The sequence below is a fragment of the Helianthus annuus genome, chromosome 3 (assembly GCF_002127325.2).
Source record: "Helianthus annuus cultivar XRQ/B chromosome 3, HanXRQr2.0-SUNRISE, whole genome shotgun sequence".
Lineage (NCBI taxonomy): Eukaryota > Viridiplantae > Streptophyta > Magnoliopsida > Asterales > Asteraceae > Helianthus > Helianthus annuus.
The window spans coordinates 151,021,176-151,093,264 of record NC_035435.2 but is presented as its reverse complement, the minus strand read 5'-3'; the positions used below and the strand labels follow the sequence as shown (position 1 = coordinate 151,093,264).

Below are 72,089 nucleotides of genomic sequence, written 5' to 3'. Positions count from 1 at the left end.
GCAGGAAAAGCCACCCAAACATCTGAAACAAAGTCGCTCAAAGCTGTAGGAACGAAGGATTTGAAAACAATATTCGCCGGAAAGCAATGACGAATTCTGTCTACGTGAACGTCAGTAAAGCAACATCGCTCCGTAGGGGAATCCTTGATAATCCCCTGGCCTTTTAGGGGACTATCCTTCTTGGAATCCTTGTGTGGAGAATTCCGGAGCAACATGTTTGTGACGGAACAGAAACAGAGACGGAGCAAAAAACAGAGCAAAGAAAATATAGGAAGGAAAGAGAGAAGAGGAGAATACCTGATCAATCTTCGGTGGAGATTATAAAGGGAGTATATCCTGAATTTAAATACAAACTGATCCTCACCCTATCTCCTATTTATAATCATGATCTGCAGGGATTGTCACATCTATGACGTAATGATCACAACGGCTAGTCCATGTGTAACGGCTAGTTATTCGGAGTCGCCCGTTGGAGATAAGATCGGAACAAAATACAACTCATTAATTTACAATAAACTCCTTATATTTTGGGGGCAATTGTTAGGGCTGGATTTTTATTATAGGTAATCCTTACACGTGATCCTAACCAGTGATCCTTGTTTCTTTGGCAGACAGTGATCCTCAGCAGGACTTCAGGATCAGGATCATGGACCATCAAAGGATCCTCATGCTAACGGTCACCTTCACTTAATGCAATGTTATTTTGCAGGAATATCTAGCAGGATACGCTCTTAGCATCATGATCAAGGGACGCGTCTTCACAATTATGGCAAGAGCTTAATCGGAGATAGACGTTGCACAGGATATGGAAACATGGCTTGATTTATGGGCGGCAATTTAGGCTAGATTGTCTTTTATTTCTAAAGGGGTAATGAGCTGATAATTAGTCCTTTTACCTAAAATAGGTCACCTACACTTGTATAAATACCATTCTTCCTCATTTGTAAGAGGACAGACGACATACAACACAATTCTCACACACTTAGACGCTCAAAACAATAGTGATCCTTGTACTCAGCTCATTACTATCCGAAGTTGTAATCATATTTTTCTTATATTGAAGTTGGTGATCGGTAGTTGCCATCACCCGAGGTTTTTTATGCCGGAGATCATACATTGATCAAGGGCTTTTTCCTCGTATAAATCATTGTGTCTTTGCATCTTTATCACAGAAGTGATCCTTTACTTTCATAATTAGCCAAGCATCATACCCCGTTTACATAAAGTTTGGTTACATTATCCTTGTGTGATTTTTGACCAAAACACTGGTGGTGATGGAGCAGCGAAGGTTTGAGCTGCAGGATTGGGCGATGATGGAAATTTCGAGACTTGGCCGGAGCCCAATTTTTTTTGTGGTTGTTGATGTTTTGAAACAATTTATGGTCTGTAACTTAAACAATAGTTTTTAGGGTTAAGGATCCTGGATCCTTTGGACAATAGGTAGGATCGCAAATGGTGGAGGGATCCTCTGTTTGGGGGATGAAGCCTTTGTGATCCTGCCGCTTTTACTTTCCTGCACCTGCTATGACCGCATAAACAATGGACACCCTTTGCCAACCCATGTGGACGGGCCACGTTTTGCTGGTAGAAACGTGGGTTGGCAATTTTGACAACTTTTGAAAGGGCTTTGTTAATAAAATAACTCTAATCTTTCTGGCTTATCTTGTTTTGTTATCCTTTATTTATCCTCTTATTTTCCAATTGTTTTAGAAACATGTTTGTTAGAGTAACAAAAGTTGAGCAAATCATGTTTAAGAAATTTAGGATATGATCCTAGATCAAATATCCTGTAATCGAAAATTTTCAAAGTAGTCTATTTCAAGGATCATAGGCTTAGTTGTCAAAGTGTAAGGGTTGTTCAGAATAATGAGTATAGTCAAGGATCATACCTGAGAATCCAAGTTAGGATCCTATCCTTTGAACAAGGTAATCGTAAGTGAAATAGGATAACAAGGATTAAGGATCCTTAAAAGTTTAGTCTTCGTAAACCTGAAAAGTAGGACATAACTTGGGACTAAGCCAATATAAAAGATAAGTTAGTAACTGGGGACAAGCCCAAAGGATAACTGGGGATGATCCCAAAGGATCACTGGGGACAAGCCCAAAGGATAACTGGGGATGATCCCAAAGGATCACTGGGGACAAGCCCAAAGGATAACTGGGGATGATCCCAAAGGATCACTAGGGACAAGCCCAAAGGATAACTGGGGACAAGCCCGAAGGATAACTGGGGACAAGCCCAAGGATCGTTTGTAAACTGGAGTATGGCCCTTACTGGCGACTATCCAAACTTTGGTGACATGAAAATGTCAAAACCTTAGCTAACGTGAAAACGTTAGAAACCTTAGGAACGGATGTATGGTACGTCTACCATTATACGTAGGATCCTAGATATAGCCAGTACGATGAGGTTGTCAGCCCCTAAAGTGGGTACTGATCCCAAAGACGTGAACTATACCAGGATCATCGTGCGCTACAGGCGAAAACTAGGGACAAGCCCAAGGATAACTGGGGACAAGCCCAAGGATCTGAGATGCTTTTGAAGACTATCGATAATATGCTGAGGATACCTGGACTATCAGAACTCAAATTCTCGTGAGAGAAGGATGAAGGATACATGATCCTTATCCTTAGGTAAAAATAAGAAAATGGAAAAGTTTTGAGATAAGGACTTTACCGGAGTAAGGATCACTGATGTCGCCGGGATCCTTCGAGGATGCTTCCAATGTAAGGATCATATGCTAGAAGGATCCTGTTCACATGAAATATTTCTTTAAGTGAATAGCATTCCAGGCTCTTGGTAACAAATTTCCTTCCATGGTTAGCAATCTGTATGCCCCCTTTCCTGCTTCGGCTTCAATCAAGTAAGAGCCTTCCCATTTTGGTGCCAATTTTCCATCAGCAGGATTGATGGTATTTTGGAATGCTTTTCTCAACACCATATCCCCGACTTGGAACTTCCTTATCCTGACATTTTTGTTGTAGGCACCAGCCATTCTTTGTTGGTAGCTTGCCATCCTTATCCTAGCCAGATCCCTGATTCCTCAATAGTATCCAAGTCTTGAGCTAGGTTTGCAGCATTCTCTTCAGGATCACGAGTACTTGTTCTAGCAGTTGGAACCACCATTTCTGTTGGGATCACTGCTTCTGCCCCAAATACTAAAGAGAAGGGTGTTTGACCAGTGGCATTCTTGGGAGTTGTCCTGTCAGCCCACAGCACATAAGGCAATTCCTCTGCCCATTTCCCCTTCTTGGATCCTAATTTCTTCTTCAGGTTGTTGATGATGATCTTGTTGGATGATTCTGCTTGACCATTGGCTTGTGGATGAACTGGTGTTGATGTTATCATCTTAATTCCCCAACTGTCACAAAAGTTAGTGGTTCTGCTCCCAATAAATTGGGAACCATTATCACATACAATTTCAGAGGGAATGCCAAATCTGGTTATAATGTTTCTCTTAATAAAGGATATAACTTCCTTTTCCCTGACTTGGGCAAAAGCTTCAGCTTCTATCCACTTGGAGAAGTAGTCGGTCATGGCAAACATAAATACTTTTCCACCAGGTGCTTTAGGGAGCTTGCCAACTATATCCATTCCCCATCTCATGAATGGCCAAGAGGATGGTATAGGATGTAGAAATTCAGCTGGCTGATGAAGGATATTGCTGTGTCTTTGACAAGGATCACACTTCTTAGCATATTCTACAGCATCCCTTTTCATAGTTGGCCAGTAGTATCCTGTTCTAAGGATCCTTGAGAACAATGCCCTGCCCCAGTGTGGTTTCCACAATCTCCTTCATGGAAGTCTCTCAACACTTTTTGAATTTCAGGATCCTCGATACATCTTAAATATGGTCCTGCAAGAGATCGCTTATATAATACATTATTTAAGATTGTGAATTGAGATACCTTAATCCTGAAAGCTCTAGGATTTTCTCCCATAGGAATCTCCCCGTGTTGTAAGTATCTCATGATTGGTGAGGTCCATGATCCTGAATAAGATTGAGTTTCTTCACTAGGGATCATTGCAGTATCCTCTTCTATTTCTATGGCCACCTGATTTTCAATAGCAGGAGCCAGGATATGGATGATGGGGATACTTATATCCTCTGGGATCTTCAAGGATGATCCTAGATTGGCCAATGCATCAACTTCTGTATTTTCCTCCCTTGGTACCTGTGTTAAACTGAAAGAAACAAAAGAGAGTGCCAATTCTTTGACTATCTCTAAATATTTGGTTAGTTTTTCTCCTTTAACAACATAGGATCCATTAAAGTGATTAGTGATTAGTAATGAGTCTACGTATACTTTAAGGTATCTGACTCCCATATCCTTAGCAATTTGTAAACCAGCAATTAAGGCTTCATATTCAGCCTCATTGTTGGTTGCTTGGAACTCACAGGCTATGGAGTGGGGTATTATGTCCCCCTGTGGCGATTTTAGTAGTATGCCGAGTCCTGTGCCTTTGATATTTGAGGATCCATCAGTGTGTAGTATCCAAGGATCCTTGGTTTCATCTAGCTGCTGGACCTCCAATTCTGCTTCCTTTTGTAGATCACTACTGAAATCAGCCACAAAGTCTGCTAGTGCTTGGGATTTAATGGCTGTTCTAGGCTCATATCTTATATCATGGGCACTAAGCTTTACTGCCCACTTAGCCATCCTTCCGGACATCTCTGGTTTCCTGAGGACATTCTTGATTGGAAAATTAGTTCTAACAACAATAGTATGGGTTTCAAAATAATGTCTTAGCTTAGTAGATGCCATAATTAATGCAAGAATAAGTTTTTCAAGGTGTGAGTACCTGGATTCGGCATCAAGTAAACTTTTACTTACATAGTAGATAGTGTTAGGGCTGGATTTTTATTATAGGTGATCCTTATACATGATCCTAACCAGTGATCCTTGTTTCTTTGGCAGACAGTGATCCTCAGCAGGACTTCAGGATCAGGATCATGGGACATTATAGTGATCCTCATACTAACGGCCACTTCCGCTTAATACAATATTGTTTTGCAGGAACATCTAGCAGGATACGCTCTAGGCATCATGATCAAGGGACGCGTCTTCAAAATTATGGCAAGAGCCTAATTGAAGATAGACGTTGCACAGGATATGGAAACTTGGCTTGATTTATGGGCGGCTATTTAGGCTAGATTGTCTTTTATTTCTAAAGGGGTAATGAGCTGATAATTAGTCCTTTTACCTAAAATAGGTCACCTACACTTGTATAAATACCACTCTCCATCATTTGGAAGAGGGGACACGACATACAACACAATTCTCACACACTTAGACGCTCAAAACAATAGTGATCCTTGTACTCAGCTCATTACTATCCGAAGTTGTAACCATTTTGTTCTTATATTGAAGTTTGGTGATCGGTAGTTACCATCACCCGAGGTTTTTTATGCCGGAGATCATACATTGATCAAGGGCTTTTTCCTCGTATAAATCATTGTGTCTTTGCATCTTTGTCACAGAAGTGATCCTTTACTTTCATAATTAACCAAGCATCATACCCCGTTTACACAAAGTTTGGTTACATTATCCTTGTGTGATTTTTGACCAAAACAGTTTGGCGCCCACCGTGGGGCAATTGGTGCTTCATTCATAAGAAAATCTTTTGTTCGAAATCATTTCAAAGAGTTACATGGCTTCATCATTGAAGAACACGTCCACGGCGATGTCTGCAGTCACCTCATCACAGACCACTTTGCCTCCTCCACCGGCAGGATCTCAGAAAAATACTGAGAAGAGATCAACTCCCACTTTCTCTAAACCTCCATCTTCTTCTGCTATGAATTCTTCTATTCCCAGTACTAGTGATGTATTTGCTTTAATTTTGCAGATGAAGGATCGTATGCAGCGGCAGGATGAGACTAATGACAGGATCCTCAGGGAAATTGGAGACCTCAAAAGACAAAAGAAAGCGGCAGAGGATCATTCCCCACTGATGCCCAAATCCTTGAGCTTCAATACTCCAATGATCACTTCCCAGCCATCAGGGATCCCGGACGTGCAAATCATAGGGGAGTCAAGAGGATTACATCTCAAGTCGGCAGCAATGACTCAGACATCAGGCTCACATTTTCAGCCAGTAGGATCCTATCCTCAGTACATGGGATCCTTCATGAATTCAGGAGCATATCCAGGGGCACAGCAGTTTCAAGGATCCTACTTTGTTCCAGGATCATTCCAGGGCCAAGGATCCTCCTTTATTCCAGGATCATCCCAGACACCAGGATCCTTCCAGATACCAGGATCCCTAAAAAGTTTGCAAACAGGAAGTCTAGATGTCCATCAAGGGGACTTCATTCCAATGCAGACCATTGCTTCCACTGGTCCCTCCGTTGTTCCAGAATCCCAGCAATATGGGTTCCCTAACTTGAACCCAATGGGAGGTAACACTTTAAATAATTATCCTACCACTAACCATGGATTCATGCAGGATACAGGTACCAATCATGCTATGGCCAGGGAGTTGCAGAAGCTAAAAGATATGATCTCAAGTGTTCCAGGGGTAGTCAAGCCTATCCCAGAGATTGCAGATGGAAGCCACAAGGTATCTCGCTTTGCACCACCAATTTGTGATGCAGAGGTACCCAAAAGGTTCCATATCCCTACCATGAAGCTGTATGATGGCACAACGGATCCAGAGGAGCATATAGCACAATACAGGGAGAGGATGGAGATCAATCCTATCCCAGAAAAGTTGAAGGAAGCATGCCTATGTAAAGGATTTGGATCCACTCTTACGGGATCAGCTCTTAAGTGGCTGCTAAGTCTTCCCCCCTACTCTATTACTTCATTTGCTAATTTAGTTAATTTATTCAATAACCAATTCTCTTGTAGCAGAAAATTTGAAAAATTAACTAGTGATTTGTACAGGATAACTCAAAATCATAATGAATCATTAAGGGGTTATATAACTAAATTTAGTAAAGAATCCTTGGACATTCCCAACTTGGATATGGCTACGGCTGTTGAAGCCTTCAAAATGGGACTGCTTAAGGATTCATTATTCTATGATGATCTTGTTATGACACCATGCAGGAATCTAGATGAAGTAAGAACTCGAGCACTCAGGTTCATCCGGCTAGAGGATGACAAGAGGATCCAGGAGAGACAAGTAGGATCCTCAAAACAGGAGAAGCAAGGATCCTCCTTCAAGAACAACAAATTCAAATCCTACCATAGAAATGAGAACAAGAATGTGCATGCTGTTGACCAAGAAGAGGATGATGAAGAATATCCTCCAATCTCAGAATATTGTTTTTCCGTTGATAATCATGAAATAATCCTTGCAATGCAGAATCTAGGTGAAAAAGCTAGGTGGCCCAGGAAGAATGATAAACCATCCGGGACTAAAGACAAGTCAAAATGGTGTGCATACCATGAGGATTTCAGGCATCTAACTGAAGAATGCATAGCTTTAAGGAAAGAGATTGGATATCTGTTAAGCAAGGGGCACCTAAAAGAATTATTGGGAAGAAAAAAGCAAAGGACTCAGGATCCTGAAAGGATCCCCGAAAAAGCTCCAGCACCTCCGGCAAATGCACAAGTGATCAACTTTATATCCGGAGGATCAGACATCTGTGGTACATCCTTCTCGGCGGCCAAAAGACATGCAAAAGAATCAAAAATGGATAATGGTGAAAGGCCTATTAGAACATCAAGTGTCTCAGAAGGGAAGATGATAACATTTGATGAGGATGATCGCATTAACATTCAGGATCCTCACCAAGATAGTTTAGTTATCACTCTCTTTATCTCTAACCATTTTGTCCGCAGGATCCTTATTGATGGAGGGAGCTCAGTGAACATTATCCAGCTTGATGTCCTGAAGAAGATGGGAATCCCAGAATCAGACATCACACCAAGATCCTCCGTGCTTGTAGGATTCAGTGGGGAAACGAAGAAAACTCTGGGGGACATCAAACTCCCAATCTACGTGGAAGGATTACATAATTATCAGAAATTTTGTGTTATTGACTGTTTATCTTGTTGCAACGTTATCCTTGGCAGGCCTTGGATACATGATATGAAAGCAGTCCCATCCACCTACCATCAATGTGTAAAGCTCCCTAGCCCATGGGGAATAATCAAGATCGACAGTGATCAGCAGGAGGCTAAGGATTGTTATACCTCATCTATGAAGCCAACCTCGAAGCCAAGGGAGCAATAGCAATTACAGTATCCTCCAAGGGATACCTTGGAGGCAAGGGAACAGGATGTGGACGAAATCCTTTTGGATCCTAGTGATCCTGAGTCAAAAATCTATATCGGGTCAGGGATCCTTGGCAAGATGAAAGAAGACTTATTATCCTTCCTCAGAAGACGAAAATCCACCTTTGCTTGGAAACATGAAGACATGACAGGTATATCTAAGGATATTATTACTCACAAACTTGGCATTGACAGGTCTATCAAACCAATCCATCAAAAAAGGAGGAAGTTTGCACCAGAAAGGAATGCCATTATCCAAGAAGAAGTAGAGAGACTACTTCGAGCAGGTATGATCAGAGAGGTAAAATATCCAAAATGGTTAGCCAATGTGGTTGTTGTCCAAAAGAAAAATGGAAAGTGGAGGGTATGTGTCGATTTCACTGATTTGAATAAGGCATGTCCCAAGGATCCTTTCCCTTTACCCCACATTGACTCCATGGTGGATGCAACGGCGGGGCATGAACTGTTGACCTTTATGGATGCATCATCTGGATTCCAACAAATTCAGATGGAACCATCTGACCAAGAGGATACAGCCTTTATGACCCCAACCGGTTTATATTGTTATATTGCCATGCCTTTTGGACTAAGAAATGCAGGTGCAACATATCAAAGGCTGGTAAATATGATGTTCAAAGATCAAATTGGAAAAACTATGGAGGTGTACATAGATGATATGGTGGTCAAGTCAAAGAAAGCTGAGGATCACCTAAGGGACTTGGAAGAAGCATTCGATATCCTTGATAATTACAACATGAAACTTAATCCTTCAAAATGCCATTTTGGTGTTAAGGCAGGAAAGTTCCTAGGATACATGGTAACTCAGAGGGGCATTGAAGCAAGCCCGGAACAAATCAAAGCATTAGTAAATATCAAATCTCCTGCCAATGCCAAGGATGTTCAAAGACTGACAGGCAGGATAGCAGCTTTGAACAGGTTCATATCGAAATCCTCAGAAAAATGCAAAGAATTCTACGATATCCTAAGGAAGAATAAGAAGTTTGAATGGAGTGAGAAGCATGAGAACGCTCTACAAGCCCTTAAAGAATATATGTCCTCAGCACCAGCATTAGCAAAACCGGAAAAAGGAGATGTGTTATCCTTATACCTGGCGGTATCCTCAACCGCTGTAAGTGCTGTCCTTGTCAAGGATCACGAAGGTACACAATATCCTATCTACTATGTAAGTAAAAGTCTACTTGATGCCGAATCCAGGTACTCACACCTCGAAAAACTTATTCTTGCATTAATCATGGCATCCACTAAGTTAAGGCATTATTTTGAAACCCATACTATTATTGTTAAAACTAATTTTCCAATTAAGAATGTCCTCAGGAAACTGGAGATGTCAGGGAGAATGGCTAAGTGGGCAGTGAAGCTTAGTGCCCATGATATAAGATATGAACCAAGAACAGCCATTAAATCACAAGCCTTAGCCGACTTTGTGGCTGATTTCAGTAGTGATCTACAAAAAGAAGCAGAATTGGAGGTCCAGCAGCTGGATGAAACCAAGGATCCTTGGATATTACACACTGACGGATCCTCAAATGTCAAGGGCACAGGGCTCGGGATCCTACTAAAATCGCCACAGGGGGACATAATACCCCACTCCATAGCCTGTGAGTTCCAAGCAACTAACAATGAGGCTGAGTATGAAGCCTTGATTGCTGGCTTGCAAATTGCTAAGGATATGGGGGTAAAATATCTTAAAGTATATGTAGACTCATTATTGATCACCAATCACTTTAACGGATCCTATGCTGTTAAAGGTGAAAAACTAACCAAATATTTAGAGATAGTCAAAAAATTGGCACTCTCTTTTGTTTCTTTCAGCTTAACACAGGTACCGAGGGAGGATAACACGGAAGCTGATGCATTGGCCAACTTAGGATCATCCTTAAAAATTCCAGAAGACATAAGTATCCCTATCATCCATATCCTAGCTCCTGCTATTGAAAATCAAGTGGCCATGGAAATAGAAGAGGATACTGCAATAATCCCTAGTGAAGAAGCTCAATCTTATTCAGGATCATGGGTCTCACCAATCATGAAATACTTGCAAAACGGAGAGATTCCAATGGGAGAAAATCCTAGAGCTTTCCGGATCAAGGTATCTCAGTTTACAATCTTAAATAATGTGCTATATAAACGATCCCTTGCAGGACCATAGTTAAAATGTATTGAGGATCCTGAAATTGAAGAAGTGTTGAGAGACTTCCATGAAGGAGATTGTGGAAACCACACTGGGGGCAGGGCATTATTCTCAAGGATCCTTAGAACAGGATACTACTGGCCAACCATGAAGAGGGATGCTGTAGAATATGCTAGGAAATGTGATCCTTGCCAAAGACATAGCAATATCCTCCATCAGCCAGCTGAATTTTTGCACCCAATACCATCCTCTTGGCCATTCATGAGATGGGGAATGGATATAGTTGGCAAGCTTCCTAAAGCACCTGGTGGAAAAGTATTTATGCTTGCCATGACTGACTATTTTTCTAAGTGGATAGAAGCTGAAGCCTTCGCCCAAGTCAGAGAAAAGGAAGTCATATCCTTCATTAAAAGAAACATTATAACTAGATTTGGCATTCCCTCTGAAATTGTATGTGATAATGGCTCCCAATTCATTGGAAGCAGGACCACTAACTTTTGTGACAATTGGGGAATCAAGATGATAACATCAACACCAGTTCATCCACAAGCCAATGGACAAGCAGAATCATCCAACAAGATCATCATCAACAATCTGAAGAAGAAGCTAGGATCCAAGAAGGGAAAATGGGCAGAGGAGTTACCTTATGTGCTATGGGCTGATAGAACAACTCCCAAGAATGCCACTGGTCAAACACCTTTTTCTTTAGTATTTGGGGCAGAAGCAGTGATCCCAACAGAGATGGTGATCCCAACTGCTAGAACAAGTGCTCGTGATCCTGAAGAGAATGCTACAATCCTGGCTCAGGATTTGGATACTATTGAAGAAATCAGGGATCTGGCTAGGATAAGGATGGCAAGCCACCAACAAAGAATGGCTGGTGCCTACAACAAAAATGTCAGATTAAGGAAATTCCAAGTCGGAGATATGGTGTTGAGAAAAGCATTTCAAAATACTATCAATCCTGCTGACGGGAAGTTAGCACCAAAATGGGAAGGTCCCTACTTGATTGAAGCTGAAGCAGGAAAAGGGGCATACAGGTTGCTAACCATGGAAGGAAACTTATTGCCAAGAGCCTGGAATACTGTTCACTTAAAGAAATATTTCATGTGAACATGATCCTTCATGCATGTGATCCTTACATTGAAGTATCCTTGAAGGATCCCGGTGATATCAGTGATCCTTAATCTGGTAATATGCTTATCCTAGAAACTATTTCATTTTCTTACTTTTTACCTAAGGATAAGGATCATGTATCCTTCATCCTCTACTCACGAAACATTTGAGTTATGATAAGTTCAGGTATCTTCAGCATATCGTCAAAGATCTTCAAAAGCACCGCAGATCCTTGGGTCCAACCCCAGTTATCCTTGGGATTATCCCCAGTTTCCGCCAGCAGCGCACGATGATCCTGATATAGTTCACGTCTTTGGGACCAGTACCCACTTCCGGGGCTGACAACCTCATCGTACTGGCTATATTTAGGATCCTACGTATAATGGTAGACGTACCATACATCCGTTCCTAAGGTTTCTAACGTTTTCACGTTAGCTAAGGTTTTGACATTTTCATGTCACTAAGTTTGGATAGTCGCCAGAAAGGGCCATACTCCAGTTTACATACGATCCTTTGGGCTTGTCCCCAGTTATCCTTTGGGCTTGTCCCCAGTGATCCTCCGGGAACATCTTCAGTTATCCTTTGGGCATGTCCCCAGCTACTAGTTTATCTCTTACATTGGCTTAGTCCCAAGATATGTTCCATTTTTCAGGTTCTCGAAGTTAAACAAATAAGGATCCTTAATCCTTATCATCCATTAAAGTTTTACTTATGGTTATCCCGATTAAAGGTTAGGATCCTAACTCGGATCCTCAGGTATGATCCTTAACTATTTTTAATTTCATTATTCATTTGAAAAAACCTTTAGACCTTGACAACTGAACCTATGATCTTTAAAATAAACTTCCTTGAAAATTTTCGATTATAGGATATTTGATCCAGGATCATATCCTATATCTCTTGAACATGGTTTGCTTAATTATTGTTACAAATATATTTCTAAAACAATTGGAAACCAAAAAGATAAACAAAGGATAACAACACAGGATAAGCCAGAAAGATTAAAGTCATATTATTAAACAAAAGGATCTTTAACCCTTTCAAAAAGTTGTCAAAATTGCCAACCCACATTTCTACCAGCAAAACGTGGCCCGTCCACATGGGTTGGCAAAGGGTGTCCATTGTCTATGTGGTCTTAGCATTGTGCAGGAAATTAAAGGCGGCAGGATCACAAAGGTTTCATCCCCCAAACAGAGGATCCCTCCACCTTTTTTAATCCTACCTATTGTTCAAAGGATTCAGGATCCTTAACCCTAAGAAACTATTATTCAGAGATTACAGACCATAATTGTTTCAAACCATTAACAACCACAAAAAACCACTACCAAACCTAAAAAATTGGGCTCCGGCCTAGTCAACAATATCCATCATCGCCCAATCATGCAGCTTACTCCTTCGCTGCTCCATCACCACCAGCATCTCCACCTTGATCCTTGTCAGCATCACCTCCCTCCAGCATTGGGATATCCTCAGCATCATCGTCATCTTCCAACTCTGCTAGCCTTGCCTTCCAGCCTTCAACATCCCATGTGCTCTTCTCAAAGGAAGGATCCTGAGCCTCCGTAGCCATCTGCAGTTGTATCTTGTACATAGCTATCGCGGCAGAGACTTTAGCGTCCTGGGTAATGTCATGCTTCTCATAATCAAACTTGATCAGCGCTTTGACAGCTTCATCCTTAACTGCCCGGATCTCCTTCTCAAGATCGGCAATCTTGAGATCCTTCAGCACACCCATCTGTTGAAGGTCAGCAATTTGACGATCTTGATCTTCAACCTGGTTAACGTAAGTCTCCATTTCGGAGAATTTCTACAAGGAAAACAGGAAAACAACATCAGACATATATGATCCTTAGACTTGTCGAAGACAATCAACAGGGGCAGTGATCCTAACCTCATCAAAATAGTCAAGGAATTGCTGACGGAGGAGGGGAAATCCCTGGAGATCATCTGAAGCCTTCCTCTTCTTCCCTTTGCCTCGGATAGGTGCTTTAGGAGCTGATACTGAAGGACTGGCAACAGGAGCCTTCTTCTTCGAAGACTTAACGTTGGCAAGGTCGTCTATCCCAAATTTAGAAGCAGACTTAACAGACCTGGCAGACTTTCCAGCACCTACATAATCAAAAAAAAAAAAAAAACAAGATAAGTTCCCTTATTAATCGAGCAATTTTACATATAACTTATTTTCTATAAGGATACTTACTTGACATGGTGGCAGACGCAGAGGATACTTCTTGTGAATCTTGGATGGTGACTTGGAAGCTTCTAACTTCAGGATCAAGCTTTTTAAAAGCTAACACTCTTTCTCTCGCAGCAGGGGTCAATTTTAGGTGAGCAACGGAGATAGCTGCATAAAGGAAAAAAAGACATCAGTGATCCTCATCATATGAGACAGGACTGATAGTGATCCTTCGAGGATCCTCTACCCTACCATGAGTGGCCCATTCCTTGGGCAGATCCTTCCCATCCGGGATGGAATCCCTCCTAACAAAGAAAAAGCGACGCTTCCAGTTTGTATCGTTCCTAGTGACCTTGAAGACAGGATGATCCTCCCCGGCTTTCCGTTTCAACAAATACCGGTGAGAACCAAAGGTGGTGAGATCGTAAAACTCAACTAACTCCGCCATCCCCAGATCAATCCCTTCCTGCTCGATGATCCTCTCAAAGGTATACAGAACCCTCCAGATCATCGGCATAGCTTGGATATATGAGATGCCGGTTAAGGAAAAGAAAGATTGGGTGAACGATGGAAAAGGATATGAATACCCTATGGTGAATGGAGTAGCAGGAAAAGCCACCCAGGTATTCGAAACAGAGTCACTCAGAGCGGTAGGTGTGAAGGACTTGAAAACAGCATTCGCCGGAAAGCAATGACGAATTTTGTCTATGTGAACATCAGTAAAGCAGCACCTCTCCGTAGGAGAATCCTTGATAATCCCCTGGCTTTTTAAGGGACTATCCTTCTTGGAATCCTTGTGTGGAGAATTCCGGAGCAACATATTTGTGACGGGACGGAAACAGAGTAGGAGCAGAAAACAGAGCAAAGAGAAAAAAGAGAGAAAGAGAAGAATACCTGATCAATCTTCGGTGCAGAATATAAAGGGAGTGTATCTTGAATTTAAATACAAACTGATCCTCACCCTATCTCCTATTTATAATCATGATCTGCAGGGATTGTCACATCTATGACGTGTAGGTCCCCTTGAGTCTATGGATCGTCACAGAATCGTTTATCTAACCTAGAGTGCGGAATCCTCTAGATCAGATTGTAGCAGAAAACGTGTAGAATACAGAAACAGCAATTCCAATCAAACCGGGTTTTATTGATTATCTATCAAGATTGATTACAATCAATCAAACCCTAAACACAAACCCTAATTTCGTCCAAGCTAGCTCTCACGAAATTATGTCTCTCTCAAACTCTGTTTTGGCTGATTAACTGATTAACTGATCAACCTAAACCCTAAAGCCTAACCTTGTTTATATACCACAAGGTTTACAAGTTGGACTAGGGTTTCCTACATGGGCAAGGCCCAATTCGTTTCCCTACATCCAACTGGGTTTAGTTTAGCCCAAACACTATTAACTCACTAATACAAAGCTAAACCCGCTAACCCTTTATCGTTTAACTAATTACAAGATATCCAAAGACCAAATCTAAGCTGTTGTCACAAACATGCACCAACAAACTCCCCCTTGACAATAGCTTCATAAAAACTTTGTCTTGAGTCAAAACTTTGTCTTCGGTCTTCTTGCAATCTTCATGCAGTCTTGCACTGTCTTTGGTCTTTGGATAGCTTCAGCTTCAATAGCTTCTGTCAGCAACAGACTCCCCCTAAGCTGATGCATCCAATCACCAAATCTTCAACACGTTAGCATTTGAGTAAACTCCAGTTTAGCATTTGCACAGCAATCTTCACACTCTTCAATCTTGTCTGCAATATAGAAAGGAGGTTCTACCATGCATCCAATCAAACTCTCATCTTCACACTTCACTGCAACTTCTCAGCAACAAACTGCTTCAATCTGTATACTATAAAACAAACATCTCGAGAAACCATAAGAATTTTTCAACAAAGTTAAATAAATTATTATTTTTCAAGAGATAGTTAAACTGTATTACAGATTAAGCATTTTCAATTTCATCACCAACACGCAAAAACGTTTTGTTCAACACACAAGAACAACCTGTCTGATTGAAAATTTTGAACTCACTTTCTAACACCGTCTCCCCCTATCGGTAACAATTCTTCCAAGAATAACAGTTTTCCGTACGTTAAGAATTTCAAACAGAAAAAGACACTATTTTTGGATTTTTATATTTTTCTGAAAGCAAGTAAATAAACAAAAACAATAAACACTCTATTTTTGTGAGAATCACTGGTAAGAAGATCATATCAGCACAAGCAAACTGTTTCACACAATCATATAATTCTTTATTCAATTTTTCGTGAAAAGCAGTTCAAGACGATTACCAGTATGTTTGTCCACTTAAACAAAATGCATGAACATTTCAAGTACCATTACCATATGATATGTTAAGGTAATTTTATTTTCTGAAATACGAGCGTGTCCCACAACAGGATATACCCCCACGATCAAGGTATGCACAAAGATTCATCGTAGTAGGTGAGTATACTGAATTCATACTTTAAGATATCCTGACTGTGTCTAGTTCTGCATATAAACTGTTTTATCATGTTTTAATTGCTTAACTATGAACACCCAAATAAATACTAATCAAATCCTGGAAATATAAACAGCACACTCTATCATGCAAGTATCTTCCCTACCACATATTTCACAAGTCCAATCCAGATTTCTGAAATCTTAACTGGGAATAGGTTGAGAAGAGAACAGAATAGATCTTTAGTAGAGATGGTATAATATACAGATCAAATGAGATTTTCTCAGTTTGATATAGGTTTCTTGGGTTTCTTTTGGGCACTTGAGGGCCTCTTTCGGGTGTATTAGATCTATAGTGCGACAACGTACAGCTAGGTCAGCATGTATCTGGATGCAGCAGAAACTGTCGTTGCCTAGCACCTCCAGGTCAGCATATATCTGGATGCAGCAGAGGAGGTACACGACTTTTTTCAGAGAAGATTTCAGAATCAGATCAAAATTGTGTGTATCGGGAAATATACAGACATTCAAATAGAAATGAGCTAATTCCAAGTGACTATCTTTCCTGGGGTCATGTACAATTTTAGTTCTAACAGACATACAGCCAAGATATCCCTAGATAAAACAACAGTATAAAGACCCAAAACATCAGATTTTGGCAATCTATCAACGCAAGAATTAAGGTCATTAAACCATACACCACTAATGTGTTCCCCACTCATATTCAGTTCATTTATGTTTATATCACATTGGTAAGTTGATTATTTCATGCTTTTTGCCTACTGGTACATCGTATGATGAAGCTGCTATCACACTTAAGCAATTTAATTTCAAGTTCAGTGTGACAGTCTAACTTGCTGATGTACTATCATTTCTTCTTTTCACACAGTGATAACTCATTTTTGATTTTCTATTTTTTTTATGTTTTTGATTTTTCAATTTTTTTTTGTTTTTGATTTTTTAAGAAAAGCAGTAAACTATTTACAAAAATTCTTATGAAAAACCAGTTATTCAGGATTCCTCATCCCGTTGAGTTCGACTAAGTGTTCAAAGCGAGCCCTGTCAAATGCTTTAGTATAAAGATCTGCCAGGTTATCCTCTGTGTCGAATCAGCACTTTGAACTTCAATTTAAATCATTTAATATATATACATATCAACAATCTCACACCCCCCGTCCTGTGCCTGAAGCAGCCACTATCAACATAAGTTGATAATCCTCCTTAGCAGCTCCTGCACACACTAACTTAAAAATTAGTTAGATTGGGGGACCCAAGCCTTAATGGTCTTGGGTCGTCCAAATTCACCAACCACTGGAACATCCATCCAATATCCATTACTCCTAACTGGAATCTTGGATCTTAGACCTGTTGGAATTTGATTTTGATTTCCACTAGGCCTTTGGTCCTGAGGGTTCCTATATACATTTAGACAATTTGACCTTTGGAAATTTTGATTTTGAAACCTACTTCTACCATTATCATACCATGAATTCTTGAAAAATTTTGGATGTTGTTGAACATTTGAGTTACAAAAACTCCTATGTTCATTTCTTCTTTGAAAATTTTGATTACAAGAAGTCTGGTATCGATTTTGATATCCGAAATTTTTATCTTGACTTTGAAATCGATTTGATTTACCATTATAATGACTAAATTGTGGAGAAATACTTCTTGGTCTATCAAATCTTTTCGAAGTTGAAGGTTTAGATTGAAATTCAGGTTTCTTTGTCTGACAACTTGATTTTACATTATTGCTTGACCCAACCTGATTCCCTTCTTTCACCACATCAACTTTTTGCTTACCTTTCTTCAAAGGACAACAACTCGCCACGTGCCCTTTGTTGTGACATTTAAAACAGGATCTTTTCTTGTAATTTTTCTTTTTGTTTGATCCCTTTTTAAATGTGTTGGCCTTTTTGTCTTTAGTATCCTCATCCACTTTATGAGGTGTACTGTTAGACCTAACAGATTCTTTCAAAGAAACTGGACTACTTGGCAAGTCCACAGCTATCGGATCCACTACATGTGCAGCGGTTACAAAATCAGTTAGCTCATCTTCAGTTGGCAAAAATGTGTAGTCTTCATTTTCAGAAGGTGAAGCTTTAGTAAACCCCACCCCTGTTTTATCATTACTCCTTTTTAAACCTTTTTGAATTTGAGTTCTGACTAACGAAGAATTCCCAAAATTATGTAACTTCCCCTGAAGTTCTACAATTTTGGCTTGTGCATCAGACAATTCTGTGCACTTTTCTGAAAGCTCGTTAGTCTTTTCTTTCACAGTTTCACGAGCCAAATCAATGACCTGTAACAGTTCATTGACTTTGCTTGTTAAACTGCTAATTTCCTGTTCATTTGATTTTAGTTTTTCTAAACAGTTTGACTCTCTTTTAATCAAAAGAACATTTAACTCTTTTCGGTTTTCCAAATCAGCTAACAGAATGTTGTTTTGCTCCGATAGTCTGTCAACTTCACCCAGTAGTTCAGTGCAATTTTGACACGTATGACCTACAGGTTCTGGTGTTACCTTCACCTCTGTTGTAAGTTCATTCACACCATTCATGCACTTTGAAACCTCTGCAGCCTTCTTCTCAACCTTCTGTTCAAGAGCTTTCTTCTTCTCTTCTTTCACAGCAACTGCTTCTTCATCAAATGCACGATCTCCTACACTCTGTTTGATGAATTCTGATAGCGTTTTCGTAAAGCTTCCCACAGATCATAAGAATTCCCATAGTGCTTGATGGTATGTTTAATTCCCTCAGGCAGGGACATCTTTATCACTGCTAAAGCTTTCTTCTCAGCATCAACCATCAATTTCTCAGATTCATCCATCTTGTCATAAGAAATCACTTTTGTCCTTCCTTCAACACGACGTGTAGGAGCCATGTATCCATCTATAATACAATACCACATTCTGGTATCTTCACTCTTCACAACCAATTCAAACTCCTCCTTCCAGACAGCATATTCGTTAACATTTGTAAGCTTTGGCCACTTCTCGACATTGTCCACTTTAATCATCTTTAAACACGTTTTACCGTAACCGTACTGATAAAACCGTACAAAATTTCTCCGAAAATTGTTTTTACCAAATTACACCGTTAGAATCGTCTCGAAAAGACGAATCCAATGATATATAATGTCAAAAACCGAATTCGGTATTTTCCAGAGTTTTTTTTTTTTCCTAAAAATCCAAGGAATCTAACGGCGCAAACGGTTCTGTCAAACGAGTTACGGATCAATTTCTATTTGCAAAACACCGAAAATTTTCCGACGCTTGCCAATGGAAATTCCACCCCTTAAAACCTCTCCTAATTTCGCTGGTTTTAGCTAAATTCGCTAGACAACAGTTAACTTCGCTGGACAACGAATTTAATTTTGCTGGTCAATTTCGCTGATATGTTAAATTTGCTGGTCAAATTCGCTGACAACTTCGCTCAGATTAATTTCGCCGGTTAACCAGTTCGCTATTATAACGACTGGTAAAATCGCTGAAACCGTGATAATTTCGCTGTGGAAACTAACACGATTACCAAAGTCGCCTTTGGATTTTAAATTCGCCGATCACCGTGAAATTATGTCCCAAATTCGCTGGTAAATATGCTGGATATCTTTGGAAACCTAATCTGTTCGAAAATCTGAAGATTCTCCAACACAACCTGCAAAATCAAACAAGCAAATCAGCAAAGTTTTTACTAAAAATCTTGATGAACTTGATGAAGAACACGAAGAACAGTCTTCGAATCTTCAAGAAAATCAGCCAAAATTCTTCAAAACTATCAACCACAAACAGTCCTGCAAACCCTAAAACCTGCAAAACAGCAATCAAACAAACCAAAATATCAAAACAACTAACAGATTTCGAAAATCAGAATCAACCACCCAAAAATTTTCGTAAATTATAAAACCCTAATTTTCAGGTTTCACCAAATTCGAAAATCCTTCTGCCAAGCACAATTCTGAACCGAGCAATCAAGAGCCTAATGCTCTGATACCAATTGTAGGTCCCCTTGAGTCTATGGATCGTCACAGAATCGTTTATCTAACCTAGAGTGCGGAATCCTCTAGATCAGATTGTAGCAGAAAACGTGTAGAATACAGAAACAGCAATTCCAATCAAACCGGGTTTTATTGATTATCTATCAAGATTGATTACAATCAATCAAACCCTAAACACAAACCCTAATTTCGTCCAAGCTAGCTCTCACGAAATTATGTCTCTCTCAAACTCTGTTTTGGCTGATTAACTGATTAACTGATCAACCTAAACCCTAAAGCCTAACCTTGTTTATATACCACAAGGTTTACAAGTTGGACTAGGGTTTCCTACATGGGCAAGGCCCAATTCGTTTCTCTACATCCAACTGGGTTTAGTTTAGCCCAAACACTATTAACTCACTAATACAAAGCTAAACCCGCTAACCGTTTATCGTTTAACTAATTACAAGATATCCAAAGACCAAATCTAAGCTGTTGTCACAAACATGCACCAACATGACGTGATGATCGCAACGGCTAGTCCGGGTGTAACGGCAAGTTTCTTGGAGTCGCCCGTTAGAGATAAGATCGAAACAAAATATAACTCGTCTATTTACAATTAACTCCTTATATTTTGGGGGCAATTGTTAGGGCTGGATTTTTATTATAGGTGATCCTTATACATGATCCTAACCAGTGATCCTTGTTTCTTTGGCAGACAGTGATCCTCAGCAGGACTTCATGATCAGGATCATGGGACATTATAGTGATCCTCATACTAACGGCCACTTCCGCTTAATACAATATTTTTTTGCAGGAACATCTAGCAGGATACGCTCTAGGCATCATGATCAAGGGACGCGTCTTCACAATTATGGCAAGAGCTTAATTGAAGATAGACGTTGCACAGGATATGGAAACTTGGCTTGATTTATGGGCGGCTATTTAGGCTAGATTGTCTTTTATTTCTAAAGGGGTAATGAGCTGATAATTAGTCCTTTTACCTAAAATAGGTCACCTACACTTGTATAAATACCACTCTCCATCATTTGGAAGAGGGGACACGACATACAACACAATTCTCACACACTTAGACGCTCAAAACAATAGTGATCCTTGTACTCAGCTCATTACTATCCGAAGTTGTAACCATTTTGTTCTTATATTGAAGTTTGGTGATCGGTAGTTGCCATCACCCGAGGTTTTTTATGCCGGAGATCATACATTGATCAAGGGCTTTTTCCTCGTATAAATCATTGTGTCTTTGCATCTTTGTCACAGAAGTGATCCTTTACTTTCATAATTAACCAAGCATCATACCCCGTTTACACAAAGTTTGGTTACATTATCCTTGTGTGATTTTTGACCAAAACAGATAGGATGTTGTGTACCTTCGTGATCCTTAACAAGGACTGCACTTACAGCGGTTGAGGATACCGCCAGGTATAAGGATAACACATCTCCTTTTCCGGGTTTCATTAATGCTGGTGCTGAGGACATATATTCTTTAAGGGCTTGTAAAGCATTCTCATGTTTTTCAGTCCATTCAAATTTCTTGTTTTTCCTTAGGATATCATAAAATTCGTTACATCTTTCTGAGGATTTTGATATGAACATGTTTAGAGCTGCTATCCTGCCTGTTAGCCTTTGCACATCCTTAGCATTGGCAGGGGATTTGATATTCACCAATGCTTTAATTTGTTCCGGGCTTGCTTCAATGCCCCTCTGAGTTACCATATATCCTAGAAATTTACCTGCTTTAACACCAAAGTGACATTTCGAAGGATTAAGCTTCATGTTATAATTATCAAGGATATCAAATGCTTCCTCCAAGTCCCTTAGGTGATCCTCAGCTTTCTTTGACTTTACTACCATATCATCTATGTACACTTCCATAGTCTGTCCAATTTGGTCTTTGAACATCATATTCACCAGCCTTTGATATGTTGCACCTGCATTTCTTAGTCCAAAAGGCATGGCAATATAGCAATATAAACCGGTTGGGGTCATAAAGGCCGTATCCTCTTGGTCAGATGGCTCCATCTGAATTTGTTGGAATCCGGATGATGCATCCATAAAGGTTAACAGTTCATGCCCCGCCGTTGCATCCACCATGGAGTCAATGTGGGGTAATGGGAAAGGATCCTTGGGACATGCCTTATTCAGATCAGTGAAATCGACACATACCCTCCACTTTCCGTTTTTCTTTTGGACAACAACCACATTGGCTAACCATTTTGGATATTTTACCTCTCTGATCATACCTGCTCGAAGTAGTCTCTCTACTTCTTCCTGGATAATGGCATTCCTTTCTGGTGCAAACTTCCTCCTTTTTTGATGGATTGGTTTGATCGACCTGTCAATGCCAAGTTTATGAGTGATAATATCCTTAGATATACCTGTCATATCTTCATGTTTCCATGCAAAGGTAGATTTTCTTCTTTTGAGGAAGGATATTATGTCTTCTTTCAACTTGCCAAGGATCCCTGATCCGATATAGATTTTTGATTCAGGATCACTAGGATCCAAAAGGATTTCGTCCACATCCTGTTCCCTTGCCTCCAATACACTCCTTGGAGGATACTGTAATTGCTATTGCTCCCTTGGCTTCGAGGTTGGTTTCATGGATGAGGTATAGCAATCCTTAGCCTCTTGCTGGTCACTGTCGATCTTGATTATCCCCCATGGGCTAGGGAGTTTCACACATTGATGGTAGGTAGATGGGACTGCTTTCATATCATGTATCCAGGGCCTGCTAAGGATAACATTACAACAAGATAAACAGTCAATGACACAAAATTTTTGATAATTATGTAATCCTTCCACGTAGATTGGGAGTTTAATGTCCCCCAGGGTTTTCTTAGTTTCTCCACTGAATCCCACAAGCACGGAGGATCTTGGTGTGATGTCTGATTCAGGGATACCCATTTTCTTTAGAACATCAAGCTGGATAATGTTTACTAAGCTTCCTCCGTCGATAAGGATCCTGCGGACAAAATGGTTAGAGATAAAGAGAGTTATAACTAAACTATCATGATGAGGATCCTGGATGTTAATGCGATCATCCTCATCAAACGTTATCGTTTTTCCTTCCGAGACACTTGATGTTCGAATAGGTCTTTCTCCATTATTCATTTTAGCTTCCTTTGCATGCCTTTTAGCCGCTGAGAAGGATGTACCACAGATGTCTGATCCTCCGGAAATAAAGTTGATCACTTGTGCGTTTGCCGGAGGGGCGGAGCTTTTTCAGGGATCCTTTCAGGATCCTGAGTCTTTTGCTTTTTCCTTCCCAACAATTCTTTCAAATGTCCCTTGCTTAGCAGATATCCAATTTCTTTTCTTAATGCGATGCATTCTTCAGTTAGATGGCCGAAATCCTCGTGGTATGCACACCACTTTGACTTGTCTTTAGTCCCGGATGGTTTATCATTCTTTCTGGGCCACCTGGCTTTTTCTCCTAGATTCTGCATTGCAAGGATTAGTTCATGATTGTCAACAGAAAAACAATATTCAGAAATCGGAGGATAATCCTCATCATCCTCTTCTTGGTCAACAGCATGCACGTTCTGGTTGGCATTTCTATGGTAGGATTTGAATTTATTGCTCCTGAAGGAGGATCCTTGCTTCTCCTGTTTTGAGGATCCTACTTGTCTCTCCTGGATCCTCTTGTCATCCTCTAGCCGGATGAACCTGAGTGCCCGAGTTCTTACTTCATCTAAGTTCCTGCACGGTGTCATAACAAGATCATCATAGAACAATGAATCCTTAAGCAGTCCCATTTTGAAGGCCTCAATAGCCGTGGCCATATCCAAGTTGGGAATGTCCAAGGATTCTTTACTGAATTTAGTTATATAATCCCTTAACGATTCATTATGACTTTGAGTTACCCTGTATAAATCACTAGTTAATCTTTCAAATTTTCTACTACAAGAGAATTGATTATTGAATAAATTAACTAAATTAGCAAATGAAGTGATAGAGTAAGGGGGAAGACTTAGCAGCCATTTAAGAGCTGATCCAGTAAGAGTGGATCCAAATCCTTTACATAGGCATGCTTCCTTTAACTTTTATGGGATTGGATTGATCTCCATCCTCTCCCTGTATTGTGCTATGTGCTCCTCAGGATCCGTTGTACCATCATACAGCTTCATAGTAGGGATATGGAACCTTTTGGGTACCTCTGCATCACAAATTGGTGGTGCAAAACGAGATACCTTATGGCTTCCATCTGCAATCTCTGGGATAGGCTTGACTACCCCTGGAACACTTGAGATCATATCCTTCAGCTTCTGCAACTCCCTGGCCATAGCATGATTGATACCTGTATCCTGCACGAATCCATGGTTAGTGGTAAGATAATTATTTAAGGTGTTACCTCCCATTGGGTTCAAGTTAGGAATACTGGGTGTGAATCCATATGGCTGGGATTCTGGGATGATGGAGGGACCAGTGGAGGCAATGGTCTGCATTGGAATGAAATCCCCTTGATGGACATCTAGATTTCCTGTTTGCAAACTCTTTAGGGATCCTGGCATCTGGGAGGATCCTGGTATCTGAGACGATCCCGGAACAAAGGAGGATCCTTGAACCTGGGATGATCCTGGAACAAAGGAGGATCCTTGAACCTGGGATGATCCTGGAACGAAGGAGGATCCTAAGCTCATGAAGGATCCCAAATGCTGGGCGTAAGATCCCGCCGGTTGGAAATATGATCCTGATGCCTGAGTCATTGTTGCTGGGCCGAAATGCACTCCTCTTGATCCACCCATATATTGAATGTCTGGGACCTCTGTTGGCTGAGAAGTAATCATTGGAGTATCAAAATTCAAAGATTTGGGCATTAGTGGGGAATGATCCTCTGTCGTTTTCTTTTGCCTTTTGAGATCTCCGATTTCTCTGAGGATCCTGTCATTAGTTTCATCCTGCTGCTGCATACGATCCCTCATCTGCAAAATCAAAGTAAATATATCACCAGTACTGGGAACAGAAGAAGTTAGAGCAGAAGATGATGGTTTAGAGGAGATAGAAGTTGGTCTCTTCTCAGCATTTTTCTGAGATCCAGCTAGTGGTGGAGGCAAAGGTGGAATGCCAGTAGATGAATTGACTGCCGACATCGCTGTGGATGTATTCTTCAATGATGAAGCCATGTAACTCTTTGAAATGATTTCGAACAGAAAGTTTTCTTATGAATGAAGCACCAATTGCCCCACGGTGGGCGCCAAACTGTTTTGGTCAAAAATCACACAAGGATAATGCAACCAAACTCTAAGTAAATGGGGAATGATGCTTGGTTTGTTGAAAAAGTAAAGGATCACTTTAGTAAGAAATATGCAAGTGACACAAGGATTTATACGAGGAAAAAGCCCTTGATCAATGTATGATCTCCGGCATAAAAAACCTCGGGTGATGGCAACTACCGATCACCAAACTTCAATATAACAAAAAATGGTTACAACTTCGGATGATAATGAGCTGAGTACAAGGATCACTATAGTATCGAGTGTCTAAGCGTGTGAGAAATGTGTTGTGTGTCTTCCGAATGGGGAAGAGTGTTATATATACAAGTGTGAGTGACCTATTTTAGGTAAATAAACTAACAATCAGCTCATTACCCCTTTAGAAATAAAAGTAAATCTAGCCTAAATTATCGCCCTTAAATCATGCCGAGTTTCCATATCCTCTACAACGTTCATCTCTGATTAAGCATATGCCAAAGTTGTAAAGACGCGTCCCTTGTTTGCGATGCTAAGAGCGGATACTGCTAGACATTCCTGCAAGATAACATTAAATTCAATGAAAACAACTGTTAGCATGAGGATCCCTATGATGGTCCGTGATCCTGATCCTGGAACTCTGCTGAGGATCACTATCTGCCAAAGAAACAAGGATCACTGGTTAGGATCACATGTAAGGATCATGTGTTATAAAAATCCAGCCCTAACACCTATACCTTGCTGTATCAGGGAATGCTGTAAGTGCCGTTCTTATAAAAGACCATGAAGGTCAGCAATATCCTGTTTATTATGTTAGTAAAAGTTTATTAGATGCTGAAACTAGGTACTCTCACTTAGAAAAATTAATACTAGCATTGGTCATGGCATCAACAAAGCTTAGACATTATTTTGAAACACATAGGATTCATGTTAAAACTAATTATCCTGTTAAGAATGTGCTTAGAAAACCGGAGATGTCGGGTAGAATAGCCAAGTGGTCAGTAAAATTAAGTGCCTATGATTTAGTATATGAACCTAGAAATGCCATAAAGTCTCAGGCTTTAGCTGACTTTGTGGCTGAGTTTAGTAGTGACATTCAGGACGAGGTAGACCTAGAAGTTCAACAGTTAGGAGAATCCTTAGGATCCTGGACATTATACACTGATGGTGCATCTAATGTAAGAGGAGTAGGATTAGGAATACTACTAAAATCGCCACAGGGGGGCATAATACCCCAGGCTGTTAGATGTGAATTCCCTGCTACTAATAATGAGGCAGAATACGAAGCCTTAATCGCAGGATTAGAATTGGCTAAGAATATGAATATTAAGAATTTGCAAGTATATGTTGATTCCTTGTTAATTACTAATCATTTCAATGGATCCTATGCAGTCAAGGGTGAGAAACTAATGGAATACCTCGGTATTCTTAAAAAATTAGCAGGATATTTCGATGTTTTTACACTTGAACAGGTACCAAGAGAGGATAACGCCGAAGCAGACGCATTGGCAAACTTGGGATCATCAATCAGGATACCGGAACGAATCCCAATATCGATATTACATATCCTATATCCTGCAACGGATCCTCAGCATAAGGAAGTAGCAAGTATTCAAGATCCTGAAGTGGTGTATCCTGGAGAGGATCCTAAATCCTGGACAACTCCAATTATGAGATATCTCAAGGAAGGACATATCCCCGAAGACGAAAATCCTAAGGCATTTAGGATGAAGGTATCACGATTCACTATCATAAATAATATTCTATACAAAAAATCTCTTGCAGGGCCATACTTGAGATGCTTGGAGGATCCTGAAGCCAAAGAAGTACTTCAGGATATACATGAAGGGGATTGTGGTAACCATACCGGGGGCAGGTCATTATTTTCGAAAGTGCTAAGGACAGGTTATTATTGGCCAACAATGATAAAAGATGCTGCAGAATATGCTCGAAGATGTGATGCATGTCAGAGGCATAGTAACATATTGCATCAACCAGCTGAACCACTATATCCTGTAGCATCCCCTTGGCCGTTCATGAAATGGGGGATGGATATAGTAGGGAAGTTACCAAAAGCTCCGGGAGGAAAAGTCTTTATGCTGGCAATGACGGATTATTTCTCTAAGTGGGTTGAAGCGGAAGCATTTGTGCAAGTTAGAGACCAAGAAGTAGTATCCTTCATAAAGAGGAATATCCTGACCAGGTTTTGAGTACCAGCTGAAATCATTTGTGATAATGGGTCCCAGTTTATAAGCAAAAGGACTACTGACTTTTGCAAGAATTGGGGAATCAAAATGATAATGTATACTCCGGTGCATCCTCAAGCGAATGGACAAGCTGAATCTTCAAACAAGATAATAGTGAATAACTTAAAGAAGAGACTTGGAGCCAAGAAAGGAAGATGGGCAGAGGAATTACCCTTTGTGTTATGGGCTGACAGGACAACGGTAAAAAATGCAACCCGCCAAACCCCGTTCTCCTTAGTATTCGGAGCGGAAGCAGTAATTCCAACGGAAATGGCAATACCTACTGCAAGATCTATCCTACATAATCCTGAGCAGAATCCTGAAACCTTATGTCAAGATTTGGATACCATAGATGAAAAAAGAGATGCAGCAAGGCTAAGGATGGCAGCATATCAACAAAGAATATCCAGAGCATATAACAAGAACATAAGGACTAGAAGGTTCCAAGTCGGAGATTGGGTGTTAAGGAAAGCTTTTCAGAATACTACGAATCCTGCTGATGGAAAGTTGGCTCCAAAGTGGGAAGGACCCTATGAGATTGAATCAGAATCCGGAAAAGGAGCATACCAGCTTAAGAATATGGAGGGGGATATACTACAAAGATCCTGGAATGTTATACATCTCAAAGCCTATTTCAAGTGAGTTTAGAATTTAATTTCTAACTCGGGATGGTATGAATTCTATCTCTTTTAGATATAATTCTATTGTATTTGAACCCAACACTGACTTAAGCATCGGAGAGGTGCTAGCCAAGCTAACACCCACTTTAGTTTAAAGTTGTTTTGCAGTATATGCCTCGGGATATAGCTCTAGGATACACACTCAGGATACTTCGGAAGATTAGAGGATTGGCCCCCTCTCTCACGTTTAAGGGATCCTGATCCCTTCAAAGGTTTAAAGGTATTCACCTTTCTCACGAATTGGGTTTAAACACCCCGCCTGGAGCGCAAGTTATCCAGGGATAGTTCAAGGTGGCGGGACCAGTTCATGTAAAAGTGGCTGACAATTTCGTTACTGTTGGCTATACCCTGGATCCTCAAGGTATATGAGGATTGATCACCCTCTCTCACGAAAGAGTGTTTTCACACTCTTCCAAGGTTTAAAGGTTTTCACCTTTCTAAGTCTTGGAGTTTATACACTCCCGCCTGTAGCGCACGAAAACAAGAGTGTTTTCACACTCTTCCGAGGTTTAAAGGTTTTCACCTTTCTAAGTTTTGGGGTTTCCACACCCTCGCCTGTAGCGCACGAAACGTGGGTAAAATCCCCAGTAAAACTCAAAGACTTAAAGGTTTTCACCTTTTCAGGTCTTGAGGTTCTTATACTCCGGCTTAAATGCGTGGAAAATGGGTTTAGTCCCAATAAAATACAAAGTTTTTGGATAATCCCAAAGTATATTTTCAAAAAAAAAAAAACATAATCATTTACGAGTCTACATAAATTTTTGAAAAAAGATTACTAAGTTTAAACAACTGGTTGAAGAATTGCTAAAGGATCATATCCCGGTACAACATACTAGTCTTGCACAGACAGGGGACATCCGTGATGGAACATGACGTACGCTGATACTATATCCTACTGGGGACATTTATGCTGGAGCGAGAAGGAAACCTATTCCAACATTATATCCCATTGGGGACATTGCGAATGATTCAAAGGTTTAAGAATGAAGATTATTGCCTAGGTGTTTCTGTATATGTGTACGGGATACAGGATCTGGATACTTACCTTATTAGGGAAGGAGATCATGGGCTCGATGGATTCCATGAAGCCAAGGTCACCATTAGAGAAACCTTCGGCAGCAGCAGCAGAGGGCTTAGAGCTGATGGCAACATATGGCTCCTTTTTCACCAAGGCAGGCTTAGAAAAGCTGCCAAGCTCCTCTGGATCAAAAGTAGCAGGGTCCTTGATGGAATCTGCGTAAAAGGGTGTAATTCTAATTTCATTACATGATAGTATTCTGAAGTAACCAAACCTATGCAGGAATATTTAAAACAGATATCCTTACCAGACATGTTGGAATGACTAAAAAATATACCCGTTGGAATCAGGATATCCAACAGTTATATTTTTGGGGACAATTGTTATGGGTGAAATTCTGAGCCCATATCCTGACTTTGTATCTTGATTTTTTATTAGCTGTATATGATCAGGATACCGGATCAGGATACCAGATCAGGATACCGTATCAGGATACCGGGCCAGGATATTGGTAATATCCTGAGGCAGTATCCTGACTATTACTAACGATTGGCTTGTAAAACGTTGGTTGCAAGGTACCAACGTTAAAAGACTTGATCTACCTGAAGATTCGCTCAAGGTGGTTGAAAAATGGACGTTGATTGTGGAAGAATGGGTCTTGTAACGGTCAGAAAGGCATATTCCGCGAGAATATCGGATGTTGGTCAATGTTATTGACATTGTAACGGTTATATGAGCTAAAGACCCGGTTTTGTAGTCAATAAGCACGTGGAAAACGAGTAGAAGCAGCCCCCAACGTTCAGAATGGAATATTCCAAAGTATCCCGGAATAATAGGATAGTTTGTTGGTTTCTTTTACTATAAATATGGATGGCCAGATCTCGTAGGACACTTCACTTCAGCTCACTCCACTTCTAACTCTCGAATTCATACACAATTCACTTATAATCGCACACTAACACTCATCACTTGCAATCATTGTAACACTTAGTAGAGATCTGAGCTTTATCCTGCACTGTATCCTGGTTATTCAAGCAATAAGAAGAACAAGGCAGCTGCGATTGTCAGCTCCCGAGGTTTTATGCCGGCGGTCTAGATTGATCAAGGGCTTTCCTCGTACATCTCGTGTCATTTACTTTACCTTTTTGCTCATTGTTTGATCGTAGATACAGCTCAATATCCTGAGCCGTATCCTGAACACTGTTTTTCCAAAGAACATAACTAGCATATTTTCAACACACTTTTTAGCACACTACCTCACTTAACTAATTTGATCACTTGATTGCTTCGGTAATTTTTGACCAAAACAATACTGGAGTTCGGCACTTTCGTCCATAAAGTGCTTCAAATGGGGCAACATTGATGCTTGTGTGATAACTATTGTTATAGGAGAATTCGATTAAGGGTAGGTGGTCATCCCAATTTCCACCGAAATCTATTACACATGCCCTGAGCAGTCTTCTAGGGTTTGGATCGTCCTTTCACCTTGTCCATCTGTTTGGGGATGGTATGCAGTACTTAAATTTAATCGCGTCCCTATTGCTTGTTGGAAACTTGTCCAGAAACGCGAAGTGAAACGACTATCCCTATCTGACACAATGGAGAGTGGAACTCCATGTAGTGACACTACCTCGTCTACGTATAACTTAGCCAATCTCTCCATGCTAAAGGTTTCCTTCATTGGTAGGAAATGAGCTGATTTGGTTAATCGATCTACAATCACCCAGATTGCATTGTTACCTTTCCTGGTCTTGGGCAACTTAGAAACAAAGTCCATTGTTATTAGTTCCCATTTCCATACCGGCATTTCTAATTGTTGAAGTAAACCTGAAGGTTTCTGGTGTTCGGCCTTAACTTGCAAACAAGTTAGACACTTAGAAACATATCTAGCTATGTCCTTTTTCATTCCTATCCACCAGAAGTTATTCCTTAAATCTTGATACATTTTGTTATTACCAGGATGCATCGTATACCTAGACTTATGGGCTTCCTCTAATATTTTATCTCGTAAGTATCCTTGTCTAGGTACCCAAATCCTTTTCTTATGGAATCTCCAAATTCCATCAGTCCCCTGTTCCAATTCCTTTATCCGTCCTTTCATTCCTTCAGCATCATCCTTGATTGCTGTTTCTTGAATGCTTTTCAGTTATTCCATTAAATCTAACTGAAGATTTAATCTAAGAGCACGAACTCGCCTTTGATTCTCATGATACTTACGACTTAGGGCATCTGCTACTACATTTGCCTTTCCTTCGTGATATAGAATATCACAGTCGTAATCACTTAGAATTTCCATCCATCTTCTTTGCCTCATGTTCAATTCTTTTTGCCCAAATATGTATCTTAAACTCTTATGATCTGTATAGACCGTAAACTTACTTCCATACAGATAATGTCTCCAAATTTTAAGGGCAAAACTTATTGCTCCTAATTCTAAGTCGTGAGTCGTATAATTCTCCTCGTGATTTTTCAACTGCCTTGATGCATATGCAATTACCTTTATGCGTTGTATTAGCACACAACCTAATCCTAGTTTAGAAGCATCACAGTAGACTTCAAAGTCTTCTGTTCCTTCTGGTAAGGCAAGAATTGGGTAGGGGTGTTCAAAAAACTCGTGGCTCGCAGCTCGCTCGAAACTCGTTCAAAAAAAGCTCGGCTCGAAATTGGCTCGGTTGTAAATGAGCCAGCTCGGCTCGACTCGATTTGTAAACGAGCCGAGCTCGAGCTTGGCCTGGCTCGGCTCGTGAGCTGGCTCGATAAGGTTTACATACTTCATTTTTTGTCCCACATCGCTTAGAAAACAAAAAACTAAGAGAGTATCTCCCCTATAAAAGAAGGTAAAGACAATGTACAAAGTGAATTAACTATTTATACTTGCATATTTAGCCATATGGTTAAATTAAATGGCAATTATAGCCCTTAGTCTATGAAGAAATTCATTTTTAAGAGCTTTTTAAGTAGTAAATTTTGTGGTTCTTTGTTAGTTCAAGCTAGATCGAGCCGAGCCGAGCTAGCTCGAATTCTAATCGAGTCGAGCTCGAGCCTCAAATCTCAGCTCGATTTGAAATTCGAGCTCGAGCCGAGCGAGCTCGAACCGAGTTCGAGTCAAGCTCGAGCTGGGTGTCACACCCCAACCGATGGCGGAAACATCGGGATGAGACGAACAAATTGCTCAAAACATCATAACACTACATGTGACAATATAATTAAGTTTCATTTATTAAAATTGCAAAGTTTCATACATTGTCATAAAAGGAAATAACAAATATTAAACATAGTTTATTTCAAAAGTGGGTTTCTAGGCCATCCTATTCATTTCTTCAAATCTTGACTTCCTCATCCTCCAGTATGCATTTAAAATAAAGTCAACAAAACATGTTGGCGAGTATACAAGTTTGATAATAGTATAATATGTTTGAAATAGATTAACATGCTCAAATCCACGTGACTATATGATTTCATATTAACAGTTATACTCGTAACGATGAAATCTATGTGTTCAAACCAAAGTTTAACGCAATTAACATAGCCTAACCCTAGAAGGGTGGTAAATGAGTAACATAGAATAAACCTAACAATACCCATAATATTATGGGAGGGGCGTTTCTCAACCTACAGCGCTGCCATTGTTAGGGGAGGCTTGCAAAGTTAATGAACACACACTCATAAATGTTTAACAGTAGCATAACATGATTAACATGAGTCAAATAGATTCACATGAAATGTGGATTGATAGTGCAAAAATGTTTAACATAGTGTGTTTGATATAGAAATGCATACAACACCCAAAATGTGATAAAATAGAAAATGGGTCATGTATACTCACCTTAGGTTGCGTTGCGTTTTTCTTGGAAAAGATAAAGAATCAAGGGATTGTCCAAGAGGATGTGCACAAGAGATTTACCCTATTAATTTTGAGGATTTGTTAATTATTGGGAATTTAGAGATTATTTAAATAACAAGGCATTTATAGGATAATATTAACATTTCTAAAATAATAATCATATGCCTCATTGTTATAGTTTGTATTTAACGAAATACATGTCAATTTATTTATAAATAAGTGAGTAAAAATAAATACTGATTTTCATATACTATTAAAATAATATTTCTAATTTTACCAAAGTATTATAAATATTATTACTAAAATTCTGGATTATATAAATAATAATTCCTGATTATTATGTACTTAAAAATAATAATTCTGATATATATAAAGTAATAGTTCTGATTATTATTAATATTAATAATATAGATTAATAATTCTGATTTAAAATAATAAATCTGATTATTATATATAAAATAATAATTCTAATCTAAATAAAATAGTAAATCTATTTATTACATAATAATTCTGATTTAGATAAAATAAAATAATAAATCTGATTATATGAAATAATAAATCTGAATAAATAAAGATAATAATTTGAATTTAAATAGTAACTTAAATAATAATTCTGTTAAATAAATTCTGATTTTATATAAAAATTCTGAAAATCTAAAAATAATCTGAAAATTAGACTTACAAAAATTCAGATTTAAAAATATATTAATAAATCTGTTAATAATAATAATAATTATATTGATAATAATAATTATTCTGAATTATTTTAATAAATATATATTAATATATTTGATTTATATTAATAAATAAATCTGATTATTATATAACATAATAATTCTGAAATAAAATAGTAAGTCTGATTTAAATGAAGAATAATAATTCAGATTTTAAATAATAAATTTAATAATAATTCTGAAAATTTATAAATAAATCTGATTTATTTTGTTGTAAAAATTCTAATTATAAAAGAAAACAGAAATAATAGTTCTGTTAATAAATTTCAGATTTAAAAATATTACTAATTTTGTTTGATAATATTTCTTATAATAATATTAATTAATAATAATAATAATATTAATAATAATAATAATGGTAATAATAATAATAAGAATAATAATAATAATATTAACGAAACTGCATATATTTAAAAAAAAGAAAACGGGAACGAAATCGGTACCGGCGACTGGATTGTCTTCTCCGGCGAAGGTAGCGGCTCCGGTGGTTCGCAGCGGCGAAGGTGGTGATCGGTGGTTCTCGGCGGTGGTGCAGGATTCCGGCGACGAAGGTGGTTTCGGTTTGCTTCGGTGATCGGGTGAAAGGAACGAATGATGTTGAGGTTGGTCGGGGTTATAAAGAAGTGCAGGGTGACGGTTACGACCTTGGAAGGTCTCGGTTTTCCGGTCGTCAACCCAACAGTCGGAGAAGACGACTGGTTGGGCGGTTTTTATTTTTTTTTAAATTCTGCGCATTTAATTTGCGGTTAAATGTAATTCGGTTTCATGATATGCCGGATGTGGCATGCCCGGCCGAGTGGTTGAGTTGTTGCTTGTTAACCGAGAGGTCCCGAGTTCGATCCTTGTTCCCGCGGTTCAACCCCCTTTTTTATTAAAAGTTAGTCTGACTAACTGGGTTAGTCACTAACTAAGTTTTCTAACTCAGTTAGTGCTGCCCTTTGATAAAATTAACCTGGTTAGCTGATTTAACCAAGATTAGCTAACCAGGTTAGTTTAACTAACCAAAATGATCAAAAATCATAAAAAATTCAGTTTTAAATATTTATTTATTAAATTTTAATTATTAGTTTACTTATTTAAAATATTAATAAAATAATATAAAATTAATTTAACCCAAGTTTAGATATTTTTACCGAATTAACGTATAAATTCCCGATTTTTGTACGGTTTAGGGTAATCTCTTGGCAATGAGGAATTTGAGAGTTGAGATTAAGATGTATTTTCACTGTTTTTACGTGTTTAACATAGTTTAACATGTTATCAATTGTTTTGACAATACATAGTATTCAAACACAAATATGAATAAAATAATGCACTTTCATTATGATTTCAAGTCTCGAGTACAATTTGGGAATGAAACCAAATACCACAAAGGTACAATTTACAAAAATAGGAAGTACAAGTAGACTTGCCAAAAATGGAAAGATTGAAACCAAATACCACAGCAGAAGCGTGGTGGGCCCATAACCCACAGGTCCCAGGATCGAAACCTGGCTCTGATACCAATCTGTCACACCCCAACCGATGGCGGAAACATCGTGATGAGACGAACAAATTGCTCAAAACATCATAACACTACATGTGACAATATAATTAAGTTTCATTTATTAAAATTGCAAAGTTTCATACATTGTCATAAAAGGAAATAACAAATATTAAACATAGTTTATTTCAAAAGTGGGTTTCTAGGCCATCCTATTCATTTCTTCAAATCTTGACTTCCTCATCCTCCAGTATGCATTTAAAATAAAGTCAACAAAACATGTTGGCGAGTATACAAGTTTGATAATAGTATAATATGTTTGAAATAGATTAACATGCTCAAATCCACGTGACTATATGATTTCATATTAACAGTTATACTCGTAACGATGAAATCTATGTGTTCAAACCAAAGTTTAACGCAATTAACATAGCCTAACCCTAGAAGGGTGGTAAATGAGTAACATAGAATAAACCTAACAATACCCATAATATTATGGGAGGGGCGTTTCTCAACCTACAGCGCTGCCATTGTTAGGGGAGGCTTGCAAAGTTAATGAACACACAGTCATAAATGTTTAACAGTAGCATAACATGATTAACATGAGTCAAATAGATTCACATGAAATGTGGATTGATAGTGCAAAAATGTTTTACATAGTGTGTTTGATATAGAAATGCATACAGCACCCAAAATGTGATAAAATAGAAAATGGGTCATGTATACTCACCTTAGGTTGCGTTGCGTTTTTCTTGGAAAAGATAAAGAATCAAGGGATTGTCCAAGAGGATGTGCACAAGAGATTTACCCTATTAATTTTGAGGATTTGTTAATTATTGGGAATTTAGAGATTATTTAAATAACAAGGCATTTATAGGATAATATTAACATTTCTAAAATAATAATCATATGCCTCATTTTTATAGTTTGTATTTAACGAAATACATGTCAATTTATTTATAAATAAGTGAGTAAAAATAAATACTGATTTTTATATACTATTAAAATAATATTTCTGATTTTACCAAAGTATTATAAATATTATTACTAAAATTCTGGATTATATAAATAACAATTCTGATATATATAAAGTAATAATTCTGATTATTATTAATATTAATAATATAGATTAATAATTCTGATTTAAAATAATAAATCTGATTATTATATATAAAATAATAATTCTAATCTAAATAAAATAGTAAATCTATTTATTACATAATAATTCTGATTTAGATAAAATAAAATAATAAATCTGATTATATGAAATAATAATTCTGAATAAATAAAGATAATAATTCGAATTTAAATAGTAACTTAAATAATAATTCTGTTAAATAAATTCTGATTTTATATAAAAATTCTGAAAATCTAAAAATAATCTGAAAATTAGACTTACAATAATTCAGATTTAAAAATATATTAATAAATCTGTTAATAATAATAATTATATTGATAATAATAATTATTCTGAATTATTTTAATAAATATATATTAATATATTTGATTTATATTAATAAATAAATCTGATTATTATATAACATAATAATTCTGAAATAAAATAGTAAGTCTGATTTAAATGAAGAATAATAATTCAGATTTTAAATAATAAATTTAATAATAATTCTGAAAATTTATAAATAAATCTGATTTGTTTTGTTGTAAAAATTCTAATTATAAAAGAAAACAGAAATAATAGTTCTGTTAATAAATTTCAGATTTAAAAATATTACTAAATTTGTTTGATAATATTTCTGATAATAATAATATTAATAATAATAATAATAATACTAATAATAATAATAATAATAATAATAATAATAATAATAATCTATCTATATAATAAAAGAAACCACTATTAGGACACTTGTCATTCATATAGAGCATCAATAATTTGATTTTCTCACATTAATTAAATATTAAATATCAAATATCAAATATTGGGGATTTAATGGATAAATAGAGGATTTAATGGATAAATTTTTTAATTTTCAAATCAATTTTAAATGTTTCAATCGTAATCATGATTTTTTTTTATTTAGCTTTGATTTGAAATTATAGAAAAAATATAGTAAATGTAGAAGATTTGATGGATAAATTAAATTTCAAATTAATTCATAACCCCTAATCCCACCCAGTCTCCCTCATCCTCTAGATCACCGTCATCTGCTTGGAGTTTGGAATCGTAACCCACCGTTTCCCTCATCAGCCGTCGCCTCCAACCCCTTTCATCTGCTTGGAGCACGGAATCGTTAGAATAGTCGTCGGTTATTACCATGTCACGCTCACTTACTCCATCATGGATTATCTCTCTTTCCAAGGTAATCAACAAACTAATTTATTAATCTGTTTATAGTACTTAATTTGATCTTTTTGTTGATGGGGTTTTCGATTCTATAACTCATACTTGTCGGTTGTGATTATTCTTGAATGTGGCATGTTATGATAATAAAGATTTGTTATTTTATATCATCTAAGGGTATGCTTCATTCATGTTTTTTTAAATTTACAAATCAGATTGGATATATAATGTTATAAAAGTGATAAAAGTTGATTTGAAAAGATCTTGAAACCAGGGGAAAGTATATCTATATTTTGAAGATGAATTGGAAAGGGTTGAGGGGGCTCGATCAAACTAAAAAAAAAAGAACGAAAACATATGACATTTAGTTGTAATCAATTTTTAATAGCATATAAGGGATCATCCCTTCATCAATTTTGGCTCAATTTCAATTTCTAGGTTTAGTTTGTTCATCTTGGTTAATAAATCTTCCAAGTATAGATAATAAACTGTAGACTATCAATTTTTGTTGAAACTTATTCTTTAAGGTACTGTTTACATGATGTAGCATCTTATTTGGTAATTCTTCATTTAAGTGTTTAAGGTATTGTTATACGTATTAAGGCACTGTTTACATGATGTAGCATCTTATTTGGTAATTCTTCATTTAAGTGTTTAAGGTATTGTTACACGTATTTGTTTATCTCTATCCTTTGTTGATTGGATGTCATATTATTAAACTTTTTGTGTTTATTTGCAAAAATAGGGGAATATGAATGATTGCAAGGAATGTGTAGCTCCATTTTTAGAAATTCTACACACCAGTAGCAACATATGCAAACAGGCATTGCAAATTATTTAAATGGTTTCTATTGTAGGTAATGTTATGTAAATTTGTGTGCAGACCCATATGGAAGTTTGGGTGGTAACTCGAATGTTGCTACTTCTTTATCGACATATATACATGTATGCATTCTTCCTTTTTTAAAAATTGATATATTCTTTAATTCTAAATTATACGTTTCATATTTACTCATTAAACAGGTTAGTGCAATATACAAGCCATTACTAGCAAATGAGATTAACCACACTTGTAGCAAATGAGATTAACCACACTTTGACAAGGTAATGGCACTATTACTCCTTTTTCTTAGGTTACCATTTTGTTTTTATATTTAATAATTGAACATATACACGTATTACACAGTTTAAATACATATGATGTAATCGGTTAAGACACACAGTCGTTAATATACGTTTTTTGAAAAAATGAACTTTGATATACTATATAATTTTACTAGCCTAAGATCCCGCAAGTTTCGCGGGTGGCTTAACACAAATATATAACTTAAAATTGTTGAAATAATCATTTGAAATAAATAAACGTTCAAGTAACGAAATCCATTCCTCTACCCGCGGGTACGTAATGTATCAAACGAAGTTACAAAACCAACGCACTATTTTTACAGTCCAATTAAACAAACAATACAAATATCGTCCGGCTACCTTAGGCTCTTGCACATGTCTTTTAAATTGCGTAATTCAGCAAGGGATGTTGGCAACGTTCCCGTCAACCGGTTTGAGGACAAAATCCTGGAGTAAAGTATCAAAGAACAGAATAAGTTAAAATATGTGAGTAATCGAAGAACAAACAAACAAACCGAGAGCCAAACAGCCTTACAATGTTTGTAAATTTATTAATATCCCCAAATAAGAAGGAACAGTCCCCGAAAAGTTATTTGCTTCAAGGTTCCTATGTAAAATGTATAGTTAGTTACATCACCATAAATAACAATATTAAACATACGTTTTCCTAGAATTAAGAGTAAAGTACACGGACGGTCCCTATCGTTTACCAATATTTTGGATTTGGTCTCTAGCTTTCTAAACGTACACAGATGGTCCCTGTCGTGTGGTTTGCACTTTGTAACGCATTTAGTCCCCAGCCAACAAATCTAAAGCTTTTAGCATGTTCATGTTAGGGACTAAATGCATTACAAAGTGCAAATCACAAAGACTATCCATGTACTTTTAGAAAAATGGGGGACTAAATGTGTTACAAAGTGCAAACCACAGGGACCATCCGTGTACTTTTGGAAAGATAGAGACTGAATCCAAAATTTTGGTAAACGACAGGGACCATCCGTGTACTTTACTTTATAATTAATGGTAGTAAGTAGCTCAATATTATGACATAGTCATCTAATAAATTGGACTGTTAATAACAAACACTACCAAATAGAAAATAAATACAACGTACAAATATGTCAAAGTTGTAATATTTCCCAGTTCCGCTGCTATCTTTCCAAAAAAAGCGGTTTCCAAGAAGAGAGCTGCGTAGTCAATGGGTCAATGTTGTGAAAACATAAACTAAAGATTCAAAGCTTAAGTTAATAAACAAAAAGATTATATAAATAGATTTTTACATTGATTGCAACTGTGATGAACCCAATTCAGTTGGTATGGTACCACTGAGGTAATTGTTTGCAACTGTGATGAACCCAGTTCAGTCAATCGGTAACCTTTATGGTGGTGTATGGAGGGTGACGGTGAAACGAAGAGAGGTTATGTAGTGTGTGCAAAAACTATAACCGAAATTGACCCGTTAAGCAAAAATCAATCGTTTGACATATTTCCCTTTTCGTTATAAAAGTTTTTGACCCGTTTGGCTAAAAAATGAACGGCATTTAACGTATTTGATATGTTTCCCTTTTTAAAAAATAAAAAAAAAATATTTGTCTCGTTAGGCCAAAATTTAACCATTCGACATATTTCCCTTTTGACAAAAAAAAGTTGTTTGACCCGTCAGGTTTTAAGTGTAACCCATATTGACCCATAAGTAAAAACAAATGAGAATGAAAATTTTGATAGCACTTTTGTAAAGGAGATTTACAAATGGGATAAACTAAAATTTGATTAAGATTTAAGATAAAACTGTTGACATTAGAGTAGGTGTATATACAAAATGCTTCTAGTAGAAACTACGCGATGTAATCAAGGTCATCCTTTGTGAAAACCTCGCCATAGCCTGCAATAAGAGCGCTGGCATACGCCCGTGCGCTGCAAAAAAATAAGTAAATGAAAGTTTGATTCATGTGGCAGCGTCCATATACTTCTGCAACATACATTGTATAAAGAGAAGATAAAAGTATGCATAGAGCTTCTAAAAGATAAAACCACCATGAATTATAGCTGTGTTACCAACCTAGATAAAGGCGGCAACTAAGTTTCAACTCTTAGTTTTACTTTTTTACCCACTCATTTTTTCCAACTTCCAATCAAAGTTTGCCTGCCTGGTGTGTTGCATCTTTCAACTCAAGTGAACAACACATCACAGTGGAAAAAATGTATTATGAAGCGACTTCTCATAAAGACATACCCAGGCAAGTATGAACCAAGTATTCGATAACAGGCATAGTTATTGATAGCGAATAGCGGACGATAGGGACAAGCTACCTATACGCTACGTAGTGATAGCAATGAAATAGCGGGTGCAATCTATCTCATGTTTAGTGATACAATAGAATAAATTTTTATAAATATTTTCAATCCTGTAAGAAAACGCCTACAAATAGGCTTTATTTTTTTCAGTCGCTACATGTATTATTAAAAAGAAAAAACTAACTTCCCGCTATTTCCTAGGCGCTAACAATCAGATAGATAGCGGCATCGCTACGCTATTCGCTATAGCGGGCGCTATGCTCGCTATCGATAACTATGATAACAGGTAACAGAAACAACTGTAAACATGAATCACGGCCAAAAAATTAAAAACTGATAAATGGTACCTGCATAACCAGTCTACAATCACCAACGCAAATCCCGACAATGCGAACTGAGAAAACAGTAAATAAAACATCAGATAAATAACCTAAACTAAACACTATCACAATAAACACCCAAAATTCCCACCAACAAAACCACCAAACAGAAGAAAAAGAATCATGTGAAGAAGACCAGATGACCACAACCACAAATTGAAACACCTTGCATCAAGACTAACAATGCAGACCTTATATTACACTGACTACAAACCATACAATAAACATAACCGGGCCAAAAGAAAACCATACCCGAAAAAGAAGCAAAGAAACCTGAGATGGAAAGCACAATTTGGATGAAAATGATGTATCCTTTTTAATACCAGTCTTATATTTCAGGGATTAGAGGTAGCAAAATGGCCGTGATAGTTTAGATAACTGATCTAAACAGCTTGAGGTTGGGTCGACTCGAAAGTCATAAACAGTTGTAGATACCAAAACAGATCAGTGCTAAAAGCATATGAATTGATGGATAAAATCACTATCTTTAATCGGAACTATTGTTAATCTAACCATGATTCGAATTGATGGAATGAAGATCTTAGAATATCCGTAAAGAGGCCTTAATTGGGACCTTAGGATTAGAAACACAAATGGAGAATGAGAATGCTGAACGCCAATTAGGGTTTCACAGAATCATCGATCGATGGAGAAGATCAAGGGAAATATATATGGCAGATCCTCTAGCATCAACAAAAAATCAATCTAGGGTTTGTAAATCGAACAAAAAACAATAAAATTCTAAACAACTTTGAAAAAAAACATGTAAAAGTTGAAAAACATACCTATAATAAGAAATTGGAAGCAAGAATCGATGATTAACATGGATTATGTTGATTCTTGATGATTGTTGATGCAATTCTTTGTGGTTATCAAGTCTTGATTCATTGCGAAATGGAGTGAACGGCCAGAATAATGGATATAAATATTCAGATCGAAGATTGTCATGGTGGAAAGAGGTATGCGGCCATGGTTTAATTTAGGGTTTTGGAAAGGGAAAAGGAAAACTGATGAGAAAATGGAAAAAGAGAACGGTGAAGGCAAAGCAAAATTCTGAGCGCCATTTTCCAAAGCCAGCAACGTTAAGAGATGACAGGTGGCAGTAAGTCTTTTAAGTGGATGCCATGTGGCACCAAAATGTATTGTTTTAATATACATAATAGATAACATTTTACTTTGTTTTTTTAATTTATTATTAGGTTAACGTATTTTTTTTAACCCTTTTGGCCTCAGTCCAAAAGGGTAAAAGTGAGGGCTCAGATAGTGCAATAGACGGTTTTTAAAGATACAATTTTTTATTTAGTATATAAAATTACATTTATTCAGCCCGTGTAATACACGGGGTTCTAACCTAGTAATAATATTAACGAAACTGCATATATATAAAAAAAAGAAAACGAGAACGAAATCGGTACCGGCGACTGGATTGTCTTCTCCGGCGAAGGTAGCGGCTCCGGTGGTTCGCAGCGGCGAAGGTGGTGATCGGTGGTTCTCGGCGGTGGTGCAGGATTCCGGCGACGAAGGTGGTTTCGGTTTGCTTCCGTGATCGGGTGAAAGGAACGAATGATGTTGAGGTTGGTCGGGGTTATAAAGAAGTGCAGGGTGACGGTTACGACCTTGGAAGGTCTCGGTTTTCCGGTCGTCAACCCAACAGTCGGAGAAGACGACTGGTTGGGCGGTTTTTATTTGTTTTTAAATTCTGCGCATTTAATTTGCGGTTAAATGTAATTCGGTTTCATGATATGCCGGATGTGGCATGCCCGGCCGAGTGGTTGAGTTGTTGCTTGTTAACCGAGAGGTCCCGAGTTCGATCCTTGTTCCCGCGGTTCAACCCCCTTTTTTATTAAAAGTTAGTCTGACTAACTGGGTTAGTCACTAACTAAGTTTTCTAACTCAGTTAGTGCTGCCCTTTGATAAAATTAACCTGGTTAGCTGATTTAACCAGGATTAGCTAACCAGGTTAGTTTAACTAACCAAAATGATCAAAAATCATAAAAAATTCAGTTTTAAATATTTATTTATTAAATTTTAATTATTAGCTTACTTATTTAAAATATTAATAAAATAATATAAAATTAATTTAACCCAAGTTTAGATATTTTTACCGAATTAACGTATAAATTCCCGATTTTTGTACGGTTTAGGGTAATCTCTTGGCAATGATGAATTTGAGAGCTGAGATTAAGATGTATTTTCACTGTTTTTTACGTGTTTAACATAGTTTAACATGTTATCAATTGTTTTGACAATACATAGTATTCAAACACAAATATGAATAAAATAATGCACTTTCATTATGATTTCAAGTCTCGAGTACAATTTGGGAATGAAACCAAATACCACAAAGGTACAATTTACAAAAATAGGAAGTACAAGTAGACTTGCCAAAAATGGAAAGATTGAAAATACGAGGTGTCACACTGGGTCTAGCTCGGCTCGACTCGGCTCGGCTCGTTTACAGCCCTAGAATTGGGGCATTTGTTAATTTTTGCTTTAAAATCCTAAAGGCTTCCTCTTGCTTGGGTCCCCATTCAAACTTAATAGTTTTACAGGTTCGCTTAGTTAATGGAACAATAATCTTAGAAAAGTCTTGGATGAAACGCCTATAGTAGCCAGCTAATCCTAGAAAACTTCTAACTTCGGCTGCTGATTGCGGGATCTTCCAATTTGTGATCGCTTCTATCTTGGAAGGATCTACGTGAATGCCTTCGTGATTCACCATGTAATATTCCAAAAAAAAAACGATAAATACTAATATGATAAATAAATAAAATCTAATTAATTTTGGATGGAATTAATTAATAATATATGTTATTATTTTGGGAACGTGAATATATATGTTTATGTAATACTAGGATTATAAGATTAATAGAATTAGTCAATTTTGGGAATTTATGTATAGGTCCATCGTTTTGTTGTGCCAGTTTTGACTCAATTAGAATAGTGGACTTTCTCAAATATCAAACTAAGTTACCATGTTTTTCTCTCGTTAATCTCATTCAAATTCTAATTGATAACCCCTTCGAACAAATTGAACGAAGAATTTGGATGACGAATCTTGTTAATATCCTTCTCTATAAACCATTTCACTTTGCCATTTTTATCCCTTCAAACGAATAGACCGAAGACTCGGGATGCGATACTTATCACCTATGTTCATTATAAACCATTCTTGACTTGCAATCTAAGATTGGTTTAGATCTGTTCTGTCCGTTCTCTCGCATCGAATCACCACTCCTCAGCCGCCGTGCTACCGCTACCATAATTTCGCCAGGAATCAGATTACCGTTGACCGGTTATCCCCGCCATTGAAGGTTGTGTCGTGTGCACCGTACTATCCCTTCGTTTTCGTATGATCTATATCCATTCTAACCAGGTATATTCAAGATCACTCAGCTTTGTTTTTTTATTTTTGAACCGTACTTTGTACTCAGTAACTGGTTCCGGTGACTTTGACAGCCACCTCCGCACAAGTTTAGCCAACACCATCCCATTAGATTTGCTCTTCTCCATCTAATTAGTTGAGGTAATGGTTCGATCCTTTATCATGGTATATCTTTTGTGACTTTTGATTAGTTCCGGCGATTTCTTTAAAGTAACGTCCGAAGCTTCCGTTATTTGTAATCGTTTCGTCATACTTAACTTCCGGCGACTCGTAGAGATAGGAAAGCATGGTGTGTGTATCGATTTTCTTGTGTTGTAATGTTTGGCAATATGCGTGTGTGTACGATGTATACATGAATGTATGTGTGTTGGGTGTGCGTTTGCGAGTATGTGTTTAATATGTGTGTACTGTGTTTCGTGAGTGTTTGTGTGTGTATTGCATGGGAAGGAGGGTTGCATAGGTGTGTGTGCTGGTTTGTATGTGTGGGTGTGTAAGGTGTATTGTGTGTGTGAATGTATAAGGCGTTGCATGTTTTGTTCATGTGATTGCATGTTTTGTTCATGTGATCTTGTTTGTATAGATTAAAGATTAATATTGCATATGATCTATTATTTTGTAAATAAACAATCAGGTTACTAGTGATTACAATCTATAGTTTATGTGTGTATAATCACTTAGGATTATACTAAACTATACCCGTATTTTAAAATAAAATAATTAAAATTATAAATATGTACTTATATATATATATATATATGAGTATTACCCAAGTGATAACTTGTATTGTTTTTAGTGTGGTGATTAATGTGAGTGTTAATTGAATACGTACTTCGTTTAAAAATGACGGGTAAGATTAGTATGAGCTCGCCGGAAAAATTTAATAAAAGAATCTTGAGTTTAACTAATCTTGAAATACGGGATTTAGGTTTGCGTAATTTTTTAGACTTGTGGATTTTGTTTTGCTTGCTAAATAAGGTACGGATTCTGTTTTATTTTCATCGTAGTATACTTTTATATTTTTCGTTACTCGTTGGTACGGATTCTGTTTTCTTTTCATCGTAGTATACTTTTATATTTTTCATTACTCGTTGGTACGGATTCTGTTTCTTTTACATCATAGTATAATTTTATTCAATCCGTTACTTTGCAGTACGGATATTTTCGTTGGATGTTTCAGTTCGTATTGTTACATGATTAGTCTTTATTGTAGCATGCAATAGACCTTAGATTTTGTGCTCATTATTGCATGTTCCCTTTTAGACTTATGTCAAAATACATTTTATTTCTGATACGGCTTTGTACTCTGTCACCTGAGCGCTTCTGACTTGTCGTTGGGGCGTCAACGACATGGCACTCATCGTGACGGTGCGTAACTAAAGTTCACGGCGTTTCTAGTTTGTGCTTGTGTAGCACATGGCCCTAGAGGCGAATAGATCGATCTTAGCTCTGACTCCTGACTCCTGACTCCTGACTCCTGTTGAGATGGAATAATGTGTGTGCGCCTACATGCACCATCTCGGCGCATGGAACTATAGCCATGCATGCCTCTGTTTAGGCTCGTGGGTGCTTCTATATTACGTGACTGGTTTTACTGTTATATGTTGTCACGTATGTCTTGTCTCTGTTATGATATGATTATATGCATCTGGTTATGTTCAGTATCTGTTATCTGTTCAGTATAAGTTTTGGGATTCAAGTTATAAAAGTATTTGTTTCAGTGCCATCTTTTGGATTTGTTAGTGTCAGTACCGATCTGTTTTGCTTCTGTATGCCTGCCTTACTTTTACTGTTGATTTCTCCGTTACTGAGCAACTTTTTGGCTCAGCCGTAGTTTGTTTCTTGTGTTTGTCTTATTTGTTTGACAGGTAATTTGGGAAGCGTGGGGAATAAGTGAAGAGTGTATTGAAGATAAAGATTTTTTTTTTTATTTCGGTAATGTAGTGAAAATGTAATTAGGATCTTTATTTTTCGACGTCATGGATTGGTTTTAGTTTTGATATCTGTATGAGTGACACGTCAGCCTGTCCAGGTTGGGGTGTTACACACCAAGTGTCCAAAAAATTATACCTCTTGTAGCCAAAATTCACACTTTGAAACTTTGGCATACAGTTTCTCCTTTCTTAACAGGGTTAAGAGTGTATGCAGGTGTTTACCATGTTCGTTCTGGCTTTTCGAATAAATAAGTTTATCATCGATGAAAACAATTAGAAATTTATCTAGATACGGCTTACAGATTCTATTCGTCATGTCCATGAATGCGGCAGAAGCATTCGTTAATCCAAAAGGCATGACTGTAAACTCGTAGTGACCATACCTAGTCCTGAAAGCAGTTTTAGGTATGTCTTCTTCCTGTACCTTCAACTGATGATATCTGGAGTGCAAGTCTATCTTAGAGAAGTATCTAGCTCTCTGAAGTTGATCGAAAAGATCATCAATCCTAGGTAATGGGTATCGATTCTTAATTGTAACTTTATTCAATTCCCTATAATCGATACACATCCGCATCGAAACATCCTTCTTTTTCACAAACAACACAGGCTCCCCAAGGGGATGAACTAGGTTGTCTGAATCCTTTACTTAACAATTCGTCTAATTGCTTTTTCAGTTCTAACATTTCTGTGGGTGCTAACCGATAAGGTGCCTTGGCTATTGGTGTAGCTCCAGGAATTAGATGAATTCTAAACTCGACTTCCCTATCCGGTGGTAATCCAGGTAGCTCTTCTGGAAATACATCAGGGTATTTTGATACTACTGGAATTTCCTTAAGTTCCTTGTTTTTAGTGTTAATGATTACCGAAATCATATACACTATTCCTTGTTTTCGTTCATAACTAGCAACTTTCATTACTGAAATGAACTTCATTGGTTTACGTGGCTTATCTCCTGTAACCAAAATTACTTCTCCTGCTGGCGTTTGCATTTCTATGGAATTCTTATCACAGAGGATTCGAGCATGGTTGGCTACTAACCAATCCTTTCCTAACACGACATCGAATCCGGTTAAATTCATAGGTAGAAGGTTTGCAGAAAATTTATGTCCTGAGAGTTCTATTTTTCCTCCTTGGAGAACCTCATCTATTTTAACAGAATTCCCTTCTGCTGTTTCTACTGTATAAATTTGCCTAATTTTGGTTAAAGGTTGCTTAAGAGCTTGGCAAAATGAAGTATTTATAAAACTTTGGTTTGCACCAGAGTCAAATAATACTTTTGCGTAAACGTCATGTACAAGAAACGTACCAGCTATCACATCGGGAATCAGATCTGCTTCTTGTGTCGTCAGCTGAAAGGCTCTTGCATTCTTCTTATTAGTTCCTTTGGCAGGTCTGGCCTTGTTGTCAGCTAGTTTAACCAATTTTGGGCAATCGGGCTTAAAGTGCCCCGTTTCCCCGCAGTTATAGCAGATCATGGATTTCTTCCTGCATTCCTCTTCTCGGTGCCCCGGGATTTTGCAGAAATTACAGTACCCCTTACATTTTCCAAAATGCTTTCTTTACAGTAACTGCAAAATGGAGCGGTGGAGGGTTGCCCGGTTCCCTTTTTCTTGAAGTTACTATTAGTATTACCCCCACGGAACCCTTGGGTAATCTTCTGGGCCAATTCCTTTTTCCTGTTCTCTTCTCTTGTGCGTACCAGCCTGTCGGTTAAGGTGTTGGCCAATTCAACCGCATCGTCAATCGTGCGGGGTCTCGCAACTTTGACTATGTCGCGAATCTCGCTAATTAGTCCCCAAATGTAGCGAGAGATAAGCACCGGTTCTAGCGAAGCCAGAGTTGGTACAATTCTAGCATACTCGAAAAATTTCGAAGTATATACTCGACAGTCAACGTCCACCATCCGGTGGTTCAGAAACTTATTTGTCATCTGTTCCTTTTCGTAGGAGGGACAAAACTTTCTTTCTACCAATTCCTTAAATTCCTCCCAACTCATGGCATAAGCCACGTCACTTCCCTTAGCTTGCAGCACCGTGTTCCACCATTCTAATGCCTCTTCCTTGAAAAGGTGTGATGCATACATCACCCTGTCTTCCTCTGCGCATTTACTTATTTTGATTACCGCTTCGGTCCTTTCTAACCAACGCAGTGCGGCAGTCGCCCCTTTATTGCCTGCAAATTCGACTGGCTTACAGGCAAGAAATTCTTTGTAAGTGCAACCAGTCGTTGCCACTTTCATTTTCTTAATAAATGGGGCTTGAACCACATTATTATTATTGTCGCCCCCGTTCACACTGTTACTGAGATTATCGTCGCGGGTGCGTTTGCTATGGTTAGCTTGGGAAGGTTCAACATGATTCTTAACGGCAGCAACGATTGTAGGGATAGAATTGGCTATACCCTGAGCAACTATATTTTTGATATCTTGTCTATTTAGAAAATGGTCTTCATTATTAGGTCAGATTGATTAACTTCGTTTGCTGGTTGGTTTACTGTGTTTTCCATCTAAATCATTAACAATATGTATAAATTATTGGCACAAAATGGATAGCAACTAAACACAATAGGGCAATCACAAACACAATTAAGTCAACACATATAGCCAAAATCGTCGACCTTGCGACATTTATATTTTATATATTATTATGCATCCATACAAGCCAGGTACTTACAGATATTTTATTTTATTATCATTATACAATATTATATATTATTCTATAGTTTTTTTTTTTTTCATATTATTATTATACAAAACATTTAATTATAGTTATCTGGCTTTTCAAAAACGACGCTCCCTCTCGTCGTACTTCCACGTGATGTTTTCCCCACTTCTCGAATCTGATTTCCCGCATCCACCAGTTCCTCGCCATAGCGGCGCAATTTGGCAACGTTCTCCGGGTTCATGGGTGAAAAAGGTGCAGGTTCAGGATCAAACTGGGGAAAGTACACTTTTGGGTTATTCATAAAATTTTGAAAATGCCAGTCGCTCGTCCACCATTCTTCCAACTGCCTTGTAAGAGGTTGAGGGTTGATAATTGGGTCCGGAATAGCAGGTTCCAAATTGATAGGAAGTTCTGATTGGGCGGGGAAATTGAAAAGGGTTTCATCTGTAGGTCCGATGAGGTCATAGTTCGCCAGTTTTCTATCGAGTTCCTCCCAAGGTGGCAATTCCTGGGCCTGGCCAGAGCTCTCCCCTACTTCTTTTCCTTTTCCTTTTGGATCCTCCGTCTTTTTCACCTTTTGGGCAGCGGGCTTCTTCTTTCGTCTTCGTTTCCAGTCCAGAAACCTTCTCCTCTTTTTAGGTTTGGGTTTCTCCTGTGACTGGGCCTGAAACACTATGTAACACCCTTGTTATTATTTTATGGTTTTCGTATAGATTACGAAACAAACATGTAATTTAGATAATTATGGTTAGTTAAAACTTTTACATGTTTATACGATTTCACATACGTATGACAATACAGTTTACTAAAACTTTTACAATTTTTTTAAACAAATAGTACAACATGATGTAATTGAGTTCGTCGTTTAAAAGTTACGACGTAACGCCATGCGGAAGCTTTAATATCGCGTGTTCGGTTCCTCATCGAGCTTGATCTTCATCCGGGCACTCTTGACATTCACCTATGATCAAAACCAACTTAAAAGTTAGTTTTGATAGTTAAATAATAAGTTTAAACAAGTTATGTGGGTCAACAAACAAAATTAAACAATTTTGGGATTCAAGGGGGGCTAGACGCCCCACCTAGCCCCCTTTCTGACAGCAAGTTCCTTAATTGCTGCTGCATTTGCCCAGCTCCATTTTCAGTCGAAATTCTAACTTCAAAGCTTCATAACTTTTGATCTAGATGTCCGTTTTACACGATTCTTTTTCCTACGCGTTTGTAATTTAATTCTACATCACATGGAGTTAAAATCCGACATCTGAATTTATAAAATTTTAGATTTCAAGCTCTCGGCTTGAAATCAATTATTACTCTTTTGACCCGTTCATGCTTTTACCAAACTAGCTTGTTATTTTCCTTCAAAATACCATGGTCATTGTTATGGGTGAAATTCGGAGCCCATATCCTGGGAAATATCTTGAGATATATCTTGATTATGTGATATCTGTTCATATCCGGGATGCTCATTCAGGATATTGGTAACATCCTGAATGGTATCCTCAGGATTACTAACGGATTGTGTGCAGGAGTACGAGTCCAAGTGCCCAAGGTTCGCGAAGACCCTTTCTCCGGGAGACTCGGTCTAAGTCGTTCAAATGAAGACATTGAAGCCGCTTTTCCCGATCTGCAACGTTATTAATGGAACATTCGGGAGCATCCCATATTTATTGAAATTTTAGTTTGTATTTCGTAACTATAAATAGGTGGGTATACCAGATCGAATAGGGCAACACAGCTACACTCACTACTCTCCCACACTTATTCTCTCGCAACTTTCACTTTCACAAAAAAACATTGTAACACTTAGTGATTTGGTCGATATCCTGCACTGTATCCTGAAGTTGAAAGCAATAAGAAGAACAAGGCAGCTGCGATTGTCAGCTCCCGAGGTTTTATGCCGGCGATCTAGATTGATCAAGGGCTTTCCTCGTACATCTCATGTCATTCCCTTTACTTTTTGCTCATAGTTTGATCGTAGATATAGCTCAATATCATGAGCCGTATCCTGAAAACTGTTTTTCCTAAACAAGTTAACCAGCATATTTCCAACACACTTTTTAGCACACTACCTCACTTAACTAATTTGATCACTTAATTGCTTCGGTAATTTTTGACCAAAACAATTTGGCGCCCACCGTGGGGCAAGTGGAGCTATCTTTACTAAAAATCTTTGTGAAATCATTAATTGGTTTTCTATTTTCAAAACTTTTTGCCACATTGTTTACAATGGCCTTAGGATCAAACATGAGCTCCTCCACTGTGTCTGCTACAGCTTCTGCTGCTACTGGTTTGGTGCTTCTGCCACCTCCTCCAAGGATGCCCGCTTCTTCACAACCTCAGGATATTATCCCTACTCGGAGTATTCAGGGATCTGCTCCCGTTTTAGCTTCTAATGACGAAATTCTAACCTTATTTGGAAGTGTGCAGGAACAAATGAGGCAGCAACAGGAAACAAACCAAATGCTGTTAAGGGAAATACAACTCTTAAAATCTAGTTCGAGCAGATCCACTGAGGATATCGTCACTCCTTTACAACCCAGAACTTTGAACTTCAGTTCGGCTGTGTATACTGAGGATAATAGGGGAAATATTGTGCCTAGCCACCCCCAGAACCATACTCCTGAAATACCCTCCTCGGTCAGGATGTCAACTGTGAGGAGGTCAGGATATGCTTCAGGATATGGCCAGAATCCTCAAATTGGTAACGTGTCAAATAATAATACACTTGCTACTAACAGTATTGGATCTTTGCAGGATGCAGGTGTGACATCAGCATTGTCTAGGGAACTTCAGAAGCTAAAGGATATGATATCCAATGTACCTGGGGTGGTTCAGCCAATTCCAGAAGTGTCCCAGGATAGCCACAGGATATCTCGGTTTGTGCATCCTATTTGTGATGCTAAAATCCAAAAAAAGATTTCAAACTCCCAACATGAAACCTTATGATGGAACCATGGATCCTAAGGAGCATATTGCCCAGTATAGGGAAAGGATGGAAATCAATCCTATCCCTCCGGATCTTAAAGAAGCATGCTTGTGCAAGGGCTTTGGTTCTACCTTAACAGGATCAGCCTTGAAATGGCTCTTGAATGTTCCTCCGCACTCGATTACATCATTTGCTCATTTAGTGAATTTATTTAATAGTCAATTTTCTTTTAGTCGGAGTTTTGAAAAACTAACAAGTGATCTTTACAGGATAACTCAAGGACCTCAGGAATCCCTAAGGGATTATGTGAACAAATACAGCAGGGAATCCTTGGATATCCCACACCTTGATGTTGCTACGGCGGTCCAAGCATTCAAGATGGGATTACAAAAGGATTCCCAGTTTTATCAGGATCTTGTGATGAATCCTTGCAGGAACTTGGATGAAGCTCGAAACAGGGCCTTGAGATATATCAGGCTGGAAGATGATAAGAAAATGCAAGAGAGGATGAACTCATCCACCACCTATGAGTCAACTAATAGGAAGTCAGAATCCTCGTTTAAACCATATCGCTCTAAGCCATATGGTAGAAATGACATTATATGTGGATCTTGTAATAACATTATATGTGGCTAACCATTTTGTACGCATGATATTGGTGGATAATGGCAGCTCCATCAACATAATCCAACTAGAGACTCTGAAAAGAATGAATGTATCTCCAATGGATATCACTTCGAAATCCATCGTGCTTGTTGGGTTCAGTGGAGAGGCTAGAAACACAGTGGGAGAAATAAAGTTACCAGTATATGTTGAAGGGGTCAACTCGATACAACGTTTCTGTGTGATGGACTCCCTATCCTGCTATAACATCATACTGGGCAGGCCATGGATCCATGACATGAAGGCTGTGCCGTCAACTTATCACCAATGCATCAAGATTCCTACCCCTTGGGGGGTTGTTAAGGTTGACAGTGATCAGCAAGAGGCAAAAGAATGTTACTCATCCTCAATGAAATCCTCAACCAAGCCTAATACAGCATAGCAATTAAAGATGCGGACCTAGGATATCGTGGAGGCTTCAGATCAGGATATGAAGAAAGTTATCTTGGATCAGAATAATCCTTATATCTCGGTGCTCGTAGGAACCAATATCCCTCAGGATATTGAAGAACAATTAACTAACTTTTTGAAGTGCAGGATGTCAACATTTGCATGGAAGCATGAGGATATGACAGGTATATCCAAAGACATTATCACTCACAAGCTTGGAATCGACAGGTCGTTCAAGCCCGTACATCAAAAGAGAAGGAAGTTCGCCCCTGAACGAAATATAATTATCCAAGAGGAAGTTGAAAGATTGTTGAAGTAAAAAATGATCAGAGAAGTCAAGTTTCCAAGATGGCTAGCAAATGTAGTGGTGGTACAGAAGAAAAATGGGAAATGGAGAGTCTGTGTAGATTACACAGACTTGAATAAGGCCTGTCCCAAAGACCCATTTCCGCTTCCTAACACTGATGCAATGGTGGATGCTACTGCCGGGCACGAGATGCTGACCTTCATGGATGCATCCTCAGGATTCCAGCAGATCCAAATGGAACCTTCGGACCAGGAGGATACTGCCTTCATGACACCAACATGTATTTATTGTTATACTGCTATGCCTTTTGGTTTGAAAAATGCAGGTGCAACATACCAGAGATTGGTAAACATGATGTTCAAAGATAAGCTGGGGGACACAATGGAGGTATACATCGATGACATGGTGGTAAAATCTAAAAGAGTTGAGGATCACCTCCAGGATATTAAGGGAGCATTTGATATCCTGGATCAGTATAAGATGAAGCTAAATCCTGCTAAGTGCCATTTCGGAGTGGGAGCAGGAAAGTTTCTAGGATATATGGTGACCAAAAGAGGAATAGAGGCAAGCCCGGAGCAAATTAAAGCCATCTTGGATATCAAATCACCTTCAAATATGAAGGATGTTCAACGGTTAATAGGGCGAGTTGCAGCATTGAACAGATTTATTTCAAGATCCTCCGAGAAATGCAAAGAATTTTACGATATCCTGAAGAAGAACAAGAAGTTCGAATGGGGAGAGAAGCATGAAGCAGCATTACAGGATTTGAAGCAATACCTCTCAACTGCACCTCTACTAATGAAGCCTGAGGATGGTGAACCATTATCCCTATATCTTGCAGTATCAGGGAATGCAGTAAGTGCTGTCCTTGTAAAGGATCATGAAGGTCAGCAGTATCCTGTTTATTATGTTAGCAAAAGTTTATTAGATGCTGAAACTAGATATTCTCATTTAGAAAAGTTGATATTGGCTCTAGTTATGGCAGGTCAGCAGTATCCTGTTTATTATGTTAGCAAAAGTTTATTAGATGCTGAAACTAGATATTCTCATTTAGAAAAGTTGATATTGGCTCTAGTTATGGCATCAACAAAGCTTAGACATTACTTTGAGACACATAGGATTCATGTTAAAACCAATTATCCTGTTAAGAATGTGCTTAGGAAACCTGAGATGTCAGATAGAATGGCTAAATGGTCAGTAAAGTTAAGTGCCTATGATCTAGTGTACGAACCTAGAAATGCCATAAAATCTCAGGCTTTAGCTGACTTTGTGGCTGATTTCAGTAGTGATATTCAAAATGAAGTGGACCTAGAAGTACAACAACTAGGAGAAACCTTAGAATCCTGGACATTATATACTGATGGTGCATCTAATGTTAGAGGAGTAGGATTGGGTATACTACTAAAATCGCCACAGGGGGACATAATACCCCAGGCTATTAGATGTGAATTTCCTGCCACTAATAATGAAGCAGAATATGAGGCTTTGATTGCAGGATTAGAATTGGCTAAGAACATGAATATTAAAAGTTTGCAAGTATATGTTGACTCCTTATTAATCACTAATCATTTTAATGGATCCTATGCAGTTAAAGGTGAGAAGTTAATTAAATATCTCGATATTCTCAAAAAATTAGCAGGATATTTCGATGTTTTAACACTTGAACAGGTACCAAGAGAGGATAATGCTGAAGCGGATGCCTTGGCAAAATTAGGACCATCAGTCAGGATACCGGAGGGAACCCAAATACCGATACTTCATATCATGTATCCTGCCATGGATCCCTTCAGAGCTCAGGATAAAGAGGTAACAAGCATTCAGGATCCTGGTCATGATCCTGAGGAGGATACTGGATCCTGGATGACACCAATCATAAGATATCTCAAAGAAGGACACATTCCTGACAACGAGAATCCTAAGGCATTTAGGATGAAGGTATCACGATTCACCATTATAAATAATATTTTGTATAAGAAATCTCTTGCAGGTCCATACCTAAGATGCTTGAAGGATCCTGAGGCCATGGAAGTGCTTCAGGATATACACGAAGGGGATTGTGGTAACCATACTGGGGGCAGATCTTTATTCTCGAAAGTGTTGAGAACAGGATACTATTGGCCGACAATGAACAAAGATGCTGCAGAATATGCTCGAAGATGTGATGCATGTCAGAGGCATAGCAACATATTGCACCAACCGGCTGAACCATTATATCCTATAGCTTCCCCTTGGCCATTCATGAAATGGGGAATGGACATAGTAGGAAAGTTGTCGAAAGCTCCGGGAGGAAAAGTTTTTATGCTAGCAATGACCGACTATTTTTCTAAATGGGTTGAAGCTGAAGCATTTGTCCAAGTTAGAGACCAAGAAGTAGTATCCTTCATAAAGAGAAATATCCTGACCAGGTTTGGAGTACCAGCTGAGATAATCTGTGATAATGGTTATCAGTTTATAAGCAAGAGGACCACTGACTTTTGCAAGAGTTGGGGGATCAAAATGATCACGTCTACCCCGGTACATCCTTAAGCAAATGGGCAAGCAGAATCCTCAAACAAGATAATAGTCAACAACCTGAAAAAGAGACTAGGAGCTAAAAAAGGAAGATGGGCAGAAGAACTACCCTTTGTTTTGTGGGCTGATAGAAGCGGTGATCCCAACAGAAATGGTAATACCCACGGCAAGATCGAATCTTCAGGATCCTGGGCAGAATCCTGAAGCAATGTGCCAAGAATTGGATACTGTGGATGAAACAAGAGATGCAGCAAAGCTAAGGATGGCAGCATATCAACAGAGGATATCCAGAGCATACAACAAGAATATAAGGACTAGAAGGTTCCAAGTCGGAGATTGGGTGTTAAGGAAAGCTTTTCAGAATACTACGAATCCTGCTGATGGAAAGTTGGCTCCAAAGTGGGAAGGACTCTATGAGATTGAATCGGAATCCAGAAAAGGAGCATACCAACTTAAGAATATGGAGGGGGATATACTACCAAGATCCTGGAATGCTATACATCTCAAAGCCTATTTCAAATGAGTTTAGAATTTAATTTCTAACTCAAGATGGTATGAATTCTGTCACTTTTAAATATAATTTATTTTATTTGAACCCAATACTAACTTAAGCATCGGAGGTATGTTAGCCAAGCTAACACCCACCTTAGTTTAAGGTTGTTTTGCAGAATATGCTTCGGGATATAGCTCCAGGATACACACTCAGGATACTTCGAAAGATTAGAGGATTGGCCCCCTCTCTCACGTTTAAGGGATCCTGATCCCTTCACAGGTTTAAAGGTATTCACCTTTCTCACGAATTGGGTTTAAACACCCCGCCTGGAGCGCAAGTTATCCAGGGATAGTTCAAGGTGGCGGGACCAGTTCATGTAAAAGTGGCTGACAATTTCGTTACTGTTGGCTATACCCTGGATCCTTAAGGTATATGAGGATTGATCACCCTCTCTCACGAAAGGGTATTTTCATACTCTCTAAGGTTTAAAGGTTTTCACCTTTCTAAGTCTTGGAGTTTATACACTCCCGCCTGTAGCGCACGAAAATTTGGGATTTTCCCCAGGATACTAAGGGTTTATCCCCAGTACATTAAGGGTTTATCCCCGATAAAACTAAGGTTTTTAACAAGATTGCAAATATATGACAAGCGGTGATTACACACGTTCTTTTGTGGATAAGAAGCTACGAAGTTTAATCACTAAGTGAAGAAATACTCAAGTATGTCATGCACTGATGCAATATCCTGCACAGACAGGAGACATCCATGCCACGGACATTGCAAAGGATTCAAAGGTTAAGGATGGCCAGATGATTTAGACCCTACAAAATACAGGTATCATTAAAGACAAACTAACCATGATACAGGTTCAGTATATGTGTACGGGATACAGGATCTGGATACTTACCTTATTAGGGAAGGAGATCATGGGCTCGATGGATTCCATGAAGCCAAGGTCACCATAAGAGAAACCTTCGGCAGCAGCAGCAGAGGGCTTAGAGCTGATGGCAACATATGGCTCCTTTTTCACCAAGGCAGGCTTAGAAAAGTTGTCAAGCTCCTCTAGATCAAAAATAGCAGGGTCCTTGATGGAATCTGCATAAAAGGGAGTAATTCTAATTTCATTACATGATAGTATTCTGAAGTAACCAAACCTATGCAGGAATATTTAAAACAGATATCCTTACTAGACATGTTGGAATGACTAAAAAATATATCCGTTGGAATCAGGATATCCAATAGTTATATTTTTGGGGACAATTGTTATGGGTGAAATTCTGAGCCCATACCCTGGGAAATATCTGGAGTTATATCTTGATTATGTGATATCTGTTCATATCCGGGATGCTTATTCAGGATATTGGTAACATCCTGAATGGTATCCTCAGGATTACTAACGGATTGTGTGCAGGAGTACGAGTCCAAGTGCCCAACGTTCGCGAAGACCCTTTCTCCGGGAGACTCGGTCTAAGTCGTTCAAATGAAGACGTTGAAACCGCTTTTCCCGATCTGCAACGTTATTAATGGAATATTCGGGAGCATCCCATATTTATAGGAATTTTAGTTTGTATTTCGTAACTATAAATAGGTGGGTATACCTGATGTGCGTGAAGTGTGTTATATTTTTAGATATATATTTAAGCCCTTTTTACACTTTTAGCCAAGTTTTAAATTTATAAAACACGATATTTACTAACACTAAACACACATATGGGCAAGTGCACCCATCGTGGACGTAGTATAGTGTTGGTAAGATACCGAGGTCGTCCAAGGACACAAGAGCTTTTAATACCGGTTTATCCTCAACGTCTAATCAAATCAAAAAGTTAGAAAAATGTTTTAAACTAAGAAAAATAAAAACTAACTAAATGCTGAAAAAGAAAATAAAATAAAAACAGATAGACAAGATGAATCACTTGGATCCGACACGTGTATTAGTATAACCTTTGATTATTTTCGCACTTTTGCACTTGTTTAAGAGATTATCTTAGTTATTGTAGTAGGCCCCTCTTTTGAAGGCGACGTTACCCTCAACCCAGTAGTTTGAGTCAGCAAGGATACAATCCTAAAGGGTCGGATTATTGAAAGATAATGAATTAAGTTATTAATGCAAATTATGGTAGGCCCCGCTTTTGGCGGTGACGTTACCCTCGGCTAAGTAGTCTGAGTCAGCAGGGATACAGTCCTAAATAGCCGGGTTATAGTATTAATAGTAGTTAGCTTATGAGGGGGTCAAAGAGTTTGGATCCCCGCCATCCAATACCTATGGGCATTGAAGGAGATCCTACTAAATTTGACCCAGGTCCCAAGCAGGACCTCTAAACGCTGAACAAGGGCAAGACCTTTACCAAACCGTTCCCTTAACCCCCGACCAGGTAGCCAACATACCTCCATATAGACCGTGGAGATATGAATGGTGAAAATCTTTTATTTTATATAGACAGTAAAATAATGCCAAGACACCACGGACAAACGATAAGGAAAGATCACCTTCAACATAAGTAACTAGTTATTAAAGTCATTAATACAAAACCAAATAAAAAGTGCAAAAGATTAAAAATAAAAAGTATTATACTAAACACTTGTCTTCACCAAGTGATGTAAGAGACTTAGGCAAACATGGCCTTAATTGTCAAGAACTCTTACGATCAATCTTGGATCCCGAGACGACTCACACACTCTATGATGGACAATGGATGATGGTGTTATGGTGGTGGTGGGTGGTGGATGAAGTGTGAGAGAGGTGGTGTGCCAAGGGATGAGAGAGAATGAAACCAAGCTCCTCTATTTATAGGCTGAACAGAATGCTGGACACGGCCCCGTGTCCGCTGGACACGGCCCCGTGCCCGTCTGACATTCTCTCTCTTCATTAATTGTAATTGCGAATTACAATTAATGCGCCTGCTGTACTTTCAACACGCCCCCGTGTCCGCTGGGCACGGCCCCGTGGTGAGCAATGGAAGCTTCTACTGGTTTGTCTTTTCTGCTGCTTCCTGGGCACGCCCCCGTGTTCACTGGACATGGGGCGTGTTCAGGCTCTGTTCTCTTCTCTTTGTCTTGGGAGGTGCCGTTGAGGGTCCGGGCAGTTTACTTTTGTTCCTTTTCTTGTATTTATGGTAGAATTAGTGGTCTTTTTGCTTCTTTTGTGATTTTGAGCTCATTTCATCCTGAAAATACAAAAGGAAGACAAAAACACTCTTTTTCCAACATTAGTACTTAAAAAGGGTTAGTTTTATGCCTTAATTGATGTGTTTTATATGTTGCATTTTACACACATCAAATACCCCCACACTTGAACTTTTGCTTGTCCTCAAGCAAAACTCTTTTAATGTGGCTTACACTCCCAAATGGAATAGGTAGAAGAGAAGTTTTTTAACTTGTCCTTGAGTGTCGGGAATCCAAGGTTTGTATAGGTTCTATTTTTATTTTATTTACAATCTTATTCGTTATGGTTTATTTTGAACTTTTCATAAGATAAACTACTTAATTTGGCATAGCATGCCTTATTAAAATTCCATTTATATACAAGTTCACATACCTCACGGGAGATCACTCAATCACTCGGCCGAAGGTGTATATTTAAGTGAATCGCTCGAGAGCGGCACGGATTTACATTTTCCATATGCTTGCCAAGCGATCAATCCTCCTCCTTTTTAACTTTTTACCTTTGTAAATATCAAGAGGTCTTTTGGGGTGAAGGCTTGGGTTTAAAGGTGGGTGGTTGGTTAGTGGTTAGTAAAAAGGGCGAAAATCGTAACAAGTGTCGGTTTTCGTGAAATACCTTATTTTTGGTGACATTTATTTTTGAAGTATTTCTCCAAACAAGCTTTTTGTAGCTTATGTTTGTTTTTGACTTCAATTTTTTTTTTTTTTTTTCGTCACGTAAAGGGTATGTTTATGAAAAACCGAGTTTGTTACTAAAATAAAGGTGAAAAAATGAAAAAGGTTTTTGGTGGGTAAAAAAAATTGTTTTGGGGGTAATGAAATGAAAGGTTTAGGCTCAAAGGGGTTTTCTAGGGGGATTTTGGGTAGGTAAAAAAAAATTGAAAATAATGGTTTGAAAGAAAAATAGTTAGTCCTAATGCCTCCATCATTTACTTACTTGGGTTTAAGTTGGTAAGGACCGGGAATGTATCGTCGTGGCAAGTTCTAGATTTGTAAAGACCGAGCGGCTATTCACACAAGAAACGAAAAATGAGCATTTAATCTAAATATGTGTATTTTTATGCTCAATAAAGGCTCAAAACTCACTTTTTGTGGGAATGGGTTTTTAATGTGACCAAGCATATATAATCGAATTTTAGCTAGACTTGTTATACCGTTTCATAATTTTCTTATGTTAGTTCTTTTTATCACGACGCTATCGGTTGTAAGTTTGTAAAAATATAACCCTTTTATAACTTGTTATTCCCAACTTAAACTAAGACAAGTAAATAAAAATGAAAAAGTTTTTGAAAAAATTTGGGGTGTTTAGCGGTTCCAATAGAGTTTTGTGTAAGGCTTGTTTTAGGATTTTGCAAAATTCCAAGGTTTTAGCATCCCCCCCACACTTAAATTACACATTGTCCTCAATGTGTCCAAAAATAAAGTTTTTGGTTGATTTGAATATGTAAAATCGTGTTTAAAAACAAAGATTTGTGTTACTGGCACTCTGGACACGGCCCCGTGTTGACCGGGCACGGCCCCGTGGTCAAGTGCCAGTTACAAAAATTATAGAAATGAAACAGAAGCCTGGACACGGGGGCGTGTTCGCTGAACACGGCCCGTGTCCAGTTACCTGAACTGGGTGATTTCCTGCAGGGGGCTCAGCACGGGGCCGTGTTGGTTGGGCACGGCCCGTGTGGAGCCTTCTGTTATGGAGATTTTTGTCGGTTTGTTCTGTTCTTCTGCATGGTTCCATTTTTTTTCTCGTTCCCTTTTTCATCCATTACCACCATGAGTGTGTTTTATTCTGCAAAAACTAAAAGATTAAACTAAACTAAGGATAGGTCCGCGGAATGCCTCCGTGGTGCGCCACGTTTATAAGGGTCCTTGGCTAGACCCAATTCCCGGTTACACGTCCTTTGATTGGGGTGCCTTGCCTCCCAAGTTACACCGTCGGAGAGCGGCATCCAAGCTTGAGTCGATAACCTTCATGTAGTGGACCGGGTCGTCATCCTCTATTCTTTTCCCAACTCCGAACTTTACCTCATCGTCCCCATATCTCAAAGTTAGTGTCCCGTCATTCATGTCCACTACTGCTTGTGCGGTGGCAAGGAAAGGTCTCCCTAGAATAAGAGGGACCTCGGTGTCTTCCTCCATGTCGAGTATGACAAAGTCAACAGGATAAACGAATCTGCTTACCCTTACCAAGACATTTTCGATGACACCTTGCGGGAACTTGACCGATCGATCCGCGAGTTGTATGCTTATTTTTGTGGGGCTTGTGGTTCCCAAGCCAAGCCTTTTGAACATTGAAGAGGGCATGAGATTAATGCTAGCTCCTAGGTCGGCCAAGGCATTGCGAACGGGAGATTCCCCTATTGAGCACGGAATTGTGAAACTTCCGGGATCGATCTTTTTTTGGGGTAGTTTATTGAGTACGAGGGCAGAGCATTCTTCGCCTAAATTAACTAATTGCAAATTTTCAATTTTCTTTTTATGTGTAAGGAAGTCCCTCATAAATCTAGAGTATTTGGGCATTTGGGTTAGGACTTCGATAAAAGGAATATTGACATGCAATTGTTTTAGCAAACTTTCGAATTTTGCGAATTGCTCGTTGGTTTTCTGACGAATTAACCTACCGGGGTACGGAACCCGAGGAGCCTTGGTAGGCTCTGTTGATGGGGGAGGGTCCTTCTCTTGCAGATTTGTTGGTGTTGATTCTTCCGCGGCTGGAGGTACTTCTGCAGGCCCTACGGTCCGGTTTCGTAGCGTGATGAGGTGAACTTGCGCCTTCGGGTTGGTTTCGGTATTGCTGGGTAATGCGCCTTGTGGTCTTTCGGAAAAATTTTGAGCTAGTTGATTTATTTGTTTTTCTATGTTTTGAATGCTAGCCTGTTGATTCCTAAAGTTAGATTCTAATTGTAGGAATCTTTCCGAATTTTTCTTGTCAGTGTCAGAGACGAGGCGAGATATAGTATCTTCGAGCCTTTCTCTTCCACTTTGTTGTTGAGTGAAATTTTGTGACTCATTTCTTGATTGCTGAAAGTTTGTTCGTTGTGGTTGTTGGTTACTACTATTGCCGGGCTCCCTCCAACCAAGGTTTGGGTGGTTTCGCCATCCTTGGTTGAAGGTCCCCGTTGGAGGACCCGACGGCCTAGGTCTATTATCAATGTAGTTTACCATTTCTTGTTGATCGTCCGTTTCTTTCATGCAACTCCAATTTTCATGTGACCCACCACACCCCTCACAAGCCATAACCGAGACTGTTTTTGTCATTTCTAATTTTTTTATTTTTGAAGAAAGGGCCTCGATTTGGGCTTGTAAAGAGGTGCTTTCGTCTACCTTATGGGCGCCCGGGGCGATAGTTTTATTTCCCCGGGGAGTGTGCCATTGAAAATTGGTTTGAGCAATTTCCTCAATTTGATTATATATTTCGTGTGGGCGTCGATTACCTAAAAGTCCCCCGGAGCTAGAATCAAGTGTCTGCCTAGTATGTGGCAACAACCCATTGTAGAAAGTGGATACTTGTTGCCATATTGCGAGGCCGTGATGGGGACATTTGCGTAATAGCTCCTTGAACCTTTCCCAAGTTTCATATAAGGATTCCCCGTCCTCTTGTGAGTATGTGTTAATTTCAGCCATTAATTTAGCAGTTTTAGAAGGAGGGAAATACTTATATAGAAATTTTTGGGCTAGTTCATCCCAGGTGTTTACCGATCCAGCTGGGAGGGTGTTGAGCCAAGCTTTCGCTCGGTCTTTTAGTGAGAATGGAAACATACGAAGGCGGATGGCGTCGTTTGATGCTCCATTGATCCGAAATGTATCACATATTTCTAAGAAATTAGTTATATGTAGATGGGGATCCTCGTCCGCGAGCCCGTGAAAGGTTGCGGAGTTTTGGAGCATTTGTATCAAGTGCGGTCGAAGTTCGAAGTTATTGGCTTCGACATTCGGGGCATTGATAGCGGCGCCGAGATTACCTACGGTGGGCCGTAAGTAATCCATGAGGGTACGTTGGTCCGCCATTGGGGTTGGGTCACCCGAAACTTTCTCTTGGTTTTTGGCTTTTAACCTTTTTCTGAGAAAGCGTTCGGGTTCTTCTAATGGTTCCTTTATGTCTTTATTGGAACTGGAGCTCATACACTACGCGAGGTTGGCGTCGGGTTCCAAGTCCTGCAATAAAAACAGAAAAGAATGTTGGTCAGAAGGTTCACCACGGCCCCGTGTCGAGCGAACACGGCCCCGTGGTCGGAGATACAGTGGTTGTTTTTCAGATCCCAGTTACTGGAAGTTGGACACGACCCCGTGTTGCACCGACACGGCCCCGTGGTCAGCCTCCTGTTAACTTGAAAAACAAAAACTGCCAGTGACGTTGCTGAGCACGGCCCGTGTCCGACCAGGCACGGCCCCGTGCTGAGCTCTGCAGAAGCTGAAAAAAATCTAAAAAATCCTAAAAATTAAAGAAAAATAAAAAGATGATTAGGCCGTTGATTCCTAACTTTCTTAAAATCCTTGTGTCCCCGGCAACGGCGCCAAAAACTTGATGTGCGTGAAGTGTGTTATATTTTTAGATATATATTTAAGCCCTTTTTACACTTTTAGCCAAGTTTTAAATTTATAAAACACGATATTTACTAACACTAAACACACATATGGGCAAGTGCACCCATCGTGGACGTAGTATAGTGTTGGTAAGATACCGAGGTCGTCCAAGGACACAAGAGCTTTTAATACCGGTTTATCCTCAACGTCTAATCAAATCAAAAAGTTAGAAAAATGTTTTAAACTAAGAAAAATAAAAACTAACTAAATGCTGAAAAAGAAAATAAAATAAAAACAGATAGACAAGATGAATCACTTGGATCCGACACGTGTATTAGTATAACCTTTGATTATTTTCGCACTTTTGCACTTGTTTAAGAGATTATCTTAGTTATTGTAGTAGGCCCCTCTTTTGAAGGCGACGTTACCCTCAACCCAGTAGTTTGAGTCAGCAAGGATACAATCCTAAAGGGTCGGATTATTGAAAGATAATGAATTAAGTTATTAATGCAAATTATGGTAGGCCCCGCTTTTGGCGGTGACGTTACCCTCGGCTAAGTAGTCTGAGTCAGCAGGGATACAGTCCTAAATAGCCGGGTTATAGTATTAATAGTAGTTAGCTTATGAGGGGGTCAAAGAGTTTGGATCCCCGCCATCCAATACCTATGGGCATTGAAGGAGATCCTACTAAATTTGACCCAGGTCCCAAGCAGGACCTCTAAACGCTGAACAAGGGCAAGACCTTTACCAAACCGTTCCCTTAACCCCCGACCAGGTAGCCAACATACCTCCATATAGACCGTGGAGATATGAATGGTGAAAATCTTTTATTTTATATAGACAGTAAAATAATGCCAAGACACCACGGACAAACGATAAGGAAAGATCACCTTCAACATAAGTAACTAGTTATTAAAGTCATTAATACAAAACCAAATAAAAAGTGCAAAAGATTAAAAATAAAAAGTATTATACTAAACACTTGTCTTCACCAAGTGATGTAAGAGACTTAGGCAAACATGGCCTTGATTGTCAAGAACTCTTACGATCAATCTTGGATCCCGAGACGACTCACACACTCTATGATGGACAATGGATGATGGTGGTGGATGATGGTGTTATGGTGGTGGTGGGTGGTGGATGAAGTGTGAGAGAGGTGGTGTGCCAAGGGATGAGAGAGAATGAAACCAAGCTCCTCTATTTATAGGCTGAACAGAATGCTGGACACGGCCCCGTGTCCGCTGGACACGGCCCCGTGCCCGTCTGACATTCTCTCTCTTCATTAATTGTAATTGCGAATTACAATTAATGCGCCTGCTGTACTTTCAACACGCCCCCGTGTCCGCTGGGCACGGCCCCGTGGTGAGCAATGGAAGCTTCTACTGGTTTGTCTTTTCTGCTGCTTCCTGGGCACGCCCCCGTGTTCACTGGACACGGGGCGTGTTCAGGCTCTGTTCTCTTCTCTTTGTCTTGGGAGGTGCCGTTGAGGGTCCGGGCAGTTTACTTTTGTTCCTTTTCTTGTATTTATGGTAGAATTAGTGGTCTTTTTGCTTCTTTTGTGATTTTGAGCTCATTTCATCCTGAAAATACAAAAGGAAGACAAAAACACTCTTTTTCCAACATTAGTACTTAAAAAGGGTTAGTTTTATGCCTTAATTGATGTGTTTTATATGTTGCATTTTACACACATCAATACCAGATCGAATAGGGCAACATAGCTACACTCACTACTCTCCCACACTTATTCTCTCGCAACTTTCACTTTCACAAAAAAGCATTGTAACACTTAGCGATCTGGTCGATATCCTGCACTGTATCCTGAAGTTGAAAGCAATAAGAAGAACAAGGCAGCTGCGATTGTCAGCTCCCGAGGTTTTATGCCGGCGATCTAGATTGATCAAGGGCTTTCCTCGTACATCTCGTGTCATTCCCTTTACTTTTTGCTCATAGTTTGATCGTAGATATAGCTCAATATCCTGAGCCGTATCCTGAAAACTGTTTTTCCTAACCAAGTTAACCAGCATATTTCCAACACACTTTTTAGCACACTACCTCACTTAAATAATTTGATCACTTAATTGCTTTGGTAATTTTTGACCAAAACAGTCATCAAGTTATAACCGTTTACTAATTTTCAACATTCAACTTTACGGGTTCCTTAAGAAGTTTTAACCCGTTATGCATATATACTCGTTTTGACCCGTTACGAGTATTTTACATTTTTAGACTTAAATCATGCTTCTATTGGTTTACATCCTATCACCATTTTTATACGAATTCCAAGGACTCAATTTAACAAGACGCTTATTTCAAAACAACTCTTTAAAGGTTGTTTACCCTATTTACCCCTCAAGGGCTTTTTGGTCAATTTTAGCCCTTCATTTGCGCGATGAAGGGCTTCCGCTATTATTTGACCAAAATATCACTTTTAGCTATAATTCTAAACATGCGTACCTGGCTCGGGTCATAAGATTGACCCGTTTAAATAACTTTCGCTATTAATATTTAGTTAATAGCAATGCTAACCATGTGTTAAATCCTGTGATCACAAAACTCAACAAGCAATCATCCAATATTATTGACAAATGGCGTTAACAACACCATTTGACCCGTTTAGTCGAAAGACCAATTATCATTTCGAGATGGTATTAAATTACCATTTCACCCCCTTTAACCTATCTCGGTTTACTTTTAAATTCATCTTACTTAAGAATTGTTCTCGTTTTGTTTGACCCGTTATGGCTCATGCCAAATGGTGTCCTTTCAAATCCCTTTATATATTCGTTAGTCTATGTCCGGATTACTATTTGACCGTTCTTACCCTTTTTACCATAATTCATGGTTTCTTATCTTTCTCACTTTTTCCGACTCGCATTTAAATCGTGCCGGAACTTCATGTTTCGTTTACTCAATATAATTCAGATTCAATACTCGCAATCAAGTATTTGTTAATAAAATAAAAGGGCGTAAGCTTCACTTACCTCGCATCCAAACTATGCCTCTCTTTTCCTTCTTAACTCGTTTGACCCGCTTCCTCCCCCAAGCTTCCACCTAGCTTGTTGCGCATCAGACTATCATCATTGTTTTCAAGGTGGTTAGTTAAATCATAATTTAATACGATTATCCCACCTTACGCATTCTCTATGTTGAAACTACCATTCGACTTCATTATTAGTTAGATTAACTTATCAAAAGTTAACCACTTTCAATCACATGGTTTACACAATTGAGTCTAGTTCAACATGATGTTTAGAACCCTTATCACTTCATATTACGCATAATTTCCATATCATTTAAATACGCGTTTTCACTCTAAATTTCAACACTTTAGTTCTCGTTTAGGCATTTTAACAAACACCTTATGTGCATAATTTTACATATCTACTAACTAGTTCACAACTAGTTATTTCTACCAAGATTTACATCAAAAATCAAACCTCTATGTCTAGTGTTCATGAACTACATCTAGAACTTATAACATAACATCAATATTCATCAATTTAACACTCTAATCCGAGTGTTCATCATATTGTCATAAAACCCACTTAGCACATAATAGGGTAATTATCAAATCCCTAGTTTTGACACCAATCCATCAAGTCTTCAACTAGGGTTTGTTTCTAAACGAAGATTTCATCATAATAACACTTATAGATTCAACATTCATTTCAGAATTTCAATTATGGTTGTTCATCATAATGTCAAAGTATCACCAAATCATAAAATTCAACATACCTTGTGATCCCCACGACTAGGTGATCATTTATACGTGTTCATGCATCCGATTCGGGCTAGATTTGACCTTCAATTTGATGATTTTGTTGAAATTAGGATTAGACCCCTTTTTCTTCTCCCCTGGTCGATCGAACTAGAACACACACTTTTGTGTGTGTTTTAATTTAATATTTTTTTGTTTTATAAATGTTTTAATTAAAGCATTTTCCTATTTACCCACCTTTAGTCCCTCATGTTTTGGTTTGTTTTAAGTAGGTCAAAACCTACTTATTTCTAATAACATTCCCTCTAATTAACTAGGTTAATTATTCCTAGTTAACTTAATGGGTTCGGGACGTCATAAGCTGTTTTATTTTAAGTCCCGTTAACTCGGCCTTTTACATACTTTGTTTTCTCAAGGTATTTATCCTCCTTCTTAATTAACATCGATTTTATTTATTTAGATCCTAATATTTATCGGGTTAATTTTTACCACTAACGGCATTTTACCCGTCATTACTATTAACGTGGTTTGATTACCAAACCCGTTTTTGGGGTGTTACACACTAGTGGCTCACCGGACTGCGTTCCTGTTGTATCCATATCAGTCGTATGGATTGTGAAGTTTCGGAGTGCTTCCGACAGTTCATTCATGTTGTTAGTCACACATAAGGAAACACACAAAAATTAAAGTTAAAATTTTATTTATTAAATTAAATTTTCACAGAATCACAGAATGGCAAATTGAAAAATTAAGTATTTTCCGAATTCTTAATTAGCTTAAATTAGTGGCTCTGATACCACCTTTTTCTGTCACGGCCCCCGACCCAGTTTCCCGGTCTGGAAGCCGTGAGACAAAAACCCGTGGTATTGGTGTGTAATTTGGCAGCGGAAATTTTAACAGGATCGTTTAAACTGAAAACACTCATTTACTTTATTTCAAGTTTCGGGACAAACCCCGTAATTTACAATAAAGGAACTTCACTGGGAAATCCCCTGATTACAAAAACATGTTTATTTATTTACTGAGCCACTTTATTCAAGTTGGAGTGCTACGCGGCACTTTTCCTTGTTCACAGTAAATCACCTGAAACATTTTTAAAAAGATTTTATCAGCGGGGAAATACTGGCGAGTCATTCAATTCGTACAAAACGACACATTGTTATAATTTACAGTATTAAGAGCGATTACAATTGTCCCTATCTTATAATTATCTGGTCCAGTTGTCACTCGACCGGATCTGTGACTATGGTCATATCACTATTGGGTCCGTTCACCCAATAGTGACGTGTATCATTATTTAGGTCTGTTCACCTAAAAGTGATAAAACAGCAGTAATGTGCACAATACCCCACTTACTGCCAGTAACTTAAGATAACAAAGACTTAATCCCTCTGTAAAATATAACTTGAACACTTAACCTTGAGGTTTCATAAAATAGTTTGATAAAAGAGATTGACTCACATTGCAAGTTTAAACTGACAGAGTCCGCCTACTGATTAAGCCTGGTAACCTAGTTAAATAATGCAAATGAAACTAGGTTAGTAACTTAATAAAACATTTACGATAATTTCACGAAATCAAAACCCTCACGACGAATGACAAAGTATAGCCCGAATTCAGGCAGCACTTAAACATCCATCGGATCGGTTTCAATCGATCGGACATTGTATCGTAGCAATGATCGAGTTATTACCCTGTTATCGCAGCAGCGTTTCACTACTTTGGACGTCTTTTTAAAGCAGATTATGGAGGTTTTGAAAGAAAATTTCGAGCACAGCAGACTGCCCATGCAACGTCCTATTTATAGCAACTTTTTGAGTTTCTCGCGGCCCGCGAAGGCCTTAAGGGCATCCTACGTGCCCCGCGAGGGCCACCCTAGCTACGGCTAGGGCTTCCGTGTCATAGCCTAGGTCTGCCACGTGTGTGACACGTGGCCCTAAAGCTTATCCGGAGATTTTCCAGGCTGTCGCGCACTGCGAAGACTTACCTAAAGAACACGAAAATTGGATTTTCTTGATTTTTCATAAAATGTAGGGTTTTAGGGGTTTTGGTTTTCACTTACGGAGTGTTGTAGGACATTTTCGTGCAGGTCCTTACAGAAAACTCAAACCGTTCATGGTGAATCAACAAATCACAAAACTCACAGATCAAAGAAATTGGCGAAATCAACAAATAAAAAAAACTCACTAATGTTGTATCGTTAACTGTCGTCCATATTTTCCAACTGTCCACCACCGCCCCCTACAACCCCTCTACAACCCTATTCAGGTCAGCTATCGAACAACAAAAAGTTCGAACTACAAAAGCTTGATTGAGTGATGAATGTACAACTGTATGGATTTGAATTAGGGCTTTTTTATGTGATGAAACGATGTCATAAAGAAGGGACTCAGATGAAGGGGTTGTTTGGCAGTGGTTATAGAAGATGAAGGGGGTGGGTTGCAGTTGGTGGTGGCTGGACGATTGTTGCACGGTGGTGGCTGGACGGTGGTTGCTTGGTGGAGGATGCAGGGGGAGGCAGTAGAAAGAGAGATAGCGTGGTAGAGAGAGAATGAGGAGTTTTTAAATCTATATAATTATTATATATAGAAAAAATACATATAGTGGTGTATGTATATATTTATAATAATATTAGGCGATTTGGAATTTGCAACTCCACGAAATACCTATTAGTCTTAAGTCTCATTTTGTTATATTCAGTCCGTCTGTGGATCTTTTTAGTACAAATTCATCTGTATAATTATTTTTGAACTTTCGGACACTATATTGTACTTTGTAATAATTTAATTTAAAATCTCATCTTCCACTGTGCTTTGTAATTACTGATATCAATCGTCACGCATAAACCCAAAGTCCAGACCCCACCAGGAAATGAGGGTGTGACATGAAAACATTGAAACAACAACAACATTGTAATAATAATAGTAATTGTATAATTTTTTTCCGTTTCTTGGAGGAATGAACAATTCATTACCAACTGATAACCAAACATGTTTATTTTCATTCCATCGAAATGATTCATTTTGTGCCGCCTCCAATTCCTTCGTGCCAAACGCTACACTAGATTTTTTAAAACCCTTCCATAGAATACTTATATTCCTTCACCTTCACAACTCTAAAAAAACCCCGAACCCGGGCATTGGAAAAACCAGGTATTGGGTTCTTGAATCCGTACCCAACCCTACCCATAGGGTATTCACCGGGTTTGACCTTCAGCTACAAAACCCGAACCTGTAACCGGTTTTATAAACCCAAAAAATATCTCTAAACCCGGTTATAGTGAATATGCGAAAAATACCTAAAATCCACATATATGTGCAGTCCATCCCCTTAAAACCCCTATTTATATCTGAAAACCCCCAAAAAATAGGTTTCTGTGTTTTTTCGTAGTAGAAAATAAGGTATTACAATACCCGGATATAGGGTACCCAATTCCATATCCTACCCGGACCGATGACACTGGGTATGATTTTTTCAGGTAAATACCCGGATCTGACCCGGTTATAGTCACATGAAAATACCATACCACCTATAATAAATAAATAGCAAATGGAAGCTTGATATGGTTTTGGGCTAAATCTAATGTTTTAAAAACTGGTTCAAACCGGCCGGTTGTATCGGTTGAGCCGTCCGGTAGAATTGGTTAAACCGCCCGATGCATCCGGTTAAATTGTTTCTGAGCCAAATCCAATACGGTATAAAAACCGGATTTTAAAATATTGGCTAAATCACTAACAATAACTTTGAAAAGTAAACTCCAAAGGTTGCAACATGTGTGGGTTAGTTATTGGGCCAAAAATACGTACATGTTGACAATGTCAACTATAAACACTTTTATGTCTTTTCTTTTAAAAGAATCATAAAAAACTAATTTTGAAAATGGTTATTGTAATAATCGATTAATTCTTTTATGCACACGATTTATGTATTGTATTAAAAAACATTCATGTTATTCATTCAAACTTTGTGACTTGTTCAACTCATTAAGTAAAAGAATC

At 38.4% G+C, this 72,089-nt stretch overlaps 2 long non-coding RNA genes and 1 other non-coding gene across 3 annotated transcripts; 1 reads left to right on the top strand and 2 right to left on the bottom strand.

Moving 5' to 3' along the window:
• Positions 1-38,938: 38,938 nt before the first annotated feature.
• On the bottom strand, positions 38,939-39,786 carry LOC118490204. Its single transcript, XR_004888614.1, has 2 exons — positions 39,276-39,786; positions 38,939-39,187 (listed from the first exon to the last, which is right to left on the bottom strand). It is a non-coding gene; the product is annotated as an uncharacterized LOC118490204 (long non-coding RNA).
• On the bottom strand, positions 39,787-42,510 carry LOC110930093. The gene is made up of 4 exons (XR_002587633.2): positions 42,201-42,510; positions 41,383-41,429; positions 40,021-40,654; positions 39,787-39,927 (listed from the first exon to the last, which is right to left on the bottom strand). It is a non-coding gene; the product is annotated as an uncharacterized LOC110930093 (long non-coding RNA).
• A 20,862-nt stretch (positions 42,511-63,372) lies between these two features.
• LOC118491012 lies at positions 63,373-63,479 on the top strand. The gene has a single exon (XR_004890237.1). It is a non-coding gene; the product is annotated as a small nucleolar RNA R71 (small nucleolar RNA).
• Positions 63,480-72,089: the final 8,610 nt, after the last annotated feature.